At 46.6% G+C, this 72,089-nt stretch overlaps 1 non-coding gene across 1 annotated transcript; it reads right to left on the bottom strand.

Annotated features, from left to right (window-relative positions):
* Positions 1-60,825: 60,825 nt before the first annotated feature.
* On the bottom strand, positions 60,826-61,026 carry LOC126523118 (U2 spliceosomal RNA). The gene has a single exon (XR_007597595.1). It is a non-coding gene; the product is annotated as a U2 spliceosomal RNA (small nuclear RNA).
* Positions 61,027-72,089: the final 11,063 nt, after the last annotated feature.

The raw sequence follows: 72,089 nt of genomic DNA, 5'->3' as shown, positions 1-72,089 counted from the left end.
CCACCATCGAGAACATAGATGACTGGCTGAAGAAAGTCCTCGACACAGCAGAACGCCACACGAAAACAATACAGCTGAATGAAGTAGTGCCAGCCGTCGACACGCACCTCCTCCACCTCTGGGAAGCCAGAAGAGCTCTCCTCAAGAGGTGGAAGAGACAGAAGTTAAACAAGAAATTAAAGAAGCGAATTGCCCTCCTCACCGAGCAAGCACAGGCATACGCGGAGAGACTAGGAAGACAGAACTGGCACGCATTTTGCGACAAACTCCAGGGAACCCTGAGCACAAAGAAGACGTGGCATCTCCTGCGCGCCCTTCTCGACAACGGCCCTACGAAGACGCAGCAGCGACAGAACCTCTGTAGGCTCGTGCACAACCACGCCGGATCGGAAGAGAACCTCCTCCGAGAAATTCAGAAGAAGCTGTGCAGCGACCCACCCGTTAATACGACGGCACATGACAAAGCTTACGGTGGGAAACCAAACCCCGACCTTGACCAACCCTTCACGCATGCTGAACTTTCTGCAGCACTATCGACGCTCACCAGAAACACCAGCCCGGGCAAAGATCGGATCATGAACAAGCATCTTCGGAACCTTCCGCAGCAGGCTACCGCAGCCCTGCTCCAGTACTTCAATGCATGCTGGGAGAAAGGAGAGCTACCGGCTGCCTGGAAGCACTCGGAGATTAGCATGATCCCCAAACCAAATAAACAGCTCAGCATCGAGAATTTGCGCCCAATTTCCCTTACCTCGTGCGTAGGGAAACTTTTCGAGCACATGATTCACAACCGGCTAACCTCGTACCTCGAAGACAACGGATATTTTCCAAACACTATGTTCGGTTTCAGGCAGAACCTGTCAACGCAAGATGTCTTCCTTCTACTCAAGGAAGAACTCATTGACCACCTGAGTACCAGAAGCAAATCATCGATTTTAGCCATCGACGTAAAGGGAGCTTTTGACAACGTCAGTCACGAAGCTATCCTCTGCAACCTCGAAGACCTGGGCTGCGGTTGTAGGACATACGACTATGTCAGGAATTTCCTCACGGGCCGCACGGCCACAGTTGGAATATACAACCTGCGCAGCGACAGCTTCCGACTACCGAGCAAAGGCACCCCGCAGGGTTCGGACATGTCGCCGTTGCTGTTCAACGTCGCAATGATCAAACTACCCAGCCTCCTCGACGTGATACCAGACGTAAGACACGCTTTCTATGCAGACGATATCACGTTATGGACAAGGGCTTCAAACACTGGAACGCAAGAAACACGCCTACAGGAAGCAGTAGATACCATCGAGAGCTACTTGCACAAATGCGGCCTCCGCTGTGCTCCCGAGAAGTCCGAACACCTCGTCCTCAAGTCAAGAACGAGAGGCAGACCACCCGGGTACGATGAACCCGATCCTAACGTCACCCTCAATGGAACGCCCATTCCAAAAGTGGAAACCCTACGAGTTCTAGGGCTACACATACACAAAGACGGGTCCGGGGCGGCCACCCTCCCGCGACTACAGCGAACGCTATCACAGCTCACGCATCTCGTCAGGAGAGTTGCAAGCCATAGAAGCGGACTTAAAGAACAAGACACTCTACGCGTGATGCAAGCACTCCTCACCAGTCGAATAACATACGGCACGCCCTACCTCGCGCTGAAGAATGTAGAGGTAGAAAAAATTAACATTCAAATACGGAAAGCCATCAAAATCGCCCTGGGCCTACCATTTACGGCTTCGACTACAAGACTGCTCAAGATGGGCGTACACAACACCTGGCAAGAACTAGCTGAAGCTCACAAAGCCAGTCAATTAGAACGACTGAAGCTCACGCCCACCGGAAGATCAGTGCTGCAACGGCTGAGCTACGGTGAAACCTTTATAGCCACCACAGACCGAATAGAAAGAATTCCTTCAAACCTCCGCGAATCCCTGTCCATAGCCCCAATTCCACGCAACATGCACCCCACGTACCACAAGGAAAGAAGACAAGCCCGAGTGGATGCTCTACGGCGAAGACACAGGCAAGATCCGGACGCCAGATACACCGACGCAGCCAAATACCCGCATAGAAACGCTTACGCCCTGAGCGTCGTAGATTCTCAGGGCAGAGAGCTAGCGTCTGCCACAGTCCGTGCTCAAAACCCCGAGACTGCAGAAGAGACGGCGATCGCCCTAGCAACTACCACGTGCATGGACGCAGCTGTCATCTTCTCCGATTCTCAAGCAGCCGTCAGGAACTACGCTAAGGGTCGCGTATCGACAGAAGCACTGAAGATCTTGAAGCGCCGCAGTACGCCGATCCCCTACACCTGCGTGACATGGGTTCCTGGGCACGAGGGGCTGGAGGGGAACGAAGCGGCACATGCCGCGGCCCGAGGCCACACCTGCCGGGCCAGCCCTTCCTACTCTCGAGACGCCCGGTCTGAGTCAGCGGAGGCAGAGACCGTACCCATCACGTACTCAGGGATCCTTCAACATCACAGGCTGGAACGCAGGGTGTACCCACCACCTCACCCAAAGCTCAACAAAGAAGAAAGCACTATACTCAGAAGACTGCAAAGTAATACTTACATCCACGGAATCATCATGCATAGACTGTACCCAACGCTACAAGGATACCACTGTCCAATGTGCGGCGTACCGGACACCTTAGCGCACCTGATCATCGAATGTCCATGGCATCTCGACAAAGACGCATTGCCTTCACCGAGAGACTGTTACAACGCCAGACAAAGCGAAGACCTCATAGAAACGTGGGAGGCCAAGCTCGTCTCCGAGGACCTGGAACAACAACGACGCCTCGTCGCCAGGGCCAAGGAGGCAGCGAAGGCCAGAGGGTTCCTGGAATGAGGAGACCTCCCACCGAGAGTAGAACCGGGGCTTAGTCCGGAACACTGTTTCCAAAATAAAAGTTTATTCCTCCTCCTCCGATTTCAATTTAGGTTGTTTCTACTTTATTCCAAATATGCAATGCTTATAATGAACGCGTTCGTGTGGTCGAATCATGATGAAGTACCGATGAAGACAGCTTCTATTAAGTTTTAGCAAAATAGAGACAATGACAGGTGGCATGATCTGCCTATTGTTAGCTCTACATCCTTAATGTCCATTGCCAATAAGCAACATTGTTACGCGCTAAATGTGATAGGCTCTGTGTATAATTTCTTAAACCCGTGGACGCTGTCCATCAAGACGTCATAAAAGCGTGGTTAGAAATGAGACTTTAAAATTTTGATGGGATAATCGACGTTACTACGCTGAAGGAGGCAATAAATTCTAGAGAAGATTCCACGGCTGGCGCCTAGGCATCAATCGAAATGCTTGAGCCCAACAGCATTTGTACAGCAATGTAGCTCGTTGAATACTGCTAGGATAATGGGACTCATTCTGCCTTTAGTAGCTTTTGGGATGCTTTCGCGCATTTTTTGCGGCACCCGTAGCCGCAGCAGTACAGAGAAGTAGCTCTGCTGGTAGCGCATTGGTTTTCGCTTTCGGGTGCCAAACAAAACATTGGTAAACACATCTAGGCACTGCATAGGCGTTTCGCAGCCGTTTGCCGCAGATGGTCCAACCTGTCTGCCTTGACGCAGCAGTGCATGACGCCCCTTGCATGCAGGAATGAACCTGAGATAGCAAGATTCATCATAGAAACCGTGCCGGACCTTATCTGCCGCCCACCAATACAACATTCGGCTTTCCTTGTCAATGTCCGCTAAAAATGGGAATTATTTGCTCTTGTCTTGACAGGGGGCTATATCTGCACTGCACTACTGGCTTTTTTTAGTCTTTGAAAATAGAGTACATTATTCTATAAAAAAAATTCTTTTGTAAACTTAATCTCTAAAAATAGAAACAGATATCCTAGAAAGACTTGTAAATGTTGTTGATATTTTAAGATAAACATCGGTAAAATAATCAGGCGCACACAGCCAGTAAATTGGTATAGAATTTAAAGCCTGCTAGTGAGATAGAGAGAGTGTGAAGTTGCGGCACTTGGGAAAAACAGAGGGAACACCAAAAGTTACATATGCCGTTAGTTTAACGTTGCCCGTTTTATGTTAAATGTAGCAGAGTCAATCCGAGTTCTGAGCAAGTCATGGTGTGTAGGATGCTTTTTTGGTAGCCTCAAAGTAAGGCAAAAGCTGCCAGACCAGAAGTGAGGGCACTCTTCGCTTTTACAAAAAAAAAAGAAAATGAAAATAAACGCGCTTGTCTGACAATGGGAAAACACTGGCAAGCAGGCCGTTGGTCTTGAGCCTTACCTGGAGATTCATATTAATCCCCAACACGTTTTTTATAGGTACTATTGAGTTCATATGATATATATTGTCTTGTTCTGTTTCTGGCGCGTTTTCTGTGATGTATGTATCTAGTACCCTGCATAAAGCAGTATATACGCATGAGCTCTATCAAATCTACTGGCTCGTTTTTCAGGGCAGAGGCTTCTTGTATCGACAGAAGCAATCTACCAAAAGATCACAAGCATTGTTACAACTCGGATAAAGAACGGGTGGTATGACCTTCTTCACTCAGTAATGTTGTCATAAAATAAGATCAGCAAGATAAAAGTCTCTGAAATAACACGAGATTTCTTGCAGATACATTCGTTTCGCCAACGCCATGAAGCGAGTAGAAGCGTTGGTATACCTGATTTTTGTGTGCTGGACTCCTCACTCACTTCCTGAAGTATATTTTCTGGTGTCATTTTGTACAAAATAACGGGATGTGGGACAGTTACTTGTACAGAAAATTGTGACGCAGTCTAAATGTAATGAGAGAGAGAGAGTGGAGGAGAGATAGAGAAGGGAAGGAGGAAAGGCAGGGAGGTTAGCCAGACTGAGTCCAGTTTGCTAGCCTACACGTGGAGAGGGGAGGAGCGTGAAAGAGAGAGAAAGAAAACATGAGTCTATAAACTTTATAGAAAAGAGCACATGAGCGTAGATAGCTCTGCAGTGGGAGTTCCGCTTAGTCCAGTAGTCCAGCGGCCTCGCCTGCCCTTCTCGCTCTGTTGACCAGGTTGGGCTGGTCTGCCGAGTCTGAGCTTTCATTGCCGTGTAGTGGTGCGTTATGGGTGTGAGCTGTGACGTGCTTGCAGAAGGTCATACAATGTGGTAAAGCGTTGCCCATTGACAGCAGTGTGGAAATTCATAGGAATACAGCGCAGGGTGCATGGCGTGGTAGAGACTGGAGTGAGGATATGTGTTTGTTTTGAGTTTTCGCCATAATAAGGCTTCCTCTCGCGTCAGAGAATTATGACGTGGCGTTCGTGTTCTTCGTGAAAGGCAATAGTGTTGTAGGTTTTGCGTGTAGGTTAATTGTATGGGCTCGGGGTGGAACTGCTCGGCGTGACCCTCTCGAAGGTGCCTGTTGATTGCCGCGTAAGGACTCATGCCCCGGAGTCCACACGACTAGTATGTATGGAGGGAGCTGGTTCTCCCCAACCAGAATGCGATGTGTGGCCCTGGAAATCTCAACCCTGGAAAATTTCTGCATGGCATCTGAGAGTCCCTCAGAACTATAACGCACTCTACATGCGGCCTTGTCGTGATGGCTTACGCTAAAGCTAGCTCCTCTGGCTCAGTAGCGCTTGCTCTGGAAACCGACGATTAAGATTGATAGCATCTGCCAAAGCCTTTGATTGTGTTTCCCACTACATACACAACAGATCGATGCGATGTGTGTGGCACCAGAGCAACGTTAAAACACATTCTACGGGAATTCCAGGGACTAATACACGATAATTAGAGCGAACCCTTGGCCGACAGCCTCCGCGTGCGATGGCAGGCCGTGCTGCTTAGCTCGAACTTGGAAGACCAACTCTGGGCAATCCAGCGGGCCGAGGAAGCCTCCGGGAGACAAGCAGTCTTGGCCGTAACCTCGGCTGGTGTCCCTGCCCACTAAGTCGGCTGACGCCAATGTTTCACATCGAAATACAGTTTTCTCACTCACTCCCTTTATGTTTCAACCATACCACTAGGGCTCCTTGCCACTTAGCAGCTCTGAACAGGAGTATCTTTTTTATTTTTGAAGCTATTTATGGCTAGGTTCTGGCAGATCTCGGCTCCATGGACGTAGACCAACACGTTTTCATACGTGGGCCCATCCCTAAAATAGTGCAATTCCTGGTCGCCCCACGGCGGAGGTGAAGCAGCTTTAAACGTACCTGATACATGCGCCAATGCCGAAGACAGTGCAATGCTGGGCGGACCCACCGAGGAGGTGGAGTAGGTTTTAAGCACTCCAAATACGTGGGCCGATCCCGAAGACAGTGCAATGCCGGGCCAAACTGCGGAGGAGGTGAAGTAGGCGTTCAGAATTGCCCATGCATGGGCAAATCCCGAAGATAGTGCCCTATCGGGCTGACCCGTGGCGGAGGTGAAGCAGGATTTAAGCCCTCCCTATTCGTGGGCGAATCCCCAAGATTGCGCAATGCCGGCCGACCCGCCGAGGAGGTGAAGGAGGGGATAAACACTCCCCATATGTGAGCCGATTCCGAAAATAGTGAAATCCGGGGTCGACACGCGGCGGAGGTGCAGTTCGCCATTAACCGGCCCAATATTCACAGCTTCGCTGGTCATCCTTCGTTACAGAGTGGAAGGGAAGTAAATTTTTGCAGCGAAAGCTGTATGTGACTAACATTCCGCAGTTTTTTCGGCGTCAGGCAACAGAAACAATCATCATGTGTGGCCGATCCTCCTGATAGTGCAGAAAGGGTCCAAACTCATAGGCCATACACCTGTCGTGAGCCGCTCTCGAAACGAAGACTTGCTTTATCCACCTGTTGAATCAAGGCCCCATGCAAACAAAAACAAGAACAGGTTTCTAAAAGACGTGTTCAGGCGTTTGGAAAATTACCACCTGCCTACGATAACCAAGGCTTGCCAAGCACTACTGCAGGAACTGCAAACAATTGCAGGGGTGGCATTAAACATTCGTTGACTGTTTCTGCGTACAGAAGATCTCAATCACGATGAAATCCTGAATGGGATACCTGTGCTGTGTTATTCGGAAACGTGGTGAGCATAGTCTTCCCAGATCTACGGCTACACCAGAGTCGTGCGGGAGCGGAGTAATCTGAGCCTTTGAAGGTGTTGCTATATACTTAAAGAACGTCATTCAAAGGTAACCATTCAATTTTGGAATGAACAGGCTCATCACTGACTGCGCAGATGGTTGCGCTATACAAACAAAAGAAGGAATCGCGATCTCGACGGTGTGGATTGCGCCCGCTGCTTCCATGTCTGAAATCAAGGAGTTTATGACCAGGCATTTCTAGTGGGTCAGAAAAAATGATACCACACGTGTGATCATCGGCAGATACTACAACGTGGACGTTTCAAAGCCAGAGAAGAAATGGTCCATGCAATACACGTTGGAAGAGCTTGGCCTGCAATGTTACTCTAACCCCAAAGCTACTACGAATCACCGGACGTGGATTGATTTGATTCTATACAGGAACCTCTCTAGGGTGGCAATCGAACCGTCACTGTCATACACACAACTGACTGAATATGACAGGGAGCATAATTAAAGCGTGACTACCCTTACAAAATAAAGCGTCACAATCTAACATCAACGACTATATTTACTAAGTCATCCATTCAAACGCAAACTCCCATCATCAGGCACATAAAAATATGACACCCATGTCACTCTGTGAAGATGAAATGGCAGCGAAAGCAGACGACAGACAAAGCTCTCAAACGAAAGGCAAAGTGCTTTCGCTTCCATTTCTTCTTCACAAAGTGGAATGGTTGTCAATTTTCTATGAGCCTAGCGTCCTGTGACGCCACGCTCATGAGCTATTTCCTCGGAAGTAGATTAGTGGAATATGAGCGTGTGTAAGCTACATTTGTATTTTCTTAGAGTTCTTAATTTTCCTCTACAGGTCGTGAAGAAATGTTACGCATGAATGAGCTGTAAAAACTCCACAAACCTATGTTCATTGCAGTGAAATCAGCCTTCTTATAGTTAAATATGCACTTAGGTGAGAAAGCGCATTTGTATAACTGTAGTGCTAATGTAAGGCTACCAAGTAGATGATGCCTAAAACAAGACATTAAAGAAACTGATACAATTGTTTTGGAGATGAATGTCACAACGAGGTCTATAATATTATTGCCACGGCTGGGTTGATCAATCATTTGCACTAGGAAAATGTATATCGTAAGCTTGACGAAATTGTTGGAATGTTGGCTACGTGACGATAGGTTAGCCCAGTCAATTTCAGGGTAAAATTCGGCAAAAACTTTTGTAAATGTCGAAGTAACTTCGTTAATATTTTCATACAGATAAGACGTTATCATATCTCTGCCGTCTGGCGGTAGATAACTTTTTCGAAATATGTTCTTAGATAGTCAAGATAGTACGCAGATACAGGTTATATCAAGTGGGCTTGGAATTTATATTGGAAAGACAGTAGTGTCATTTACGGCTGTCAATACCCCGTTGCCCCCTATTCCCGTTCCTGTATTCACGATATTCACGATAGATGCAGCATTCACCTGAGGATTGTATGACTTTATTTTAATTGATCTCGAAGTGAATCAACGTTTCTGCGAGTAGGAGAATACAGTATTTGCTCTTTTGTAGATGCGAGGAATCCTCTACGCGTTTTGGTAGTATACTCAGCATATTTAAAAGAAAGAGGTCCGGACTGTGCATATTCGTAAAGGATATCGAAACCTGCACTACAGCATTACGAACGCCTGAATTGTGAGGTGGATGACAATATATGGTTTGACTGCCTAGCTTTGAAATTGTTATCTAGATGCCCGAATAACGCTGTCAGTGACAGCACAATAAGAGAACACAGTATTCTCGATCCTCAGTTTATCGACGGCTAGTTTAAACGCCACTTTTTTGGACTTAGCAAATGCAATCAGCTTCTTTTCTGGCTGTATGTATTTCCAATGCAAATTCTACACAAACAGAATAATTTGGATTTTGGAACTTATAACGTTTTTCGTTTAGCATTTGCTTGTCCTGGAAGAAGATGAACATTGTAATAACTGATGTCCATTTCCCCACTTGATATTTGCCAGGACGATGTGCACGGTGAACTTGCAAGGTTTCAATTTTAACTCAAGCTTTCTTGAACATAAATCGATGGCTTTGCCTTCCGACGCTGACCAAGCCTCATTGGAATAGTGGATGATGATAACAGAGAGGAGATTAGATCGCCTTAGTGTATTTTCTGTATCATCGCATCTAGATTTAATGTTCTTAATGTTCTTAGGTTCCTCAGATGTTGAAATAATCGCTTCAATTAGGCGTACTGGTAATGCATCTTAGTTTTATTTCTTTTTCAACAATGACATGTGAACCTCGAGCACACGTGTTCATGAAGATAACTGTTGCATTTCCACACAGACTGATGCTTGCCCGAGCTTTAATGCGTGTAAATTGCTGCACATACCCGCCTGTCCGCTTTCTGTTCTTGTTACGATTTATAAAATAGCATTGAGCATTTCTTCGGTAGAAGGTGCTCAATTTCTCTCAATATCGCCAGATAGAAGAAACGCCATTATCTTAACACACATTGCTGTAAAGCAACTACAGTGCTTACACATGTTAGAGAGCTCAGTGAAGCACTACACCTAGAATAAGCAATGGCTGCCACTCCGAATGGAAAAACACGCAAGGTATCTGAACCGGAAGATTAACAAGGGTGACTGCGCCATTCCTGCATCAGCGGTGTTGTGCCCCAGTGAAGCGGTTTCCTAGGAATTCTTGTGTAGAGTGAGCCCGAGGCTGATAGCGGGAGCGATAGATGTAGATCGACGTTGTCAGGAAAGGTGGTCAGTGAAGTCGAACAGCGCTTGTGGCGTCAAATAGTCGAGCCGAGCAGTTTCACGGGAGGCCAGCATTTTGGTGCATCTGCACTGCACGCACGAGTGGGCATTGAAGCCGCCGGGCACGCCACTACAGGCACATTCATCAGCCCGAGCACCTTGAACATTAAGAAGGGTGAGTGCGCTATTGCTGCAGCAGTGGTGTGGTGTCCCCTTCTACCGCTAGAAGCGTGAGTGTTACAGACGCATTTAATGATATCACGCACTATCCGACACTTGACGCGAAATCAGTCTGTATTGTCCAGGCAAATGTTCGCCTTCCACTCGAGCGATTTCAAGCCTAGCGGTTCTACCTCCAAAGAAGTGCGATTAGACTTCCCATCAGCCCTTCGATCAGTGGCTCCACTTTATTTTATTGCGATAGGAATTTTTACACTCCAGGGGAATTTTTGTCAACGTCATGTCACCGTGATGTTCCTTATAAAGTCCAAGTGCGATAAGATCACACGCCGTAAAGTGCAAGTACGAGGAGAAGATGTCAGAGTAAGCCGAGAAGGATGGCCAATCTTTGCAGCGCCCCCAGTGTAGAAATTCACGTCATTGATCACGCTAGAAGAGAGGGACAAATGAATGCGCGTCTCGTCCCCTAGCCCGACCGTGGCTCCGCATGGCGTGGCTGAGCTGAACGGCGGGCCGCGTGCCTGGTCTTGAAGTTCATCTGCGGTGAGTGCAAAGCTTAGCATAGCTGAGATGACAGGTGGCTTCGTGTGAGCGGTCTTTATGCGAGCCTAGTCGGGAAATTTCAAGTTTCGGAGAAGATTGAAGCGAGAGACTGCACGAATAATTTACTCGCCACTAGCGGCGCTCTTCATTATGCTAGGGTCGTGACAGCGGGTGTTCGTAGTCATCCAATTATATCTGTTCACGTTTGCCTGTTCGGGCACGACACCACGCTTGATAATATAAGTGGTACCAAAAGTTTACTGCAATTTAGAGGGCCAATAAATTTACAAACCTTAGTTCGTTTAGTCGAATATTATGGTATTGCTATCAATGCTTCGCTTAGCAGGTACAACTGCGACATTTTCTAACGCTGTATATACAAAAGTTATGTGCATTTTCAACAGACCACAAAAGTTTACAAGAAGGTGCAAATGCCCAGTGTCGCAAGTTCGCTACACAGTGTAAATGTATTCTACTGGTCAGTCCGCCAGCCAGGCTATGTAAATGTGAAGGACTGCACTGGCGTACGCAAATCTCTAGTAGTCGCGCTTAGTTCTGGCTTTTTCTTCTATTGTCTCCTTTATTCTGTCGTTTTAACTAATCTAGCGCGTTCCTTTGGCATGTACGTACACTTCCTTGCAGGTAAGCGATGACTAATGCCTGTACAATTAACTATTCTTCCGCGATAAATTTACACTTGAAATAAACGTATTGTGTTCCTATCGAATGCCCTTTTGCTGTGAGTCAAAAGCAGCTACCAACTTACCCACTTTTCCATCCTCGTGAATGTAACATGCATGCGAAACATCTAGCGACCTTCGAAAATAAGGCGAGCAGGTTATGATCCGTTGTAGTGAAGGTGGCGGTATTTGTAGATTGATTCCTATATTCCATTTCTTTTCCTTTTTTGTTGGAACAAGCGACTGTGCCTAACCTGCAAAGACAAACAGAAGACCCATGTGCGCTATTCAGAATCAGTTTGACAGTTTTTTATGAATGTTCCCTATAAATAACGTTGTTCTAGCAGTTTCATGGAAAATCAAAGTTCTAGGTAAACCAGAAAATGATGGCAAAAGTGCTGCTACAGTGCAGCATGCCTATACTTGGCGAACGGAACATGACCCTCATCAAAATCGCTTTAGTTTCTCCACTCGCGGTACAAAACCTCAAGCGTCACCGCTTCGTTGTGGGGCTCACAAGACATCTTTATGAGCCATAGGCAACAGCAGGAGGTCATTCTGCACTGAACAATACACTATAAGAAAGCCGCAGAATCTATCTCACGATGACTGTTGGCGGCAATGCCGTTAATATTGAATCAGGATAGCGGGACAACGTATTGCCACCCCCGAAATAAATTATGTATGAGGCATGCACTACAGCGGGATGGCTCATTTGCGTTTCCGTAGGTTTAAGGGGTGTCATCTAGTGCTTGCTTATTGCAGAGCGCACTGGTGCAGGGGCGTAGAACACAGAAGAATGTGTCACGCAGCTATCGCGCTTCTCATGATGATAATTTATGGCATTGCGTTTGAAGCGGGGTGGTCACAAATTGTCACCCAGCCTGCGTGAATTACTAAGGTATTCTGTAAATCCTTTTCATTCTAGCATGTCGTACTAATTTTTTAATAATTTTTTCTGCCTAAGAATTCCTCTATGTACCTTGTACCGCTAGCTATACCTGTAGCGGATCCGGTAGTATCAACCTCTTCTCAGCTGTTTTTCCACGAATGCTCCAAACTTCTCTTGCTTTTCTCGACTGCTGACTCGTTGATATTTCCGTCCACTTTAAAATCAAACGCTTCTGGAACATGTTGGTTACCTGCGGCGCTCTAGGTGAATCCCATTCTTACCCATTCCATTACGATGTGCTGAGTGGTCTTTGGATTTTTGCTGCAGTATACACATGTCTCATCTGGTTGCTGCTCATGTATGACGTCGCTTTAATTTGTGTTGTTCTTAAGGAATAAAATTAGTTGCGAGTGACGCTTTTCCTTTCTCCTGTCTATCTTCGTGTGTTCCGTCGTATTCGTTGTAAAAATGCACCTTTGTGTCCCTGCGTCTTAACTCCGTTGTCTTATTAGTTGTTATGCCAGTGAATCACCAGGCAGGCATTGGATAGGACAGATTGTCAATCCGAGGGCCACGTTGAAAATGAGCATGCAACGCATCGACAGCCAGAACAAGTCGCTTTCTGATTGCACGTGCTTTTTTACGTTGCAAAATGAGCCCTGAAATTGTGTTGAGCTGCACATGTGGCCGTAAGGTTGGTATCGGAGTGATGCGGAGTATTGCTCTGATTGTGCGCATAGCTTCGCAGTTAATTTTCTGCAACTGTGCCAAATTTGCCAAAGTCAGCCGTCGAAATCGTGCCTGGTATATAATTCGTGGCTGCACGTACCAGCCGTCGAGCTACGTGAGTACCAGCTCCATCTGCTTTTGCACCAATGGGACGAATAAGGTGATGTATTTTTGTTGAACTCTGTGATTCTAGGGAGCCAGTTTGCACCGCTGCAGGAACGATGAATATCAAGACCCAATATGCGGACCTCAGAAGCGTCAGAAATTGTGAGTGCGCCGAGCCTAAATGTAACAGGGCGCTGCGTCGTCCTTGTGTGTCTTGCCTTGTAGGCCACCACAACATAGCTTGATTTTCGGGTGGAAATTCCCAACACCTCTTCAATAAAGATCGTAATTCCACATTTGTTTGTGCTAAACTTAAGGCCCAGATTTGCGTTACCAAAGATATTGGCACGTGTCTGCAAATCTCTTGCATTGTCCGCTTTTAGCACTTTATCGCCCGCATACATTATTAGTTCGGAGATCTTTCTGTTGCGCCATTTGTCCATTACCAATGTTGGATAAATCAAGGCCTACTTCACTGTTTTGCAGTCCCCTTTCTACGCCCTTAACATAAAGCCTGAACAACGATAGAGAAAAAGGACATGCCTGCCTTTGCACCACTTAAATACATTTTCGGCCTTTCCATACGACTTCCACTTCCTTGCCCCAATATATCTGCCTGAGCAGCTCCATGCGATTGTCATCCATGGCTTCGTGCTTGAGAATATCGCATAACAATTCTCATGCTATTAGTCTATGTTAAGTGTTAGTATCTCCATACTTTTAAGGTTAAGTTTTTTATGATCGCTATCCATGCTATCTTTTCAATGTTCACCTATAATCATTAAGTCATGTCGTTTGTAGACTGTTTTTGAGACTAAGGCGTAATTGATACATGGCAGCCTTTTTCTTCATTATCGTATTACCTGCTCATCACACTTGTTCTCCTTCTTAACTAATAAAAGTTCTATTCATCGCACAGATGCAGCACCAGAAACGTTGTAATCAGTATATAAATTCATATCTCCCACTAATATCGTTTGGCCCGATTGAACTTATTTATAGCGCTTCAAATGCAATCAATAAATTCTTGTTTTTCTCTGCTATCAATACATGTCTTTAGATAACCTGCTCTAAGCCATAGCCACCTCTTTTTATAATCCCATGTGCCACTATTCCGTAAATGCTCCTTATATTTCCCTTTTACCATCTGTCCACTTCGTACATGCCAAATTATCATGCCGATGCCTCCATCTTTCCTTGACCCAGTCATTCTGCTACACTGCTCCGATACATTATTCTCAATGAAAGGCCGTTGCTCCAAATCTTGTACAGGCGTTTCAGTGAACGCGTACACGCTAATAGCTCCTCCCTAGTGTGTCGCCACATTCAATACATATTGTTTCTTCCGGATGCCCAGGGGCGCCCCTAAAAAGCTTCTGCCCGTGCCGCGAATCGTCGTCCTTCCGGTGTTGCTACCCTGTCGCTAAAGTGTATACCGTCAGGCACCAAAGTACCTTCGTCGCCTGCTCAGTGCGCTTCTCGGTTGATGTCAATAACCGTAAAATTCATTGCCCTAGATAGCCTCCAAATTTTCGTGTTTACTGCAAGCACTTCCTTTTCAATTACATGCTCCTGCTTTTCAACCTCTGGCACCGTGCACACTGCGATTAGAAGTTCCTTTGAAACATTCCGAAGCTCAGCGACCCCTTTGGATATTTGCTATGCGATCCCTGCCCCTCGTCCTTGCAGCACGTCAATCTCACCACCACTAGCTGACTCTCCTCTATTGTGTCCCATATGTGTTGCTTGACTTCGCTATCTCTTCTTTAATGGAGTTTCCAGAAAGCGTCATAATCTGGACTGGCTCGCCCGCATCTACCCTCTCTGTTATCACCGGTTGAATTTTTCCATGTTTGCATCTCCAACAACGGCAACACGACGATTTTCCTCCTCCTCGCCGCCGAAAGCTGCACTTGGTGCCGCCGATACCCTCTGCCTTCCTAATCTTCTCTCATCGCTTTGTTGTCTTCCGCAACCGGCACGCCAGTGGTAGAACGTTCTTGACTATCGCTGACGTGTCCACCACTGTTTTCCGGCCTGGCGGTTTCGGCTTCTTCATGTGCTCTCGCTTCCGAGCCAGCCTCGTTAGCCGTGATCGCATCGAAGCGTTCACCATTGCTTTGCGGAATGGTTGCTCTTAGCTTCATTGCTACGTTGGCTAGCTGATCTTCCTCTACCTTCATCGGCTTATCCTAGCTCTTGAGTTCCTTTTGCAGCTTTCCAATCCGCTTAGCTGGCTTCTCCTTCTCCTCTTCTGCACAGTCTAGTTGCTACCCTAGTACACACATTTTACAGATAAAAACTGCCTCGCTTGATTCACGTACTGACTCAAACCGCGTTTCTCCTATGCCGTAGGAAGGGTCGCACTCAAAACAACGCACGCGTGTGTTCTCCGTAGTACCAACCGCCGTCTTGTACTAACAGCGCGTACTACAAAACTAACTCTAGTTGTTGCGTGCGCCCTAGCGTACACGCGCCGCGAGAGCGAGGGAGAACCTGGAGAGGGTGTAACGCGGCGCCTCTCCCGTGCCTACGCCGCCTCTCGACGCGCCGCAACTTGCGAACGCGACGACGTGAGTACGCGGGAGGCAACGGACGCCTCTGATCCCCAGAAAGTCGCACATATCTGGTTATCCAAGTTGGCGCCAAGGACGTGTACTGAAGCGAGCACACACCTACTGGCACGTATTCAGTGACCCAAGTTTGCACCAAAGAGTTTCGCTATCGAAGAGCAGTGACCAAGTAGCACATACACAGCGCTTGAAGTCGGCATCAGAGTGTCTTCAAACAGCGCTACCCATCCAGTCTTGCGCATGTAGATACTGTCACATACTCAGTGACCGATATTGGCCTCATAGTTGGTTTTGAACCCGGTTACCTCCGTACAGCAGCCGGAAGCGCAACCCATTCAACCACCGACCCCTCCAGTGATCTTCGTAGGCGGGAAAACGGTTACACGCCTACAAACATGGATGCATACATAGATAAATAGCCCTGAAAAGTGCACGAAGTACACTAACACTATTGATACATGTGTAACTAAATTTACAAGAAAATAAAATATGCCCAGGAAACGCATCTACAGTTATAGCGCAGTTTTCCATGATACTGACAACCAATGTAACAACTTATCACAGATTAACTACCTCTCTTACGGGGCCTTGCGCGATGCATACGTTCTCGTCATGTCATTCACAATCACGGACTGATTCCTGTCGCCGGCATTTGCATCGTCGGGCTACTCTTGCTCCAAAATAAGATGAACGTGACGCGACTAATCTGACGCCCTGGCTGCCACAGCCTCAGCACTTCATGTAATAGGGGTGATCGGCCTACTGCTCTGGACGTCAGTGCCGTAGCCTGGCGATTCCATTAGAGAGAATGTCCTCTCCTCTGCTTACCTGCTTCAACTTCAAACAGAGCAATACGAAAGCGACTGAACTTGCGCAAGATAAACTAGTGTATAGGGAGTCTCATCAACAAAGGAGGGCATTATTTCGTTTCCTGTGGGGGTTACATTTACACTCATTGATTTTTGACAATAACCCTGAGCACTGGCTTAAACTGGGACTACAGTATAGGGATATTGTTGTATCGAATCGGGGCTACAATATAGGGATTTTATTGTACGGAAGCCATTCCAAAGAGCTACCTCACTAAGCGGTGGCCTGTCATAAGTGTATCACAACAGGTCAGTAAAATATTCAATGAACAGCGGACCGCGTTATGACAAAGCTGTATGGGCTTGATTGATAGCGATCTTAATCATTGGCACTTTTCCAAGACTGCCAGGGTCAGATCTTATACGTATGCATCCATACCCATGAATGTGTACGGGAGAACAGACGTCGCCATATCGCAATCGTACAAGATCACATGTAAACAAAATTCAGAAATGTTTGCCATTTTAACAGGTGACTATCAAACTGAAGAAATACCACGAACAGCTACTTCGTAGTTTGTACATTACATATATGCTCACAGCAATCCGGCGAACGCCCATAACAGCATTAAACTCTTTTCGCTTCAGGTAACATTACCAAAAAAAAAGAGAAAGAAAATAGCTAGCATTGTGCTTAGAGCCGTAGGGCATGCATTCGGTGCTAGCGGCTCGTCTTTAAATTTACCCTAATATGGCGCAGGCTACAAAAATGCGCAAAAAGAGACGCTGGAACACACTCGGTTCAAATCAGGCGATAGTAGACATCACTTCAGTCACGGCTTTAAATGACGAGGGACATAGCGATAGCTTCACGGTGTAAAATTTTAAGGGTAACGCCGCGAGTATAGGGGAGCGTAATGTGTTATTAATGTGTTATTGTAGCACGCTGACACAAAATTCCTTTGAGAAACGGTTCTTTGGCTAATACACTATTACCCTCTGCACCTAGGCGCATGAGAAAAACTGTTTCAGTCACCTTTTAGAAATGCACACCCTTTCCTGACATATTTCCAACTTCGCTGTAGCCAATTACGAGCATTAAGTTCGCCGAGAATAACCTAAATAGCGGCTGCGCGCATATCTGCACTTTGTCTATCGCTGTATAAACGGTTTATAAGCGTCCTAAATGGGAAAAGCGAGCCCCTATAGGAGTGAGCAAATTTTTTTACAGTCAAGGGGGCATATTGGTTGTCTTCAAAGCACATTAATCCAACATGACTTCAGCTTCAGTCCTTGTACATTCTTTCTATGAACAGTAGATGCCATCAAATGGAAATAGTGCATTATGTGTGGTGACAGTTAGTGGAGTTATTGAGATTATTTTTTTAGATTATCAAAATGATCATGGCGCTCTTAGACACTTAGGTTTTACAATTGTGTACTAAATTTTACCAGTATTTTTTTCCTGTAAGAGATTGTAACCTCTTTCTGTCTGAAGTAATAATCATAGTTGGTTCGTATTTCTTTTGATACTATGAAGTGACACTGTTTTACAGGGCTGCACTCCACGTACCAGATGCGACTTTCCCTGCCATATATGTTATGGGTCCAAAGTTGGCTGCGTAGGAGTGTGCGCGTATAACGTAACGGCAGTAAACATATTATTGCATAAGAAACCACCAAAACCACGAAAGTCGACGAAAGTCCCCAAAGCACGGAAGAAGAAGGGCTGATGCAAGAGCTACGAATTTAACCACCGAAGCAGTAAACATGGTTTCATCTAAATGCGCTTTTTTTTGTTTACTTCCATAGAAAATAATACAAACACGTATAAACTACCAGCGCATTTCTTTCTGCGTAAGATATGCTTCACAAACTTTAGGTTGGTGATAATGGAGCTATGGGTGATATAACCGAGTGTTTTTTAGAGTAGCTGGTCCGAATGAAACTAGTTAAGCAAAATAAAGCCTAAAATAACCATTTTACACTGCAAGCTCATGATTAACATAACATTAGCTGCTTTTGTGAGCTGCACTAAACTGTTACGGTTAGAAGAATAATCACGCTGACAATATTATCACCATTCAAAATCTCAGATTAAGAGCCCATAAATACGAAGGAAAAAGAGCTGTTACGCGCGTAACTAGGAAAGTTACGTTATCCTTTCTAATATATATATATACTTGAAGGCTTGCATATTATTTATATGATATTTATCCTTGAGAACCATGACGCATAGCAGGGTCCACCTGACACTTAGTCCGCTTCGTCTCAGCCTCCCTTGCTAATCAACGTTGGAGTTCCTCCTTTGTTTCTGTAGTACCCTTTAAGCGCTTCCATTCAACTGCCACCGTAATACCAACCCTGATGGCTTTCTCCGATTCGGCCAGTCGTCGCCACCGCATTGGCTTGGCTCTCCTTCGACGGCGTTCTTCAACAAGATTTCCCATACCGCTCGGTGACAGCACTGCATATATTTCAAACTGTACTCAAATGCAGGTGCCTTCACAAGACATATATGAACCCTTGAAACACTATAGGCAAGCTGCCCACTTTGTCACCGCAGGCAACGAACATTCTCAAGTTACAGCCATCTCTACACAGGGCGAAAAATCGACGGCGCCGCCTTCCAGCATAAAGCGCGTAAGGGCACCTTCACTTCGCGCCAAAGGCGAAGCATCAATTACCGTATCAAAGCAGTAGACAGCCATAATAAGGTAATAATATTAGTTATATCTGCTGCATAAACTTGTAAACACTGGCTTACTAACTAAATTAAGAAGCATGGTTCTAGTGCGCACAGAAAAACATGCAGATTTCACACTCAATGATAGCGGGCACTCGCTGTCAAAACACTGGCCAGAGTTAGCGCGGCGGCGTCAGCGATTGAAGTGAGCTCCGCGCTGTCTATCGCTTCAGCGCGAACTTTGTGGCGAGAACACAGCCCACGGAAAGCTACCAGTCATTGGTCCATCTGGAATCTGCCCCTACGCAGATCGTTGTAAAGATAAATCCTGCACGACCGTGCACGACATACGAAGTTGCTTCCGAAGTACAAAAAACATTTTCCGCAGCTCTCTTAAATTTTAAACAAGCATCGGTGTACATTGTAAACATGCCAGTCCCTACTATTCGAGATATTCTAGCACAATAAGACTTGTCGAAGAAATGAATGCTAATTTCAGACATGTAATCTTGCGCCACATTGAGCTGTAAATATAAAACCAGATGTTTGAACTGTTACTTTGTAAATACATTCACCCTTATGCACAGACTATATATACAGCTTCCAAAAAATAAGCGACCAACAATAAACAGTGGATTCTATAATGAGGCTCGTATTTGCTTGGACTAGGAAAACAAGTATATAATCATAAGGGCCGAAGTACCAAATTATAGAATTAGGAGTCGTCACACAGATGAGCAATGTAATTTAGTCTAGAATTGCGCTGGACTTTCGAGCAGGATGTACTTGGTCGTTTTGAACATGGCTATATTTGTGAACGCTCAAAACAGGGTCCCCTTAACAGGGTGTCGTACTTATAAGGTACCAATAATAAGAACTATGCAAATAACACATAGCTGGGCAGAACCAAGGCAATGTTGTTTGTCATGACTCGGAGCTGCTCAGAGTTTTTTGGCACTCTAACTACCTATTTAGTCCTAATTACTTATTCAACTTCATAACTATAATAACTACCTTAAAAGCATCAATGAGAAAATCGTAGAGCAACATAAGAACTTCCGATACAGCTTTCTGTTACTCAATAACTGCTACATAAAGGTTTTTCCGAGCCCATGAATCACGCCCAAGAAGCCCATGAATACACGCAAAGTGCCTCGAGAGGCCAGTCCCGCGGCAGTTTTGCGTGTATTTGCGGCCTGCTTTCTGGCTCGAAAAAACAGCTTATATTAGCAAATATTGGTTAAATGAAGCACAGTTTGTTAGGTGGTCAACGTGTTTTTTTTTTCAGCACCTAACTAACAAATCAGCTTGTGCGGAAAAATAAGACCGGAGAAAAAAGCGCTCTGACTTTAGCTGCCAACCAAGACACAGAAACAAGTTTCTCGAGTGCAGCGGGCTCCGTTTATCTATCGCACACCCTTAACATGTGGAAAGTATTACGTTGGACAGTCGGGAAGATGCGTTAATGACAGATTGCGTCAACATAGAAATAAAGTCGGCAAAGTTGCGTCGGATGACTTTCTCTCACTTCATTCTATATGCGTCAGTGCTTTCCCTCTCTTTCAGTGAACAACCATTACTGGCAGAACTAACTGCGAAATCACTAGACTAATAATAGTAGCTGAGCACAATGTTGCCCTCGGGGAATCCTGAATCAGTAAGTCTTCTGTGGCTCTCTCTGATAAAGAGCTGAAATTTTTGCACTTATTTTGCGATGAAATGAAAAATAAAATAATTCTTGATTTGATTAACTTTTTCCCCTGGCTGTGACTCATGATGGCTGAGTGTATAAGTAGGACCCGGGTTTTGTTAAACATTATTGCAAGTTATTACCGTGTGTCTTCTTTTGTCCCGTCTTTTACTCGCGCTATGGGAATACGTATTCAAAACGGCAGGAAATGAGAAAAAGGAACAACCGCTAACTTTCAGGTGACCTTATTGGCCACAAGTAAACATCATACAGCTATGAAAACCAATAAAAGATTAACAGAAAGAGTACTTCCTCACACAAATGAACAAGACAATACAAAAAAAGCAAAATTTCTTGTGCCTGGTAAGTCACACTTAAGATGCAAAAAATACTTTCGCAAGCACACATGTCCAGATATTTCGCACCGACCCATGGTATCATAATTCCTTGTTGGCCAGGAATCTTTCACGGTCATTTACACATTCATTTACTGAATGTCCCATTTTTCCTTCCTCCACATTCTTTCCTCTGTGGTCAATTATTTAGCACCTGCTTCCCCTGCACTAGCATTCTAGCTGGGATTATAGATTCCGGGTCACGTAGCTTACACTCAGATGAAACACACAAAGCAGGAGCTGGGAGGGAATCATCATTGGACACTATGCAAATATTTGCCGGAGCAAGAACATTGCAGTCTCTTGCATTCTATAGAAGAAAAGTCAACATAAGGGATAACCCCTAAGAAGAAATTAGTAAGTTGTCTTACTGTTATCCTATTTTTTTTTTTTGAGGTATCATTATTGCCTAATATGAATTTATCAGTCTCGACATGTTTTGGAATAGTATATGCTGTGAAATTATAATAATTAGAGCCATTGCCTACAGTTTTTTTAACCCTGCCATTGCAGCTCATCCTTACTCACAGTAAGGCGAAGTATTTTAATATAACCTCCTGTTACAACCTAAAGCATGTCAGGTAATTCACGAGTATCAGAATCCCACCAAACACATGATTATGAGTACCGAACGTACATGAGCAACGTACTGCTGTTCGTTAAGGTTTTCGGGTTGCCAACGAGATGTATATGGACAGAGACCTGACGGAAAAAATAGCGATAATCATTTTGGCAAAAATTGTTTCATTGCTACGTGAGCAGGCGTGGCCTATTATGAGCAGATGACAGTCGGCATTTCCTGGAAGCACGTACAGTTAAACTTCAATATATCGCATTCAGTAAAAGCGACAATTTCTTTTGTTATATTGAAATGCGACCCTTTATTTAAGTGAGCACGTTTGCTAATGTCCGTTTTTTACACGAAAGAGGGAGCAATCGGGAAAAGAAAAATTTATTGAGAATGCGTTTTTTTTATTTGAAAGTAGGGCTACGAAAGGTATAGTTTTATGCCGTCTTAACGATTCCTTCACGTCGGCAGGACGAAGCGAAGCCAGCCACGCTTGGCTGTGTCGCCCGCAGTTGGAGGACACTATGTTGAAAAGCGCCGGCAGCTCTGTATCTCTGAAACTTGAGATTAGGGTGCCTCTAGTTCTAAACATGCGGGAAGACAAGGCACATAATGGTTCACTCTGTCACCACGCCCATTCTTTGTACGCTCAGGTCACTTCTAAATATGGAAGCGCATTCTGCGTATGGGGCTCAGCTGCGACGACAGCCATGTTCAGAAGGGCCACGCTTGAAAAGAAGACGCGCACCAACTACTCCCCACTCGGCACCTCTAAGGGCTCCGTTAAAAGCTGTGTTCCTCATTTCTTGCTTCTGCCATAGGCTAGCGCAAACAAGTGACTTCGTTGCCCTTCCATTAGCGTATTTTATAAGGTATAGAATTATGAAGGCATAGGACATTTTAATATTTTTGGAGCTCTCTGTCGGAACATCGTACAAATGCGTAAGCAGTACTTTTCGCCTTCAGTTAATTTTTATGTGCTGAAGGAGAGGCATGCACTTAAAAGATTATCTTGGTTACAAAGTGGGAAGGCACTGTGTCATGTGTCATCTGCTGTCGCCTTTTTTGTTTTTTGCGGTAGTCTAAAATGTGATTTTCCTTTATGGTGTCAATAAGACCAGTTGCAGGGGAGTTGCGACAATTTTTTTTTCAACGCGCCTTTACTTCACATGACACAGTGCCTTCCCACTTTGTAACCAAGATAAAATTTTAAGTGCATGCCTCTCCTTCAGCACATAAAAATTAACTGAAGGCGAAAAGTACTGCTTACGTATTTGTACGATGTTCCGACAGAGAGCTCCAAAATTATTAAAATGTCCTATGCATTCATAATACTATACCTTATGAAATACGTTAATGGAAGGGAAACGAAGTCACTTGTTTGCGCTAGCCTATGGAAGAAGCAAGAAATGAGGAACACAGCTTTTAACGGAGCCCTTAGAGGTGCCGAGTGGGGAGTAGTTGGTACGCGTCTTCTTTTCAAGCGTGGCCCTTCTGCACATGGCTGTCATCGCAGCTAAACCCCATACGCAGAATGCGCTTCCATATTTAGAAGTGACCTGAGCGTACAAAGAATGGGCGTGGTGACAGGGTGAACCATTATGTGCGTTGTCTTCCCGCATGTTTAGAACTAGAGGCGCCCTAATCTCATGTTTCACAGATACAGAGCTGCCGGCTTTAGGATTTCAGAGCTGCCGGCGCTTTTCAACATAGTGTCCTCCAACTGCGGGCGACACTATCGGCCGAAAGGGCAGAGTGGGTGCCAAGCGTGGCTGGCTTCGCTTCGTCCTGCCGACGAGAAGGCATCGTTAACACGGCATAAAACCATACCTTTCGTAGCCCTACTTTCAAATTAAAAAAAAAAAGATGCATTCTCATTCAATTTTTCTTTTCCCGATTGCTTCCCCTTTCGTGTAAAAAACGGACATTAGCGAATGTGCTCACTTAAATAAAGGGTCGAATTTCAATATAACAAGGCATATTGTCGCTTTTACTGAATGCGATATATCGAGGTTTAACTGTACGTGCTTCCAGGAAATGCCGACTATCGTCTGCTCACAATAGGCCACGCCTGCTCACGTAGGAATTAAACAATTTTTGCCAAAATGATTATCGCTGTTTTTGCCATCATGTCTCTGTCCATATACATCTCGTTGGCAACCCAAAAACATTAAAGAACAGCTGTATTTTGCTTATATACGTTCGGTACTCATAATCATGTGTTTGAAGGAATTCTGATACTCGTGAATTACCTGACATGCTTTAAGTTGTAACAGGAGGTCATATTAAAATACTGCGCCTTACTGAGAGTAAAGATGAGCTGCAATGGCAGGGTTAAAAAAACTGTAGGCAATGACTCTAATTATTATAATTTCACAGCATATACTATTCCAAAACATGTCGAGACTGATAAATTCATATTAGGCAATAATGATACCTCAAAGAAAATCACAGTAAGACAACTTACTAATTTCTTCTTAAGGGTTATCCCTTACGTTGTCTTTTTTTCTATAGAATGCAAGAGACTGCAATGTTCTTCCTCCGGGAAATATTTGCAGAGTGTCCAATGATGATTCCCTCCCAGCTCCTGCTTTGTGTGTTTCATATGAGTGTAAGCTACGTAACCCGGAATCTATTATCCCAGATAGAATGCTAGTGCAAGGGAAGCAGGTGCTAAATAATTGACCAGAGAGGAAAGAATGTGGAGGAAGAAAAAATGGGACATTCAATAAAATATTGTGTAAACGACCGTCAAGTATTCCTGGCAAACAAGGATTTGTGATACCATGGGTCTGTGCGAAATATCTGGACATGCGTGCTTGCGAAAATATTTTTTGCATCTTGAGTGTGACTTAGCAGCCACAACAGATTTTGCTTTATTTGTTTTTTCTTGTTCATTTGAGTTGGGAAGTACTCTTTCTGTTAATCTTTTATTGGTTTTCATAGCTATATGATGTTCACTTGTGGGCAATAAGGTCACCTGAAAGTTAGCGGTTGTTCCTTTTTCTCATTTCCTGCCGTTTTGAATACGTATTCCCATAGCGCGAATAAAAGACGGGACAAAACAAGACACACGGTGATAACTTGCAAAAATGTTTAACAAAACCCGGGTCCTACTTATACACTCAGCCATCATGACTCACAGCCAGGGGAAAAAGTTAATCAAATCAAGAATTATATTATTTTTCATTTCATCTCAAAATAAAGCCAAGAATTTCAGCTCTTTATCAGAGAGAGCCACAGAAGACTTACTGATTCAGGATTCCCCGAGGCAAAAATTGTGCTTAGCTACTATTATTAGTCTAGTGATTTCGCAGTTACTTCTGCCAGTAATTGTTATTGACTGAAAGAGAGGGCAGCACTGGCGCATATAGAATGAAGTGAGAGAAACTCATCTGTTGCGACTTTGCCGACCTTATTTCTATGTTGACGCAATCTGTCATTAACGCATCTGCCCGACTGTCCAACGTAATACTTTCCACATGTTAAGGGTCTGCGATAGATAAACGGATCCCTCTGTACTCGAGGAACTTGTTTCTGTGTTTTGGTTGGCAGCTAAAGTCAGAGCGCCTTTTTCTCTGGTCTTATTTTTCCGCACAAGCTGATTAGTTTGTTAGGTGCTGAAAAAAAACACGTTGACCACCTAACAAACTGTGCTACTTTAACCAATATTTGCTACTATAAGCAGTTTTTTCGAGCCAGAAAGCAGCCCGCAAATACACGCAAAACTGCCGCGGGACTGGCTTCTCGAGGCACATTGTGTGTATTCGTGGGTTTGTTGGGCGTGATTCAAGGGCTTGGAAAAACCTTTACGTAGCAGTTATTGAGTAACAGAATGCTGTACCGGAAGTTCTTACGTTGCTCTACGATTTTCTCATTGATGCTTTTAATGTACTTATTATAGTTATGAAGTTGTATAAATAATTAGGACTAAATAGGTAGTTAGAGTGCAAAAAAACTCTGAGCAGCTCCGAGTGATGACAAACAACATTGCCTTGGTTCTGTCCAGCTATGTGTTATTTGCATAGTTTTTAATATTGGTACCTGATAATTACGACACCCTGTTAAGGGGACCCTGTTTTGAGCGTTCACAAATATAGCCATGTTCAAAACGACCAAGTACATCCTGCTCGAAAGTCCAGCGCAATTACTGGACCAAATTACTTTGCTCATCTGTGTGACGAGTCCTAATTCTATAATTTGGTACTTCGGCCCTTATGATTATGTACTTTTTTTCCTATTGCAAGCAAATACCAGCCTCATTATAGAATCCACTCTTTATTGTTGGTCGCTTATTAATATCTTATCTATAGTCTATATATAGTTTATATATAGATATATAGTCTGTGCATAAGGGTGAATATATTTACAAAGTAACAGTTCAAACATCTGATTTGATATCTACGGCTCAATGTGGCGCAAGATTACATTTCTGAAATTAGCATTCGTTTCTTCGACAAGTCTTATTGTGCTAGGATATCTCGAATAGTAGGGAGTGGCATGTTTACAATGTACACCATTGCTTGTTTAAAATTTAGGATAGCTGCGGAAAATGCTTTTTTTTTTGCCAGAAAGTGTATATAAATATTTTATTATATTTGTTAAATTTCGCGTCTATAGTAAATGTGTTTTCTCTTTCAGTACGTGTGTCTCGTGTATGCGTCCTTTCAGCGAGCAGCCAATGCTCTCGTAAGTGCTTTCTTGCCTCGGGGACATTGCCGATTGCATTTCCGCGATGATGACAGCATGGGAGCACAAGTCTTGCGAAGAGGCGATATGTGATCAGTGAAACGAAAAGAAGTGCGGCGACGGTTTCATTCGTCATTGGATCTTGTGTGACGTTACTTCGTAAGATTAGCGATGGTCCTCTGCCGTTTCGGAGATGCGTTATTCCATGACGGGGCAACGTGCGTCCAGCACGTGGCGAACTGCTTCGAGACCGGACGCCGCACCTGCACAGCGGCAGATAAAACCCAGCAGACCGAAGTGTCGGACGCCGGCGATGGCTCCGACCTGCGGTATTCGTGCTGGCAAAACGCCTCCACGAGCGGCAACTCCACGGACGGCCGCGTTGCCTTATGCCTTGATCACCGGCGTCCGACATTTTGACTGGCGGTGTTCCGTCTGGGGCTGTGTAAGCGCGTGAACTACGCCACCAAGCATTGTATGTTGTATGTAAATATGTTGTATTCAAATAATAAATTCTTTATTTTATTGACAAAAACGCCCTCAATTCCACCTCAATTTTATCGCATACACTCTCACTTGGAAATAAAACTCGCATTATGTTCTGCAAAGCCACCCATTCAAATGGGGCTAAAGTGGGCATATTACGGTATTACCATTGTGTGCCGAAGAAAAGCCCATCCAAACGGGAGGTTTATTGTAGGCCAATTCACTGGAAAGAAAAATATGTACAGATGGGAACGCGCTAGAGGACTAGCTAAAATCGCCAATCTTTGTATATTGTGCTTCTTTTTGTTTAGGTTCTACCATAGAAAAAAAAAAAAAAACTTTTCATCGGCTGAAAAAATGGGAGTAGATGTAATCGTGACTCCCTACTGACTCACTTTTATTCCCATAGGAATTATATGGACGCTCCAGACGCATGGGTGACCTTGGCTCAATCTCCCGTGCAAGGAATGAAAGAGGGGACGAAGCACGCCGTCCTCCGTTTCCCCGCAACGACCCTGGGGGGGGGGGGGGGGGGTGTAAAGGGACCGTTGTTGTACTTCGGAAGCAACTTCGCATGTCGCGCACGGTCGCGCTGGATTTATCTTTACAACGATCTGCGTAGGGGCAGATTCCAGATGGACCAATGACTGGTCGCTTTCCGTGGGCTGTGTTCTCGCCACAAAGTTTGCGCTGAAGCGACAGACAGCGCGAAGCTCACTTCAATCGCTGCCGCTGCCGCGCTAACTCCGGCCAGTGTTTTGACAGCGAGTGTCCGCGGTCATTGAGTGTGAAGTCTGCATGTTTGTCTGTGCGCACTAGAACCATGCTATTTAATTTAATTAGTAAGCCAGTGTTTACAAGTTTATGCGGCAGATATAACTAATATTATTACCTTATTATGGCTGTCTACTGCTTTGATACCGTAATTGATGCTTCGCCTTTAGGGCGAAGTGAAGCTGCCCTTACTCGCTTTATGCTGGAAGGCGCCGCCATAGATTTTTCGCCCTGTGTAGCGATGGCTGGAACTTGAGAATGTTCGTTGCCTGCGGTGACGAAGTGGGCAGCTTGCCTATAGTATTTCAAGGGTTCATACATGTCTTGTGAAGGCACCTGCATTTGAGTACAGTTTGAAATATATGCAGTGCTGTCACCGAGCGGTATGGGAAATCTTGTTGAAGAACGCCGTCGAAGGAAAGCCAAGCCAATGCGGCGGCGAGGACTGGCCGAATCGGAGAAAGCCATCAGGGTTGGTATTGCGGTGGCAGTTGAATCGAAGCGCTTAAAGGGTACTACAGAAACAGAGGAGGAACTCCAACGTTGATTAGCAAGGGAGGCTGAGACGAAGCGGACTACGTGTCAGGTGGACCCTGCTATGCGTCAGGGTTCTCAAGGATAAATATTAGATAAATGATATGCAAGCCTTCAAGTCTATATATATATATATTAGAAAAGATAACGTAACTTTCTTAATTACGCACGTAACAGCTCTATTTCCTTCTATTTATGGGCTGTTAATCTGAGAACTGGAATGGTAACAATATTGTCAGCGTGACTATTCTTCTAACCGTAACAGTTTAGTGCAGCCCACAAAAGCAGCTAATGTTATGTTAATCATAAGCTTGCAGTGTAAAATGGTTATTCTAGACTTTATTTTGCTTAACTAGTTCAATTCGGACCAGCTACTCTAAAAAAGACTCGGTTATATCACCCATAGCTCCAATATCACCAACGCAAAGTTTGAGAAGCATATCTTACGCAGCAAGAAAACACACTGGTAGTTTATACGTGTTTGTATTATTTTCTATGGAAGTAAACAAAAATAAAAACACATTTAGATGAAACCATGTTTACTGCTTCGGTGGTTAAATTCGTAGCTCTTGCATCAGTCCTTCTCCGTCCGTGGTTTGTCGACTTTCGTCGACTTTCGTGGTTTTGGTGGTTTATGCCGCCATTTTATGTTTACTGCCGTTACGTTATACGCGCACGCTCCCATGCAGCCAACTTTCAACCCATAACATATATCGCAGGGAAAGTCGCATCTTCTACGTTCATTGCAACCCTGTAAAACAGTGTTACTTCACAGTATTAAAAGAAATACGAGCCAACTCTGATTATTGGTTCAGACAGAAAGAGGTGTCAATCTCTTACAGGAAAGAAAATGCAGGTAAACTATAGAACACAATTGCAAAACTTTGGTGCCTAAGGGTGCCATGATCATTTCGATAAATTAAAAAAAATTATCTCAATAACTCCACTAACTGTCATCACACATAATGCACTATTTCCATTTGATGGTATCTACTGCTAATAGAAAGAATGCGCAAGGACTGAAGCTGAAGCCATGTTGGATTAATGTGCTTTGAAGACAACCAGTATGCCTGCTTGACTGTAAAAAAAAAAAAAAAAGAAATGTGGCTAACTCCAATAGGGGCTCGCTCTTCCCATTTAGGACGCTTATATACCGTTTATACAGCGATAGACCAAGTGCAGATATGCGCGCAGCCGGTACTTAGGTTATTCTCGGCGAACTTAATGCTCCTAATTGGCTACAGCGAAGCTTGAAATATGTCAGGAAAGGATGTGCATTTCTGAAAGGTGACTGAAACAGCTTTTCCCATGCGTCTAGGTGAAGAGGGTATTCTTCAAAACAACCGTTTCTCAAAGGAATTTTGTGTCAGCGTGCTACAATAACACATTAATAACACATTGCGCTCCCCTATAGTCGGGGCGTTACCCTTAAACTTTTACACCGTGAAGCTATCGCTATGTCCCTCATCATTTAAAGCCGTGAGGGAAGTGCTGGCTACTATCGCCTGGTTTGAACCAAGTGTGTTCCAGCGTCTCCTTTTTGCGCATTTTTGTAGCTTGTGCGACATTAAGGTAAACTTAAAGACGAGCCGCTAGCACCGAATGTATGCCCTACGGCTCTAGACACAATGCTCGCTATTTTCTTTCTTTTTTTTTGTAATGCTACCTGAAGCGAAAAGAGTTTAATGCCGCTATGGGCGTTCGCTGGATTGCTGGAGCGCATAACTGTGGGGATTTCCTGTCTTCTTGAGGGACCTCAATAACACGCACTTTTCTGCGTTATACAGAGTACAGCACATAAGGTAATGTTCTATGTCACCGCACACACCATACGTTGAACATAATGGAGAACGCCAGGCCAGTCTTATACATCCACGCAGGGGTACGAGCAGAGTCCGTGCGAATGCGGAGCAGTAAAGTGGCTTGGTTTCTTTTGAGACCCTTGGTCACACATGGCTTGCGAGGTGAGCTCCACAAAGAGCTGAAGTAGCACGACACCGCTTCTCTGAAGAGTCTCTTGTCCTCTTGAGGTACTTTTCTCAAAGGATTCCCAGACAGGGCTCAATGGGCGAGGCTGTCCGCCATCTCGTTGCATATGATATGCAATATACAAACTACCAAGTAGCTGTTTGTGGTAGTACTTCAGTTTGATAATCGCCTGCTAAAATGGCAATATCTACTACAAATATTTCTGATTTTTATTTACATGTGATAGTGTACCATTGCGATACGGCGACGTCTGTTCTCCCGTACACATTCTTGGGTATGGATGCATACGTGTAAGATCTGACCCTAGGAGTCTTCGAAAAGTGCCAAGCGTTAAGATCGCTATCAATCAAGCCCATACAGCTTTGCCATAACGCGGTCCGCTGTTCATTGAATATTTTACTGGCGTGTTGTGATACACTTATGACAGGCCATCGCTTAGTGAGGTTGCTCTTTGGAATGGCTTCTGTACAACAAAATCCGTATAGTGTAGTCCCGATTCGATACAACAATATCCCAATACTCTAGTCCCTGTTCAAGCCAGTGCTCAGGGTTATGGTAAAAAATCAATGAGTGTAAATGTAACCCCCACAGAAAATGAAATAATGCCCTTTTTTGTTGATGGAACTCACATTACACTAGTATCTCTTACGCAAGTTCAGTCGCTGTCGTGTTTTTCTGTTCGAAGTTTAAGCAGGTAAGTAGAGGAGAGGACATTGTAATCGCCAAGATACGGCACTGACGTCCAGAGCAGTAGGCCGATCACCCCTATTACGTGAAGTGCTGAGGCTGTGGCAGCCAGGGCGTCAGAATAGTCGCGTCGCGTTCATATTATTTTGGAGCAAGAGTAGCCCGACGATGGAAATGCCGGCGACAGGAATCAGTCCGTGGGAGAGTGGTTGTGGATGACATGAGGAGAACGTATACATCGCCGAAGGCCCCGTAAGTGAGGTGGTGAATCTGTGATAAGTTGTTACATTGGTTGTCAGTATCATGGAAAACTGCGCTGTAACTGTAGATGCGTTTCCTGGCCGTATTTTATTTTCTTCTAAATTTATTTATACATGTGTCACTAGCTTTAACGTACTTCGTGCTCTTTTCAGGGGCTATTTATCTATGTATGTGTCCATGTTTTGTAGGCGTGTAACCGTTTTCCCGCCTACGAAGATTACTGAAGGAGTCAGTGGTTGAATGGGTTGCGCTTCGGGCTGGTGTGCGGAGGTAACCGGGTGCAACACCAACCATAGGGCCAACATGGGTCACTGAGTGTGTGACAGTGTCTACATAGGCGCGGCGCTCTTTTACAGCGAGATGGGTCACTGTATACGCAGGACTGGTAGGTAGCGCTGTTTGAAGACACTCTGATGCCGACTTCAAGCACTGTGTATGTGCTACTCGGTCAGTGCTCTTCGGTAGTGAAAATCTTTGGTGAACACTTGGGTCACTGAATACGTGCCAGTAGGTGTGTGCTCACTTCAGTAAACGTCCTTGGCGCCAACTTGGATAAGTAGGTATGTGCGACTTTCTGGGGATCACAGGCGTCCAATGCCACTCGCGTGCTGACGTCGTCGCGTTCGCACGTTGCGGCGCGTCGAGAGGCGGCGTAGGCACGGGAGACGCACCGCGTTACGCCCTATCAAAATTCTCTCTCGCTCTCGCGACGCGTTTACGCTAGGGTGCACGCAACAACTAGGGTTACCTATGTAGTAAGCGTTATTAGTACAAGTCGCCAATTGTTACAACGGAGAACATACGCGTGCGTTGGTTTGAGTACCAGCGTTCCTACGGTATAGGAGAAACGCAGTTTGAGTCAGTACTCGAAGCAAGCGAGGCAGTTTTTATCTGTAGAATGTGTGTACTAGGGTGGCAACTAGACTGCGTAGAAGAGGAGAAGGAGAAGCCAGCTAAGCGGATTGGAAAGCTGCAAAAGGAACTCAAGAGCGAGCTGAACCCGGTGAAGGTAGAGGAAGATCAGCTAGCCAACGTAGCAATGAAGCTAAGAGCCACCATTCCGAACGAGGCTGGCTCGGAAGCGAGAGCAGATGAAGAAGCCGAAACCGCCTGGCCGGACAACATTGGTGGACACGTCAGCGATGGTCAAGAATGTTCTACCACTGGCGTGCCGATTGCGGAAGACAACAAAGCGATGAGAGAAGATGAGGAAGGCCGAGCGATTCGGCAGCCCAAAGTGCAGCTTTCGGCGGAGAGGAGGAGGAAAATTGTCGCGTTGTCGTTGTTGGAGATGCAAACATGGAAAAATTACACCCGTGATAACAGAGAGGGTAGATGCGGGCGAGCGAGTCCACATTATGACGCTGTCTGGAAAATCCATTAAAGAAGTGATAGCGAAGTCAAGCAACACATATGGAACACAATAGAGGAGAGTCAGCTAGTGGTGGCGTGATTGACGTGCTGCAAGGACGAGGGGCAGCGATCGCAAAGCAAATATCCAAAGGGATCACTGAGCTTCGGAATGTTTCAAAGGAACTTCTAATAGCAGTGTGCACGGTGCCAGAGGTTGAAAGGCAGGAGCATGTAATTGAAAAGGAAGTGCTTGCAGTAAACACGAAAATTTGGACGCTATGTAAGGCAATGAATTTTACGGTTATTGACCTCAACCGAGAAGTGCACTGAGCAGGCCACGAAGGTACTTTGGTGCCTGACGGTAAACACTTTAGCGACAAGGTAGCAACACCGGATGGACGATGATTCGCGGCACGGGCAGAAGCTTTTTAGGGGCCCCCCAGGGCATTCGGAAGAGACAATATGTATTGATTATGGTGACACACTAGGAAGGAGCTATTAGCGTGTACGCGTCAACGGCCTTTCATTGAGAATATCGTATTGGAGCATTGTAGCAGAATGACTGGTTCAAGGAAAGACGGAGGCATCGGCATGATAATTTGGCAAAGTACGAAGTTGACAGATGGTAAAAGGGAAATATAAGGAGCATTTACGGAATAGTAGCACATGGGATTGTAAAAAGAAGTGGCCATGGCTTGGAGTAGGTTATCTGCAGACATGGATTGATAGCAGATAAAAACAAGAATTCATTCATTGCATTATAAGCGCTATAAATGAGTTCAATCGGGCCCAATGATATTAGTGGGAGATATGAATTTATATACTGATTACAACGTTCCTCTGGTGCGGGATCTGTGCGATGAATAGAACCTTTTATTAGTTAATAAGGAGAATAACTGTGATGAGCAGGTAATACGGCAATGCAGAAATATGCAGTCATGTATCAATTACGCCTTAGTCTCAAAAACAGTCTACGAACGGCATGACCTATTGATGATATGTGAACATGAAAAAGATAGCATGGGTAGCGATCATAAAAACTTAACCCTAAAAGCATGGAGATACTAACACATAACACAAACTAATAGCATGAGAATTGTTATGGGATATTCTCAAGCACGAAGCCATGTATGACAATCTCATGGAGCTGCTCAGGCAGATATATTCGGGCAAGGAAGTGGAAATCGTATGGAAAGGCCAAAAATATATTTAAGTGCTGCAAAGGCAGGCATGTCCTTTCTCTGCATCGTTGTTCACGCGTTATGTTAAGGGCGCAGAAAGGCGACTGGAAAACAGTGAAGTAGACTTTGATTTATCGAACATTGGTAATGGACGACTGGTACAAGAGAAAGGTATCCGAACTAATAATGTATGCGGACGATATAGTGCTAAAAGCGGACAATGCAACAGATTTACAGACACATGCCAACATCTTTGGTAATGCAAATCTGGGCCTTAAGTTTAGCACAAACAAATGGGAAATTATGATCTTTATTGAAGAGGTGTATGGAATTCCCATCCAAAAATCAAGCTATGTTGCGGTGTCCTACAAGGCAGGACACACAAGGACGACGCAGCGCCCTGTTACATTACAGGAACACAAAGGTACCTTTCTACAACGAGTACGGCGCAACACACGAAGATAGACAGGAGAAAGGAAAAGCGTCACTCGCAACTAATTTTATTCCTTAAGAACAATGCAAATTAAAGCGACGTCATACATGAGCAGCATCTAGATGAGATGTGTATGCTGCAACAAAAATCCAAAGACCACTCAGCAGATCATACTGGAATGGGTAGGAATTAAATTCGCCCAGAGCGCCGCAGGTAACCAACGTCTTCCAGAAGCGTTTGGATTTAAAGTGGACGGAAATATCAACGAGTCAGCAGTCGAGAAAAGCAAAAGAAATTTAGTGTGTTGGTGGAAAAACAGCTAAGAAGAGATTGATACGACCGGATCCGTTACAGGTATAGCTAGCGGTACAAGGTACATAGAAAACTTTTTAGGCGAAAAAATTATTAAAAAATTAATCCGAAATGCTAGAATGAAAAGCATTTATAGATTACCTCAGTAACTCACGCAGGCTAAGTGACAATTTGTCACCGCCCCATTTCAAACGCAATGCCATAAATTATGATGAGAAGCGCGATTGCTGCGTGACACGTTCCTCAGTCTTCTACCCCCATGCACCGGCACGCTCTGCAATAAGCAAGCACTAGATGACACCCCTTAAACTTACGCAAGCGCAAATGAGCAATCCCGCTGTAGTGCATGCCTGATACATAATTTATTTCGGTGGTGGCAGTACGTTGTCCCGCTATACTGATTCAATATTAACTGCATTGCCCACAACAGTCATCGTGAAAAATGTTCTGCGGCTTTTTTGTAGTGTATTGTTCAGTGCAGCATGACCTCCTACTGTTGCCTATGGCTCATAAAGATGTCTCGTGAGCCCCACAATGAAGCGGTGACGCTTGAGGTTTTGTACGGCGAGTGGAGAAACTAAAGCGATATTGATAAGGGTCATGTTCCGTTCGCCAAGTATAGGCATGCTGCACTGTAGCAGCAATTTTACCATCATTTTCTGGTTTACCTAGAACATTGATTTTCGATGAAATTTCTAGAACAACGTTATTCATGGGATAACATTTATACAAAAACTGTCAAATTTATTCTCAATAGCGAACTTGGGTTTTTTGTTTGTGTTTGCAGGTGATGCAAAATCGCTTGTTGCAACAAAAAAAGGAAAAGGTATGGAATTTAGGAATCAATCTACAAGTACCGCCGGCTTCACTACAACGGATATCCATGACCTACCTGCTTGCCCTATTTTCGAACGTCGCTAGATATATCGCATTCATGTTACATTCACGAGGATTGAAAAGCGGGTAAGTTGGTAGCTGCTTGAGACTCACAGCAAAAGTGCATTCGATAGGAACACAAAATGTTTCTTTCAACTGGAAATTTATCGTGGAAGAATAGTTAATCGTACACTCGTTAGCCATCGCTTACCTGCAAGGAAGTGAACGTACATGCCAAGGGAACGCGCTAGATAAGTTAAAACGACAGAATAAGGGAAACAATAGAAGAAAAAGCCAGAACTAAGGGCGACTACTAGAGATTTGCATACGCCAATGTAATCCTTGACATTTACATAGCTTGGTTGGCGGACTGACCAGCAGTATGCATTTACACTGTGTAGCGAACTTGCGACACTGGGCATTTGCACCTTCTTGTAAACTCTCGTGGTCTGTTGGAAATGCGCACAATTTTTGTATATACAGCGTTAGAAAATGTCTCAGTTGTACCCGCTAAGGCGAAGCATTGATAGCGATACCATAATATTCGTCTAAACGAACTACGGTTTGTATTTTTATTGGCCCTCTAAATTGCAGTAAAGCTTTTGGTGCCACTTATATTATCAAGCGTGGTGTCGTGCCCGCACAGCCAAACATGAACAGATATAATTGGATGACTACGAACACCCGCTGTCACAACCCTGGCATAAAGAATGGCGCCGCTAGTGCCGAGCAAATGGTTCGTGCAGCCTCTCGCTTCAACGCTCCTCCGAAACTGCAGATTACCCGACTAGGCTCGCGAAAAGACACCTCACCTGAAGCCACCAGTCATCACCGATATGCTAAGCTTTGCACTCGCCGCAGATTAACTTCAAGACCAGGCACGCGGCCCGCCATGCAGTTCAGCCCCGCCATGCGGAGCCATGGTCGGGCTAGGGGAGGAGACGCGCATGCATCTGTCCCTCTCTCCTAGCGCTATGAATGACGTGACATTCTACATTGGGGGTGCTGAAAAGATGGACCATCCTTCTCGGCTTACTCTCACATCTTCTCCTCGTACTTACACTTTACGGCGTGTGATCTCATCGCACTTGGACTTTATGAGGAACATCACGGTGACATGACGTTGAAAAAAATTCCCCTGGAGTGTCAAAAGAAGTGGAGCCACTGCTCGAAGGGCTGATGGGAAGTCTAATCGCTCTTCTTTGGAGGTAGAACCGCTAGGCTTGAAATCGCTCGAGTGGAAGGCGAACATTTGCCCGGACAATACAGACTGATTTCGCGTCAAGTGTTGGATAGTGCGTGATATCATGAAATGCGCCTGTAACACTCACGCTTATGGGGGCTCTTCTAGCGGTAGAAGGGGACACCACACCACTGCTGCAGCAATAGCGCACTCACCCTTCTTAATGTTCAAGGTGCTTGGGCTGATGAATGTGCCTGTGGTGGCGTGCCGGGCGGCTTCAATGCCTACTCGTGCGTGCAGTGCGGATGCGCTAAAATGCTGCTGGCCTCCGGCGAAACTGCTCGGCTCGACTATTTGACGCCACAAGCGCCAAATAGTCGGAGTGGCAGCCATTGCTTATTCTAGGTGTAGTGCTTCACTGAGCTCTCTAACATGTGTAAGCACTGTAGGTGCTTTATAGCAATGTGTGTTAAGGTAATGGCGTTTCTTCTATCTGGCGATATTGAGAGAAATTGAGCACCTTCTACCGAAGAAATGCTCACTGCAATTTTATAAATCGTAGCAAGAACAGAAAGCGGACAGGTGGATATGTGTAGCAATTTACACGCATTAAAGCTCGGGCAAGCATCAGTCTATGTGGAAATGCAACAGTTATCTTCATGAACACGTGTGCTCGAGGTTCACATGTCATTGTTGAAAATCAAATAAAACTAAGATGCATTACCAGTACGCCTAACTGAAGCGATTATTTCAACATCTGAGCAACTTAAGAACATTAAGAACATTAAATCTAGATGCGATGATAGAGAAAATACACAAAGGCGATCTAATCTCCTCTCTGTTATTATCATCCACTATTCCAATGAGGCTTGGTCAGCGTCGGAAGGCAAAGCCATCGATTTATGTTCAAAAAAGCTTGAGTTAAAATTGAAACGTTGCAAGTTCACCGTGCACATCGTCCTGGCAAATATCAAGTGGGGAAATGGACATCAGTTATTACAATGTTCATCTCCTTCCAGGACAAGCAAATGCTAAACGAAAGAAGTTTTAAGTTCAAAAATCCAAAATTTTCTGTTTCTGTAGAATTTGCATTGGAAATGCATACAGCCAGAAAAGAAGCTAATTGCATTTGCTAAGTCCAAAAAAGTGGCGTTTAAACTAGCTGTCGATAAACTGAGGATCGAAAATACTGAGTTCTGTTATTGTGCCGTCACTGACAGCGTTATTCAGACATCTAGATAACAATTTCAAAGCTAGGCAGTCCAACCATATATTGTCATCCACCTCAAAATTCAGGTGTTCGTAATGTTGTAGTGCAGGTTTCGATATCCTTTATGAATATGCACAGTCAGGACCTCTTCCCTTTAATAATGCTCAGTAAACTACCAAAACGCGTCGAGGATTCCTCGCATCTACAAAAGAGCAAATACTGTATTCTGCTACTCAAAGAAATGTTGACTCACTTCGAGATCAATGAAAATTAAATCCTGCAACCCTCAGTTGAATACAGCATCTATCCTGAATACAGGAACGGAAATAGGCGCAACGGGGTTTTCATAGCCGTAATAAACACTACTGTCTTTCCAGTAGGAATTGCAAGCCCACTTGAAATAAGAACCCATTTAGAACCTTAGAACCTATCTAAGAACCCATTTGGAATATGTTATCGACCGCGAGACGGTAGATATGCTCACGTTTTATCTGTATGAAAATCTTAACGAAGTTACTTCGACATTTACAAAAGCTAACGTATTCTTTTTTGGCAAATTTTATCACCTCGAAATTGACTGGGCTAACCTAACGTCACCCAGCCAACATTCCAACAATTTCGTCAAGGTTACGATATACGTTTCCCTAGTGCAAATGATTGATCAACCCACCCATGGCAATTATATTATAGACCTCGTTTTCAGATTCATCTCACAAACAATTGTATCAGTTTCTTTGATGTCTTGTTTTAGGCATCGTCTACTTGGTAGCCTTACATCAGCACTACAGTTATACAAACGCACTTCATCACCTAAGTGCATATTTAACTGTAAGAAGGCTGATTTCACTGCAATGAACCTAGGTTTGGGGAATTTTTAGAGCCCTTTCATACGTAACATTTCTTCCCGACCTGTAGAGGAAAATTAAAAACTCTCTAAGAAAATACTAATGCAACTTACACGCGCTTGTATTCTGCTAATCTACTTCCGAGTAAATAGCTCATGACCGTGGTGTCAGAGGATGGTAGGCTCATTGAAAAGTGACACCCATTCCACTTTGTGAAGAAGAAATGGAAGTGAAAGCACTTTGCTTTTGGTTTGAGCGTTTTGCCTGTCGTCAGCTTTCACTGCCATTCCATCTTCAGAGAGTGGAAAGGGTGTCATTTTTTAGGTGCCTGATGATGGGAGTTAATGTGTTTGAATGGATGACTTAGTAAATTTAGTCGTTGATATTTGATTGCGACTCTTTATTTTGTAAGGGTAGTCACACTTTCATTATGCTCGCTGTCATATACATTCAGTGGTGTGCATGACAGTAACGGTTCGATTGCCACCCTAGAGATGTCCTTGTGTAGAATCAAATCAATGCACGTCCGATGATTCGTGGTAGCTTTGGGGTTAGAGTAACATTGCAGGCCAAGCTCTTCCAACATGCATTGCATGAACGATTTCTTCTCTGGCTTAGAAATGTCCATGTTGTAGTATCCGTTGATGATCACAGGTGTGGTATCATTTTTCTGACCCACTGAAAATGCGCGGTCATAAACTCCTGGATTTCACACCTGGAAGCAGCGGTCGCAATCAACACTGCCGATATCGCGATTCCCTCTTCCGTTTGTGTAGCACAACCATCTTCGCAGTCGGTGATGAGCCTGTTCATCCCAAGATTGAATGGTTGCACCTGTAAACACCTGCAAAGGCTCACATGACTCAGCTCCCGCATGACTCTGGTGTAGCCGTAGAGCTGGGAGAACTAGTCTCACCACGTTTCCGAATAACACAGCACGGATATCTCATTCATGATTTCATCGTGATTGATATCTTCCGTATGCAGATTCAGTCAACGAATGTTTAATTCCGCCACTGCACTTGCTTGCGGTTCCTGCAGTAGTGCTTAGCAAGCCTTGGTTTTCGTAGGCAGGTGGTAATTTTCCAAACGCCTCAGCTCGTCTTGCCGAGATCTGTCCCTGTTTTCGTTTGCATGGGGCCTTGATTCTACAGGTGGATGAAGCAAGACTTCGTTTCGAGAACGGCTCGCCACAGGGGTATGGCCTATGAGCTTGGACCCGTTCTGCACTATTAGGAGGATCGGCGACACATGATGATTGTTTCTGTTGCGCGACGCCGAAAAAACTGCGGAATGTTAGTCACACACAGCTTTCGCTGTAAAAATTCAGTGTCCATCCACTCTGTGACGAAGGATGGCCAGCGAAGCTGTGAATATTGGGCCCGTTAATGGCGAACGGCACCTCCGCCGTGTTTCGGCGCCGGATTTCACAATTTCGGGATCGGCCCACATATGGGGAGTGTTTATCCTCTCCTTGACCTCTTCGGTGGGTCGGCCGGCATTGCACAATTTTGGGGATTCGCCCGCGAATGGGGAGGGTTTAAATCCTGCTTCCCCTCCGCCATGGGTCAGCCCGGTAGTGCACTATCTTCGGGATTTGCCTACGCATGGGAAATACTGAACGCCTACTACCCCTCCTCCGAGCGTTGGCCCGGTTTTGCACGACATTCGGGAAACGGCTCATGCATGGAGAGTGCTTAACGCCTTCTTCACCTCCGCCGCTGGTCGGCCCGGCATTGCACTACCTTCGGGATCGGACCACTTGTGGGGAGTGCTTAAAATCTACTTCACTTCCTTGGTGGGTCCGCCCAGCATTGCACTATTTTAGGGATTGGCCCACGTATGAAAACTTGTAGGTCTATGTCCGTGGAGACGAGATCCGCCAGAAACTAGCCATAAATAGCTTCAAAAATAAAAAGAAACTCCTGTTCAGAGCTGCTCAGTGGCAAGGAGCCCTAGTGTCATGGTTGAAACATAAAGGGAGTGACTGAGAAAACTGTATTTCGAATGAAAAAGGTTGGCGTCAGGTGAGTTGCTGGGCAGAGGCACCCGCCGAGGTTACGGCCAAGAGTGCTTGTCTCTCGTCGGCTTCCTCGACCCGCTGGACTGCCCAGAGTTGGTCTTCCAGGTTCGAGCTAAGGAGTGCGGCCTGCCATTGCACGCGGAGGCTGTCGGTCAAGTGTTCGCTCTAAATATTTGTATTAGTCCCTGGCATTCCCAGAGCATGTGTTCTAACGTTGCTCTGGTGCCACAGACATTGCATAGATCTGTTTGTATGTAGGTAGAAACGGAATCAAAGGCTTTGGTAGATGCTATCAATCTTCATCGTCGGTTTCCAGAGCAAGCGCTACGGAGGCAGAGGAGCTAGCTATAGCGTTAGCCATCCCGACGACACCGCACTGAGAGTGCGTCATAGTTCTGACGGAGACTGAGATGGCATGCAGAAAGTTTCCAGGGTTGAGAATTCCAGGGCCGCACATGGTATTCTTATTGGGGAGCACGAGCTCTCGCCATATATTCAAGTCGTGTGGACTCCGGGACATCAGTCCTTACGCGGCAATCAGCAGCCACCGCGAGAGGGCCACGCCGAGCAGTTCCACCCCGAGCCCATACAATTAACGTACACGCAAATCCTACAACACTATCGCCTTTCACGAAGAACACGAATGCCGCGTCATAATTCTCTGACGCGAGAGGAAGCCGTAATATGGCGAAAACTCCAAACAAACATGTATCCTCACTCGAGTCTCTACCACGCCATGCGCCCTGCGCCGTAGTCCTATGAATTTCAACACTGCGATGAATGCGCAACCCTTTACCACATGGTATGGCCTTGTGCAAGCGCACCACAGCTCACACCCATAACACACCCCACCACACGGCAATAGAAGGCAGCGCTGCCCAGCTCAGACTCGACGGACCAGCTCAACCTGGTCAACACAGCGAGAAGGGCAGGCAAGGTCGCCGGACTCCTGGACTGAGGGGAAACCCACTGCAAAACTACCTACGTTCATGTGCTCTTTTCTGTATTCTATAGACTAATGTTTTCTTTCTCTTTCACTCCCTATTCCCCTCTCCACGTGTAGGCTAGCAAACGGGACTCAGTCTGGCTAACCTTCCTGCCTTTCCTTCTTATCTTCTCTGTCATTACATTTAGACCGCCTTACATTTTGCTGGACAAGTAACTTTCCCACATCGCGGAAGCAATTTACATGTACTGGCAATCATTCATTGTCCTAGGCCGATGTGGCACCTGGCGTATTTCATGGCAGCGTGCTGGGTCCGCTGTGATTTCTTAGCTCCACTAATGAATTGCCGTCCAGCATTACATGAAGAATTCAATTATTTCACAAAGATTGAGTAATTTATCATTGAATCAAGTCAGCCGACGACCAGTTCCCTCTTCAATGAGATCGAGGTGAAATTACAAGCTTGCGCATGCTATCGAAAATATTACTAAATTCTGGGAAATGCAAGCTTATGACCATCAGCCGAAATCAAGCAAACTCAATGTAGACGTACTCACTTAATAACAGTGTTCCGACTTTCAACCCCTTGTACAACTATATCGTTGTCCATATTACCACAATCTTATGCAAGGCGCTTGTAAAACATGTTAGAGCAAAAGCGCCTAACGCACTTGTTTACCTAAAATGAAACCTACGTGAAACACCTTCAGCCACTCGTCAAATTCCCTGCAGAACCTTTGTTCGTCCACAGCTAAAATTCGCATCCGCGATCTGGTCCCCACACCAGGAATATTTGAATTCCCTGGAATCCCTTCAAAAGAGTGCCGCGCGTTTTATCGCCAAACGTTGCAGTAGGCATGCTAGCGTAACTCCTGTCAATAAATCAGTCTCACTAACATCTCCTGAATCAAGAAGAACGATAGCCATGCTTTGCTTACTGCAAAAAATTATTCACAGTCAACACACAATTACATTGCCACTTTCCGGACGATATAACGCATCTATAACGGGTGTACGGTAGCGGGCAACTATACTCCCCTTAAAGGTGCATTACCAACAAGCCCACATTGCAACCTTCGTGATATCACGCATTTCGCTTCTTTTTTGACACACCCTGTTTCACACATGTCTTTAGTCGCACAAACGCACTTAATATATGTGCATTACCTCGGGCAATATCAGCTTGGAACGAACTTCCAAGCCACATTCCAGGAATAATTAAGTTGTAGTCTTTTAGGGAAACATTAGAAAAATTATTCCGTGGTCACGCGAACATTTTGTTTCATTTGTCTCATGTGACCTTGCTGTCGTAATCCTTGTTTTGTGCCTGATACTTATGCATACGTACGTCTGAAGGAAATTGCCAAGAGTTTCGTTGAGCCATGCGCGTCTCCAATAGCCCAGAGGGTTATTACTGTTTTTCGTCGGCTTGATGATAAACAGCATCTTTTTTTTCCAGTGTTTGATTTGTTGTTAGTTATGTTCTCCTGCTTTCGCGACACGTTGTTTTTCTTACCTCCCTCACGCAATACCCCACTTGGGGCCTGTGAGGTATGTGTATAAAACACATAACTACAGCGCCCCACATTGTATACAGGGTGATCATTCCTAAGTGTTATGTATTATTTAAAAATAGCCTTTTGCAGATAAGACGATAAACTCCTCGAGTTGGGGTATCAAGAGAGGCAGGCATGGCTCGAGAAATTGAAACACATATTTAACTAATTAAGAAGAATCCACAAATTCTTTTTTGAATAATTTATTTATCGGCCCCTATTGCACCTATCGGCGCATCCACTTAGAATGACATTCCAGAATGACACGAGCTTGGAGATATGCGCTATCAAATATGCCGTAAAAATGAACGATTTCTGCTACTTCTTTAGCAAAGCGTTCTTTTATGCACTGAAGCCCAAAAGTCGAACGTCGATGTATTTTGTTCCACACTTTAGGAAATTTCTCAAAATAGGTGGCATCCTGAAAATTTATTTGAATTCGGTACGACTTGCAAGCTCTCCGGCTACCATTCGTAAATTGGAATACGTAAAGTAATTGGTTAGAGGACAAATAGGTAATCTTTCTTAATTAGTTCCGCACGAATTTTGATTGCGTAAAAATCAAGTATAATCACCCTGTTATATACGCAGTGTTCATGTAGTCGTCAAACCAACATCTGCTGGGTTTCGCGCTCTAAGATTGGTGGTACCATGAGGAATCCTTTGATTTTGTATTGTTCATAATTTACTCCTAGTGTTTCTCATCAGCATTAGCATCTCGCTTTCTAAGCTTCGGTGAAAAAGGTTTACAAGGCTGGTTTCTTAAACTAAATTCATTCGGGAGTAAATTTTCTGATTGTTGAAAGTGGTCTTTGTTAGCCGAGTATTTCTCGTAATTATTTAGACGAAAGATTCGAAGGCTACGTAGTCTTCAGAATCGACTTGCACAGCACAGAATATTTGCAAGGCACATGTTATAAATGTTCTGTTCTATTTTAAGCACTCGCTTACTCCTGGTAAATATTACTAAGCTGGCAATGACAACTTAATGCGCGAGATTTGCAGATTCGTGCTCTGCCGTACGAGTGAGTTTCGTGAGGTAGCAAAGAGTTGACAGAATTGATAAGAGTTTAAATAGAAGCGATAGAGACATAAGGCGAGGGAAGGCAGACAGTTTACCTATACGCACGTCCGGTGCACTTCCATGAACTGGGAAAATGATGATATATAAGCGAGAAGAGAGAAAGAAGGATACCGAATAAGCACTAGGTATGCAATCACTGGTACCTGTAGATTTCTGGTTATGTATTAACAACCTCGTTGTTTTCTGCACTAGCATGTAACAAAGCAAATATTATCGGCTGAAGTGTTTCTCATGAATTTTAATACGAATACTTCTGGAGTTCTGTAAGCCCTAAGACCAATTATTCACTACTTCAAGTCAACCAAACGTTAAAAATGATGACTCGATCCGATGACCTTGAAAACGCAATGGCAATGCTTTACGCCTACATGAATTTTATTTCACAGTTCGCTACATTATATAGAGAAAGATGACTCATGATTTTAGCTGACATGGATAAGTCCAGCTATTCAATAGTCTAGGCAGAATTACATAAGCTGCCTATGTTTCTACTTATTTAGCGGGAATAACTGCACATGCCAGCGTAGAAAATGACACCATAATATATACTCCAGGAAGTTAGTGAGGTACACCAACGCTTGTACTCCTTTTGTGGCGTTGGCGAAACAAATGTATGTCCAAGAACTCTCATGTTATTTCAGAGACTATTATCTTATGTTGTGACAAAATTACTGAGTGAAGAAGGTCATACCACCCGGTCATTATCCGAGTTGTAACAATGCTTGTGATCTTTTGGTAGACGCGTTCTGTCGATACAAGAAGCCTCTGCCCTGAAAAACGAGCCAGTAGATTTGATAGAGCTCATGCATATATACTCCTTTATGCAGGGTACTAGATACATATATCAAAGAAAACTTGCCAGAAACAGAACAAGACAATATATACCATATAGACTCAATAGTATCACTAAATATGTGCTGGGAATTAATATGAATCTCTAGGTAAGGCACAAGACCAACGGCCTGCTTGCCAGTGTTTTCCCACTGTCAGACAAGCGCGTTTATTATCATTTTCGTTTTTTGTAAAAACGAAGAGTGTCCTGACTTCTGGGCTGGCAGCTTTCGCCTTACTTTTAGGCTGCCATAAAAGCATCCTAAACATTAGGACTTGCTCAGAACTCGGATTGGCTCTGCTACTTTTAACATAAAGCGGGAAACTTTAAACTACCGGCAGGTGTCCCCCTTGATGTTCCCTCTTTTTTTTCCAAGTGCCACAACTTCACCCTCTCCCTATCTCACTAGCAGGCTTTAAATTCAATTGCAATTTACTGGATTTGCGCGCCTGATTACATTACAGATTTTTATCTTAAAATATCAACAATATTTACAAGTCTTTCTAGAATATATGTTGCTATATTTAGAGATCACAGTTTACAAAACAATTTATTTCATAAAATAATGCACGTTATTTTCAAAGACTAAAAAAAAACCAGTAGTGCAATGCAGATATAGCCCCCTGTCGAGACAATAGCAAATAATCCAGATGTTTAGTGGACAATGACAAGGAAAGCCGAGTGTTGTATTGGTGGGCGGCAGAGAAGGTTCGGCACCGTTTCTATGATAAATCTTGTGATCTCAGATTTATTCCTGCTTGCAAGCGGCGTCATGCGCTGCTGTGTCAAGTCGGACAGGTGGGGCCATCTGCGGCAAACGCCTGCGAAAAGCCTATGCAGTGCCTAGACGTGTTTACCAATGTTGTGTTTGGCACCCGAAAGCGAAAACCAATGCGCTACCACCAGAGCTACTTCTCAGTACTGCTGCGGCTACGGGTGCAGCAAAAAAAATGCACGAAAGCATCCGAAAAGCTACTAAAGGCAGAAGGAGTCCCATTATCCTAGCAATATTGAACGAGCTGCAGCGCTGTACAAACGCTGTTGGGCTTAAGCATTTCGATCGATGCCTGAGCGCCAGCCGTGGAGTCGTCTCTAGAAGTTATTGCCTCCTTCAGCGTAGTAACGTCGATTATCCCATCGAAATTTTAAAGTCGCATTTCTTACCACGCTTTTATGCCGTCTCGATGGACAGCGTCCACGCGTTTAAGAAATTATACACAGAGCCTGTCGCATTTAGCGCGTAACAATGTTGCCTATTGGCAATGGACATTAAGGATGTAGTGCTAACAATAGGCAGAACATGCTACCTGTCATTGTCTGTGTTTTGCTAACACTTAATACAAACTGTCGTCATCGTTATTTCATCATGATTCCACCACACGAACGCGTTCATTATAAGCATTGCATATTTGGAATAAAGTAGAAACAACCTAAATTGAAATCAGAAAATATTTTTTTACCGCACTCGCCTCGTATTCCTATGGTGACTTCAAACAAATGTTTTCAAGAAGAAATGTTTATCGTCTAATCGTTCAGCCTTGATGGCGATCCGTCTCGTGCACTTTGGAAACATAGGTAAGGGTGATAAATGTTTTTATTTTCAGTAGTTATAAACATGGCCACTAGTGTACAGGTCTCCAATGCGCAGAACCATGTTCTGAGTGAAGAAATTACAAGGCTATTTCTGCGCAACAATACATTATTGCATGGACCGAACCACGACTGCCAGCTTCTGCACTTGCCTCTGCTTGGTTATCCGCGCAGAACACATTATTATATGCGCCGTGAACAATTTTCAAGGCCACAGTGTACGCTTACACTATGCTAAACAATGCTGGTGACGTCTCACATTTGCCAAAAGCCGCGAAGCGCAGACAGCTACTGCCGTTCCTGGGCCTCTGGCAAGTCCACATGGTGGGGAGAGCATCCGCTATGTTAACAACTCGCCTGGCGGTCGGCATGCAGTGAGAAAGCAGTATTATGATTTAAAGTGAGTAGAAGCATTAACTTGTCAGCAGGCGAGATGAAAGCCAGACGATTAGTGTATTGGTGGACAAAAAGCAGAGAAGGAGTCGAAGTTTAAGGAAGAGAAAAAAAGAAACTTTAGGGAAATGTAGTGAATATGGTTGGCTAAAAACCGTGAATAGCGTGCCTAATTAGCTCACGCAGGCTGGGTGACTATTTGCCACCATCGCCTTCTAAAGCGGATGACAAAAGTAATCAGGAAAGTCACTGGAACCCGAAAACTGCCGCAACCGTTTTCTTTTCGCCGCTTCGCTGCCAATTGGCCAGCCGCCGACATCTGATCAATTCTTGCCATGAATTGTCTGTGCTCCATCAGAGCGAACGCGTAGATGAAGCAATGGGTCGCAATCGCTGCGCCAGCCTCAGAATGTCTTTTCTCCCGTTCAGGATACTAAAGGTTTTTCTTTTGTAAATTTAGAAAGGTAGAAGAAATACCCGCGGGAATAGGTTCCAGGTGCGGCTTCTCACTAGGAGTCCGGGCAAGCACTTTTGTAATTCCAATCGCCCAAGCTTTGTTTGGCTGAAGTATCCTGGTTGCAATACTTAACAAGAGAAACAGTAAAACATCCCGCAGACACACCTCTGGGAACCGTCTAAGTATGCGTATGTATTGTATCACTAGCTTATCTTCTGGCAGACCAGTGTCATGATCAATTCTATGAAAGTTGATACGACCGGTATGAACGATGGCGCTGCAACAAAACGAACTGCTGCAGAGGGTGGCGCAATGTGTATTGATAAGGCAAGCAAACTACTGCAGGCGGCGGTGCCAGATGCACTGATGGCGTTCCGTTCATTATAATCTTATATCGCTCTTTAGCGTCTTATCCCTCCGCGGTGCGCCGGCGATATTTTGAACGTGATCTCGGATGCGTCAAGTGTACATGGCGACTGCCGTAGTTTCGAATGCTGTATTCTGGCCACCTCATATCCGTCATTCTTTACACGTACCAACTGGTGCCCCAAGCGGGCCCGGCTCGAAGCTAAGGCGTTTTCAATGGAACGAGCGGGTTTTTCGCTAATAACAAAAGCTGCAGGTCGCTTACTTAAAAAGGCAGGTAATAGGCGTGTTCTGGAAGACAATCCAAACGAGCTAAATTAAGTGATCATGCTATGGCAGGTAAAAATTTTGTTCCCACCTCGGTTAAAGATTTAGCAATGGAAGCCTATGGAAACGACGAAAATTTGTACTAGATTTTCGAGGCGAAAACGATGCCTGTAATAAAACCACGGCGTCTATCGTAATACCCAGTGCATTGTATGTAGCCCGGAGGCTCAGCTTTCGATTGATGCCTATCTCGACTCTCCACACATGACGTAACACTGTTCTGAAAAGCGATTTTTGTAACACGGTCTTGAAAATTCCCGTGGTATCTATAAAAACATGAGCGTACCGCTTGGCGAAGCCTCGGAAGCTGTGGCAGAGTGGTAGAATCGCGCGCACCCATAGTCCCGCTGGCCGTGGTTCGATTCGCGCTTCGCATTTCTTTAAGCCTCATAAGACCTAGTTTTGTAGTCTCTCACTAGATGGCAGAAACACAATACCCAAGATTTGTTTTAGGTTCTGGTTTTTCAGCAGCGCAGTTTTTTTTAAAGCCGCACAGGACTTAGTTTTATAGCCTCCTACCAGATGGTAGAAACACAAAACTCAAGATTTGCTTTCGGTACTGGTTTTCCAGGGGTGCTCTTGAAATATTTGTTTTCTACTTTTTCCTTCCTAAAACGTAGTGTCGTGTTCATTTGTTAAGTCATCGCTCTTATGAAGATTTTATTCATTTGACATCATAACTAGAAGCTTGCGCATGGCTATGTGTTATGCAAAAGAAAAAGAACTTTCTTGCTTTGTAGCGTGGAACCTGGGATAAGAAAATGGCTATTCTTATTGCGTTCTTCTGGAGGGTCCGTTTTCTTTGACTTTCGGCTGTCCTTGATGGCACACACTCCGAGCGAATCAGGTCCACCTGGGCCACAATGCCACCCGGTGGCCAGTGCCATTCCTATGCAACATTTGTGTGGAACAAAGGGTCTGCTAGGCTGAATCGCTGCCCGAACGTTAATTATTTCTAAATATTCATCCAAATAAATGCACCAAATAGGAGAAGATGTGCAGCGTCTGGATTAATAGCTACTGTTAATGTGTTCCTTACAGCCAAGTGGTATGAATCTGTCGGTTTGGCCGTAAAAAAAAAAACGTTTGAATAAATATCCCGTGCTGTGTCTGCCCCTGTCGCCCTACAGAGAAGCTAGCTTGGCTAGCCGTCATCATTTAGGATCAACATATGGCGTCCGTCGTTCGCTGCATTTGCTTTTAATGCGCAGCATTCTTTGGTGAGTACCCCAGCAATTTGGTAGCAAAATCGCGGAAAATCCTGTCTCTAACGCCAACAAACTTGACGCATTTCCCATATAAATACATAGGTCTTCATAAAAAGGGTTGGGGTGGCCAACTTGAAATTGGAATAGCATCAGCATAAATTTGGGCGTGATACAGGGATGGGCCAAGCTGAATTTGGTAGTTATATAGGAGTGGCCCAACCTGAATTTGGGGTGAAATGGCAGTGAGCCAAGCTGAATTTGAGGCTGATATGGGGGTGGGTCAACCTGGATTTGGGGATGACATGGGGTTGGCCAACCTAAATTTAGGGGTGACATGGGGACGGGCTAACTTAACCATCGGGGTGGTGTGCGGTTGGGCCAAGCTTAATCGGGGGTGATATATGGGTGGACTAACCTTAATCGGGGGGTGATTTGTGGTGGGCCATCCTAAGTTTGAATTGATCAAGGGGTGTGCCAGCGTTAGTTTGGGGCTGATATGGGGGTGGGCCGACCTTGATCTGCAGGTAGTATTGGAGTGGGCCAATCTAAATCTGGTGGTTTGTGCAGGCGGGCCAATCTGTATTTGGGGGTGATATGGGTTGGTCCTACCTAAATGTGGGGGCAATCTCAGGGTCGGCCAATCTAAATTTGGGGGCCATAGGGGGGTGGACCAACCTAAATTGTGGGGTGCATCGACTCGAAATTTGGGGGCGATTTATTGGCATTCGTGGGTGGACCAACTTCAAAATTAGGGGTGGCCCAGCTGAAATTTGGGATTAGGCCAATTTGAAATTTAAGGCGCGGCGAAATGAAAATTGGGCGTGGCCGACTTTAAATTTTGGGGAGGGCTAAATTAAATTTGAGGGTGTGCCAACTTGAAATTTGGGCGTGGGCCTAATTAATGTTTGGGGGTGGGCTAAATGAAATTTGGGGGCCTGTTTACGAATAGTTAGACAACACCAGTGGTGTTTCTGCATCCTTTTGATCATCACAAAGTACGTTTAGTAATAATTGTTAGCCAATACCCCTCAAGGTGAGCTACCACTCGAGCCTTCAAAGCCCACTGGGCTATAATGTCAAAAGAGTGCTCTCATCGTGACGACTGCGACGTTCAATGTGTAGGTCTACAAGAACTTATCGTAGATCGAGCTGACCATTCTCGCACCAATGTCATCGCTAACACTACTCGCTCGTGCTAGGCGCAAAACAAGCTTACAACGATCATAATTCAACTTTCAATCGCACGCTAGTCGACACGCTCTCAGTGCACGATTTTGCCAATCTGGATAAGAACCTTCCTGGATGTTTCACTGTTATGTTGCGTAGTTTTTCACGACGCCTTCTCCCGCAAAGTGAATACATTTTTGAGATTGACGAGGCAAGCTAGTATATAACTTCTAGGAAGCAAATGTATAAACGGTTATAGCGATTCTTCAAAAAAATATAAGTAAATAGGATTTCAGATGGTATTGTTTCGACCGGGCATGACAACTATTTCTTCCCGCTTGCCACAGTGCTTTGATCGAAAACCTAATTATTTTGCTCGCACGTGTTGCCCCAATACTACATGGGCTAAATGTACAAAAGTGCGGTGCGTGCTCACAGCTTCAAAGCCAGTATATTTTGTGTACTGTTGTTGATATTGTAGTAATGTGGAGTTTTCCTCTTCATAAAAGCACAGAAAGCAAAAAAATATTACAGTTGGTACCTAAGAGCAAAGTACATTGGAAGATCTGAAACCAGCGATTTTTTTTTTGTTTTATTTGCGGGTTGGTCTTCTCGGCTGGTAGATCAGTGTCCGATCTCCTCAATGCTATTCACAGCGTGTTTACAGGAGGTATTCAGAGACCTGGATTGGGAAAAATTGGCGATAAGACTTGATGAAGAATACGTTAGTAACTTGCGATTCACTGATGATATTGCCTTGCCTATTGTCTATTGTGACTCAGGGGACCAATTGCAATGTACGCTCACTGACCTGGAGAGGCAAAGCAGAAGGGTAGGTGTAAAAGTTAATCTGCAGAAAACTAAAGAAATGTTTAACAGTCTCGGAAGAGAACAGCAGTTTACGATAGGTAGCGAGGCACTGGAAGTGGTAAGGGAATACATCTACTTAGGGCAGGTACTATCCGCGGAACCGGATCATAAGACTGAAATAATCGGAAAAAGTATGGGCTGGGGTGCGTTTGGCAGGCATTCTCAGATCATGAACAGCAGGTTGCCATTACCCTTCACGAGAAAAGTGCATAACAGCTGTGTCTTATCAGTACTCACGTACGGGGCAGAAACTTGCAGGCTTACGAAAAGGGTTCTACTTAAATTGAGGACGACGCAACGAGCTATGGAAAGAAGAATGATGGTGTAACGTTAAGGGATAAGAAAAGAGCTGATTGGATGAGGGAACAAACGCGAGTTAATGAAATCTTAGTTGAACTCAAGAAAAAAGAAATGGGCATAGGCGGGAGATGTAATGGGGAAGGAAGATAACCGATGGTCATTAAGGGCTAGGGACTCGATCCCAAGAGAAGGGAAACGTAGCAGGGGGTGGTAGAAAGTTAGGTGGGCGGATGAGATTAAGAAGTTTGCAGGGACAACATTGCCACAATTAGTACATGACCGGGTTAGTTGGAGAAGTATGGGAGAGGCTTTTGCCCTGCATTGGGCGTAACCAGGCCGCCGCCGCCGCCGCCGCCGCCGCCGCCGCCGCCGCCGCCGCCGCCGCCGCCGCCGCCGCCGCCGCCGCCGCCGCCGCCGCCGCCGCCGCCGCCGCCGCCGCCGCCGCCGCCGCCGCCGCCGCCGCCGCCGCCGCCGCCGCCGCTGCTGCTGCTGCTGCTGCTGCTGCTGCTGCTGCTGCTGCTGCTGCTGCTGCTGCTGCTGCTGCTGCTGCTGCTGCTGCTGCTGCTGCTGCTGCTGCTGCTGCTGCTGCTGCTGCTGCTGCTGCTGCTGCTGCTGCTGCTGCTGCTGCTGCTGCTGCTGCTGCTGCTGCTGCTGCTGCTGCTGCTGCTGCTGCTGCTGCTGCTGCTGCTGCTGCTGCTGCTGCTGCTGCTGCTGCTGCTGCTGCTGCTGCTGCTGCTGCTGCTGCTGCTGCTGCTGCTGCTGCTGCTGCTGCTGCTGCTGCTGCTGCTGCTGCTGCTGCTGCTGCTGCTGCTGCTGCTGCTGCTGCTGCTGCTGCTGCTGCTGCTGCTGCTGCTGCTGCTGCTGCTGCTGCTGCTGCTGCTGCTGCTGCTGCTGCTGCTGCTGCTGCTGCTGCTGCTGCTGCTGCTGCTGCTGCTGCTGCTGCTGCTGCTGCTGCTGCTGCTGCTGCTGCTGCTGCTGCTGCTGCTGCTGCTGCTGCTGCTGCTGCTGCTGCTGCTGCTGCTGCTGCTGCTGCTGCTGCTGCTGCTGCTGCTGCTGCTGCTGCTGCTGCTGCTGCTGCTGCTGCTGCTGCTGCTGCTGCTGCTGCTGCTGCTGCTGCTGCTGCTGCTGCTGCTGCTGCTGCTGCTGCTGCTGCTGCTGCTGCTGCTGCTGCTGCTGCTGCTGCTGCTGCTGCTGCTGCTGCTGCTGCTGCTGCTGCTGCTGCTGCTGCTGCTGCTGCTGCTGCTGCTGCTGCTGCTGCTGCTGCTGCTGCTGCTGCTGCTGCTGCTGCTGCTGCTGCTGCTGCTGCTGCTGCTGCTGCTGCTGCTGCTGCTGCTGCTGCTGCTGCTGCTGCTGCTGCTGCTGCTGCTGCTGCTGCTGCTGCTGCTGCTGCTGCTGCTGCTGCTGCTGCTGCTGCTGCTGCTGCTGCTGCTGCTGCTGCTGCTGCTGCTGCTGCTGCTGCTGCTGCTGCTGCTGCTGCTGCTGCTGCTGCTGCTGCTGCTGCTGCTGCTGCTGCTGCTGCTGCTGCTGCTGCTGCTGCTGCTGCTGCTGCTGCTGCTGCTGCTGCTGCTGCTGCTGCTGCTGCTGCTGCTGCTGCTGCTGCTGCTGCTGCTGCTGCTGCTGCTGCTGCTGCTGCTGCTGCTGCTGCTGCTGCTGCTGCTGACGACGACGACGACGACGATGATGATCTCCTTTGCTAAGGCTGAAGACCTTTGCCAAGTGTAATCGTATTGCCGAGATATTTTCTACTTCAACGATCGCCCTTTAGGCCAGACGCTCGCGGTCAAGCATCGGATTTTTGATGGCGATGCTATGCCTATTCATCGATGGCCGTATCCTGTTTCTGCGTCGGAGCGCTTTGTAATCCAAAGTGAAGTGAACCAAATGCTAGGTAAAAACATCATTGAACCTTCTTCGAGTCCCTGGGCGTCATCTGTGGTGTTCATTGAGAAAAGAGACGGCACGTGGGGCTTTTGTGTGGACTACCGTCATCTGAACAACATTACTACGAAGGACGTCTACCTGCTCCCACGTATAGACGACGCCCTTGACTGCCTGCATGGCTCCAGCTATTTCTCGTCTATTGATCTTTGTTCTTGATACTGGCAGATTGCTTTCGACCATATGGACAGAGAAAAAATTGCGTTCATCACACCTGATGGCTCATACCAATTTAAAGTAATGCCGTTTGGATTATGCAATGCTCCTGCCACATTTGAGCGTATGATGGACTGCTTGCTCCAACGTTTCAAATTATCCACATGCCTCTGCTACCTCGAGGACATCAACGTCTTCTCGCCAACGTTCGACACTCACCTTGGGCGTCTAACAACTATACGTGATGTACATCGAAAGGCAAGGCTGCAACTTAACTCGTCCAAATGCAGTTTTGGCCACCACTAAAATACTGCTCTGGGTCACTTCGTTGGCTCTTCCGCAGTACAGCTTCATCCCGACAAAACTGGCGCTGTACGAGACTTTCCGGTTCCGAAGACAGCCGCAGACGTTCGAAATTTTGTAGGGCTATGCTCGTATGTTCGTGGTCTTGTTGAAAATTTCGCGGCAATTGCTAGACCCCTCAATAATTTTTGAATAAAGGAGTACAATACACGTGTGGTACTTCAGAAGCTGTTGCCTTCTCTCGTCACTCTTCTCACGCAACCAGCCATTCTCGCCCACTTCGACCCTGATGGCCCTACAACATTGCGTACAGATGCCAGCGGTCATGGCGCAGGTGCCGTCTTAGCCCAGCGTCAGCGTGCATTGCTCATGCGAGCCGCCTACTAGCACCATCGGAGCGCAAGTATTCCATTACTCAACGAGAATACCTTGCTGTTGTCAGGGTGGTTGCGAAGTTCCGTCCTTACCTTTACGGTCGCCCTTTTTCCGTAGTCACTGACCATCATGCTCTCTGCTGGCTCCCATCACTAAAAGATCCTACCGGCCGGCTTGGCTGATGGGCTTTGAGGCTAAAAGAATTTACATCTTCCGCGGCGTACAAGTCTGGCCGCCTGCACCAAGACGCTGAGAGCTTGTAGCGTTGTCCTGTTGACGCCTCTCACTCCTCCAATATTGCCAGTGCTGCTTGGGTATTCTCTCTGTCACAGCTGCTTCATTTCGCCGACGAGCAACGTCGTGACGCCTATATCAGAGCACTCGTCCACCATTTTGAACACTCTCCAGCCGATGCTACTCTACGCCTCTTCGTCCTCCGCGACGGTACTCTGTACCGTCGCAACCTTCATTCGGACGGCTTTGAGTTTCTACTTGTAATACCTAAACACCTCCGCTCAACCATTCTAGAAGAGCTTCACGACGCACCGACAACAGGACACCTCGGCGTATCTCGTACCTATGACCGTGTACGTCGCCATTTTTTCTGGCCTGGCCTTGCCCGTTCTGTACGACGTTACCTCGCCACTTGTGAACTTTGCCAACGACGCAAGAAGCGTCGCCAGATCCCCTCTGGTTACCTGCAGCCGCTCGACATCCCTGCCGAGCCCTTCCATCGTGTCGGCTTAGACCTTGCCGGTGTATTTCCGGAATCTGCATAAGGAAAGAAGTGGGTTGAAGTCGCGCCGGACTACGCGACCCGCTACGCCGTAACCCGCACTCTTCCGACCAGTTACAGATTATATCGTTTTGATTCATGGTGCTCAGCGTCAACTGCTAACAGACAGTTGCCGACATCATGCATGCCTACTCAATGCATCGTAAATTTACCACCTACTGCCACTCTGAAACGAACTGTTTCGCTGTGCGTTTGAACTGCACCCTTACACACATGCTATGCAGATACGTTTCAGACGACCACCATGACTGGGACTTGACTTCACCTTACATTACCTTTGCGTAAAATTGTTCCCGTCTCGAAACTGCTAGCTTTTCCGCCTTTTACCTCTTGTATGACCGAGAACCGACGCTACCACTGGACACTGTGCTTCCGCCCACCAGAGATTCAGCTAGCAATTATGCCCGTGATGTAATCATCCATGCTGACCATGCTCGCCAACTTGCGCGCGCTTGTCTACAATTGTCTCAAGACAAACAGAAACAACGCTACAACCTCCGTCACCGTGATGTCCATATTGTGCCCGGCACCCTGGGGTTGCTTTGGTCACCATCGCGTAAACTTGTCCTTTGTGAAAAACTGCTTTCCTGTTACACAGGCCCATATCGGGTGCTCCGCCAAGTGACCGATGTCACGTATGAAATTGTTCTAGCCACACCCACTACGTCCTCCGCTGTGACAGCCAGTGACATTGTCCACGTCGCCCAACTCAAGCCCTACAACTCTCCACGTGCCTTGGATATTTAACAGCACCGTGACAGCGCTTTTGCCGCCGGGGAGGGGTGGGGAGGGGGTAGTATTACGATATCACAGAGATGCTCAAGAGACGAGCCGCCGTGAAAAGGACGATGAAGTGGGCCTGTGCCCTTGGCGCGAGCGAGTGTCGGCCCGTGTGTCTGGCTCCAGTGTAAGTAGTCAGTAAATAGCCTCTTTCTTCTGTCTTTCCACACGTAAAAATATCATATGTTGGTAATTGTATACAGTAAGCGACATTCATTTTTTTAATTTTCTGCCTCATTGTAAAGGCAAGAAGGATTATTTAAGCAATTTTGTAAGCGATAAATTTTGGGGAAGATATCAAATAAAAAAGTTTTTAGGCGTTCTCGGAAGCATCTAATTCAGCAGCTCCTAATTGACTACCACCGAGAAGAGTTGAGGGCGTGTATTACTGAATCGGCAGAAATCATCCGTTGCCATAAAAGCCTCCCGGCAAAGGAGCACTCCACATTAGTCACACAGACCTCACTGAAACCCAGGCAACTCCAGACCCACACGAATACTCTTCCCAGTTAACGGACACAGCTTCCGCTGAAAACACGAAAGCAGCAATGCATGGGGCGCGCGAATACCTCGACTGACTGGAATGTGTTTAATTCAGATCGTGGAGCACTACAAAGGCGACAACGAGAAGATCAGGCTTTTATTGAGCTTTCTAAACTAACATATTTAGCTAGACACGCCTATAAGGCCCCCGCTGCTATAGCGAACTTTGCCCTTGTGCCATTATTATTCAGAAAATGCTTTGGGTAAACAAGCATGGCAATGCAAGTACCCTCTGAAATCATTTTTAGTATACGCAGCCGAACCAGGCGCGCAAGGTCTCGAGAAAGTTCAGCTTTTAACGCCGAACGTGTTAAGTGGGAACGTGGCGCCATCTTGCAATGGCACTGCCAAGAACTAGTTTACAGTTTCGAGCCTCAAGTTTCATGCAATAGTTACTAGGGATATCTGTAACGTTAGTCCCTACGGGAAGTACAAGCAGGGTCATTCAACCAGCATTGGAATAAGGGTTAGTACACGAATTTGCCTAAACTTCGTATGTTTGGTTGCAATGGGATTGAAATTTTCCATACTCATAATTTCCGCAAAGTACGGTCTTATAAATAGTTAAACATTCATGAAATTATACGACGGCCACTTTTTAATAGAAGACGTCTACACTCTAAGATGAAGTACACCCTTTAGGGGGTATATATGCTACAAAACAATAATCGTTATTTGCCTTGCTTGCGTTTCCTTTGTTGAAAATGCGATGCTCGCTAGTTTCATGCCGAGAATGCTCTGTTATATTGACAACGCACATGCTCTTCGAGCTCGCAGCGTTTAAGCAAGGAAATGCGGACAGGACAGATGATTATTATTTTTCTGTGGCAAGATACGACACCAAGGGTGTAATTTTGTTACCCGAGCCTGAAATTTAAGCTATAGGGCGCGAGGTTAAGTCCACTACAACAAGGTGTGAGTTCTCAAAACTGTTTGGACCAACGGTAGGATCAGATTCTCTCTTTTATTCTTGTTCCTTTCTTTGGGCTAACTACGCAGCACCAAGGAAAAGGCACGAGAAACACGCGCTGCAGTGCGCGATATACAAAAGGCAGCCGAAGAAAATGATGATGGCTGCTGGAGAGCGCGCCCTTTGAGGACAAAACATACTGGCTACCGCCTGATTCTTGGCCGATCCCCCATAGTGGGTATGCGCTAGTGTTTGGAAGACAATGCAAGAGCTGTGCAGCGACGCCCATAAAAAAAAAACAGACTTTAATGCCAGGCAATCGGGCAGATGCGCCGTTTCCGTAGTGGTAAAGTGTTCGAGAGGAGGTAATGATGGCTATGTTGCTAGGTAGGCTGGTTTCACCCTGTCTACCGCCACGACTTCTTCACATCCGTTGAGGTCGACAGTAATAGTTTTTTTGCTGTAGGCTTGAGTACCTTGAAAGCGCTGCGATAGGGATGCGTGAGAGGTGGTCGGATGTCATTACGCCGTACGAAAACGTGGCTCGCAGCAGGCATGTCTTTGCTGACAGAAACATTACTTGAGGAGGCTACCTTACTAGGGCAAAGACGCATGCGTGCAAACAAGAAGCGGAAATGTTCAACATACCTGTTTGGATCGGGGTGGAACCTAAGCTGGTGCGAAAAATTATCTGGCAACCGTAACGTTGCCATACATCCGTTCTGCAGCTGTGCATCCGAGGTCTTTCATGAAAGAGGAGTGCCCTGTTAGCAGCACGGGAGGAAAGTATTCAGCCAAAGAAGAACGAGGCTGGTGGGCCATCACGGCGGCAGTAGGTCGAAGGCGAAGACCAACTGCTGCATTTGCCGATTGGTGATGCACGGTAGTATGGATATGGCGGACGCAACGCAGGCACGTGAGTTCACGGAAGTGATCACATTCAAATTGTCGGCCGCAGTCAGTCGTATCAACGATGCGGCACCCAAAGCGCTTGATCCAGCAACTGACAGACCCGCAATTAACTGTAAGTGGCATTATATCAGTGACAGTGAATGTTTCAGGACAGCGGCTATAACGCTCTGCACAAGGGAATATGTAGTGAGCACGTAGGGATGTTGGCAGCGGACGAGCGATGTCGTTGTGAATGTGATTGAAACCGGCGTCAGGTGGATGAAAGGAGTAAATTGGCGACTTTGCGTGTAGAATCTCCTAGGAGCATTGACAGTGAAGACATTTGGAAGCCCAGTGGCGCACGTTAGAGTTCACACTCGGCCACACAAAAAGGGACGTAATTAGACACGGGCCGGCACGAACTTCAATATGACCTACGAGATGCGCCGTGCACCTTGGCAAATACTTGATGGCGCAGTCGAAATGGAAAGAATGCGCGTGTTCGAACCCTTGACATGTCGCAAGTGATAGTACCTGAAGAAAATGAAAGGGGCACGTCGAACTCCACTAATCATGTAGCTGCCGACCGGAGGTCCCGAAGCTCGACGTCTGAATCCTGCATCATTGTAATTTTTTTCGAAATCAACTGTGGCCATGAATGTTGCTCTTAAGTGAAAGAAGCCCTATGTGGCTGCCTTGACTGGGCCATCAATGCATCGCATGTCCGCGGTGAACAAGAAGGTGAAATTGAGGTGCGGTATCTACCGCGCGGTATAGATTAAAAAAATTAATCATGGGGTTTCACGTGCCAAAACCACTTTCTGATTATGAGCCACGCCGTAGTGGAGGAGTCCGGAAATTTCGACCACCTAGGGTTCTTTAACGTGCCCCTAAATCTGAGCACATGGGTGTTTTCGCATTTCGCCCTCATCGAAATGCGGCCGCCGTGGCCGTGATTCGATCTGACAACCTCGTGCTCAGCGGCCCAGCACCATAGCCACTGAGCAACCAGGGTGAGTCGCGCGGTATAGATGTTGTCATTACCGCGAAAAGCGTACGTCAAAGGCTTGTCATCCATGACGACGTGAAAGCTTGTTCCTTCCAGCAGGTGTCACAAATGCCGAAAGCGCAAGTATACTGCCAGAAGCTCGCGACCGAACGTGCTGTACCGCGTTCCTGCACGCTTAAGCTTCGGGGAGACCCACCTGAGTGGGGTACAGGAGCTGAAACTGTTCCTAAACGGCGCCGACATCCCCAATAGAAGCATCGAGGATTAAACCCATTGGTGCCACATGTAAGGGGTGTACACCAAGGTGCCATCTGTCAATGCGTTCGTGGCAGCTTCAAAGGAATCTTCGGTGCCCGATGTCCAGGACAGTGAAGCTGGTGGTCTTGAGACGATCGGTCAGGGGTATCATAATTCGGGCGATATTGAGAAGAAAACGGCGGTGAATGTCCAGCAGGCCAAGGAACTCACGGTGCTTTCGCAGTGACGTTAGGCGAGGGAACTCGCGCGAGGCATGAACTTTCTTTCCGAACGGTCTCATTCTTTTGGGAGTCACGCCCTACCTGAGAAACTCAATGACGTCCATAGCGAAGAAACATCTTGCGGGCTTGCTGAGAAAGCCATGTTTCTGGAGCCAAGAAAATAACAGGCACAAGTTGTTGTTATTCTGCTGGGAGCAAATACTAGCCATCAAGACGTCATCGAGGCACGCATAGAAGAGGGGGGTCTCGGGGTGATCGAGTTAATAAAGCTATGGAACAATTGAGAAGCGTTTCTCATCCCGAATAGCATACGGATGTACTCAAAAGGACCGAATGGTGCCGCAGTTGCAGGGTTGCGGATATGCGCTGGCACGGCAGGGATTTGATGGTAGCATTCCAATATATCCATCTTGCTGAATATTACATTCCAACTAGGTTGACTGCGAAGTTATGAATGTGAGGTCGTGGAAAGCGATGAGGGACGGTGTGCGCGTGGAGCGCATGCTAGTCGCCGCCGAGGCGCCGATCCCTTGGGTCACGCTTTCGTACGATGTGGCGAGCTGAAAAACCAACTTCTTGACGAACGACAAATTCTTAACTAGCATCGTCAAATTCTCTACTTCCGACGGCAAGGCGGTCTCCAGAGAGGCGTCATAGGAGGGGGGGGCAGGTGTCCTATGCTGCGTACACAACGTCTTGGAACTCTTCAACCACCTCGGTCGGCCCATGCGAGGTAATGCGCCGAAGGTCGAAGATAGCCTCCACCTCATTAAACCAGGCTGCAGGATTTTGTGGCCAAACTGACGGCATGTGAATCTGTACTGGTCATCGGTCTCGTCGTGGCCTTGTCCATGACGTCGTACTCGCCGTACAATCAGGTCCGGCTCACCACCTCATAGGCACTGAGGTAAGGTTCATTACAACAATGAGTGGGTCAGCGAGCGAAAGCACTCAAAACCGTTGCGACCGATGGCAGGAGCAGAAGCTCTTTTTTATTCTTCTTGCCTTTTTTTACAGCAAAGCTGCTTATGGCTACGGATTCGTAGATTTTTCTTTTGCGTGTGCATGAAACGTGGGCTGCTCCCAGTAGTGCAATAACGGGCCGACCCGCCGCGGAGGTAAAGCAGGCTTCAAACACTCCGTCAACTTGCAAAAATAGGTTTGGTTCCTTGGATCCAAATAGAACCGCAATCAGATAGTAAGCTGACAACAGATACTATGCTTTAACTCTCGTCGGCACCACCCTCTCTGTCGGCGTTACAAGCGCTTGCTCATTTAATTTCCTTTCCTCCCGCTCTCCCTTGGCGGTGGTCCGTCGAAACGTTACACTGCCTAGTTTCCATCGGCTCCTCCAGAATGTTTCTACATGTCACGGTAAACGACTTCGTACTTTTATTTGGGTGTCACCTCTCTGTCATGGAACAGCTTCGCTGGTCATCCAGCTTCAGAGAGTGAAGTCACTCATGATTTTTTTCTAGCGTCGCAGCTCGCGGCTAGAGGTACGAGGCACACGCGCTGGAGCATGCCATATATAAAAGGCGGCCGAGGAAGATGACGGTAGCGGCTAGAAAGTCATTACGACACAAACGCATGCGGCGACTAGCTCGCGGTCATGCCAGCTCTTTGAGCCACTTACCGCTTTTGTATCCGCTGTTGCCGTAGACGAAACCGTCCCATGAAAAACATGAAGAGTGCCACGCAACACTACGGATCACTACTGATAATTTTAACAACTGTATAGATATTAAGTATCTGATGTACTGCATGTAAATATCTGTATATGATATCCAGCCTATGTATGTTTCCCTGAAAGATAGCGGCTAGAAAATAATTACGGCACAAACGCATGCGGCGACTAGCTCGCGGTCATGCCATGCTTCTTATGGTCATGCTTCGTATACCATGCTGTTCTTTAATACTAATTTTATTCCTTGAAAACTACACTTAATATACACACACGAATGATTCTTGCGCCACTAACAACAAGAATGCTTCGCTTTGCGCAATTATCATCTGCAGTTCAGTCTTGCTGCTTTTTATGCAGCGGCCGCGTCAATGAAGTGACTGATGAAATCGCCGCAGACAGCTTCTCTACGTCCTCTGCTGCGACCGCCATTTATAATAATTATATTGTCCTCGTCGAGAGGCTCAAATCATACATCTTTTAGCATGACATATACTTTTTTACTGCCGAGAGGAGATCATCAGTAGACTTTGTTGCCGAACTGTGAGGGCAATGCTGATGGGCAGGTCGCACGATCACTTAACAGACCTGCTCCACGACATTGTCGCTTTGGTACGCACAGAGAGCAAGCGGCAACGTAACTACTCGCAACAATCTGGGAGGCCGATGCAGGATGCGCCATGCCATGCAAACAGACGCTAGGGGGTAAACGCCGTCTCTATGCGGAGCTCAATTTCCGGGATACAAGAAAGTGCTTCATTCCAAAGACGCGGGGGTGTGAGACGAGCCTAAATGTGATAGCTTCGCCGAGAGACTATTCTCAACGGCGGTTCGCGTTCGTATGCGGGAAATGCAGAATGGAGGGGCACGTCATGCTCTTCTGTAGAGAGGTAGTGAATACCCTGCTAGGAGGTAGGGAGTACGAGGAGTAGGCATTATTGAGAGCAGAAAGCAGGAGAGGTCGGCCTTGAGAGCAGAGAGATCCGCTGGAAGACCTGGGTGCTTCTTGGCCGAACCCCGTTTTGGGTATGTGCTATAGCTCGAAAAATTGTAATTGGCACACGGCGATGATTTCAATGAGTCATTCATATTTGAAACAGCGCCAATAAACACGGCCAAGGGAGGACACAGGACGACCGCTGGCTGCATTTTGTTTAATGTTTGATGACGCCGCTTGTTTATTGTTATTGACGCATGCACAACAGGAGCTGACGGACGATGACTCACCATCCCTTTCTTCGTTCACTCTCTTTATGCCCCTGGCGAATTGTATATATTTCCGCACGCTTCAATAAGGGTGTTGTTGGCAGTCAGCGGTCGTCCTGTGTCCTCCCTTGTCCGTGAGTTGGCGCTGTTTTAAATATAAATTATCCGTACCAAATAGCTCGCACCCGAACCCTTCTGAATTTCAATAGAATAGTTGGCGTGCACACAATATGTACAGCGAGCTTTTTGCCCAACCTCGGGTTGTGAACATGTACCACTGTACGGCCCGCTTATTAGCCAAAACCTTGTTGGGCCATGTATCATTGTGTGGAAAACATCATCATCGTCAACGCCTCGCGGTAATCTCAAATAGCTAGGTGGTGTTGGCACAATTTCTTCCACGCACTTCTGAGACCATGCTCCGTTGTGGGTAAGAGACAAAGTGCGAAAATAATCATGATAGACAACAAGCCGGCACGCTTCTTGGACGATTCCCATTTTTAAGTGCGAAAATAATAATCATGAACCCGCGGCCTTCATGTCAAAAAGATCGATGGCGTACTCAAGATATGTACGACCCGCTTCTTAGTCGACTGCCTGTTGTATGTGCATTGTAGGAAAAAATCATCATTACAACACGTGGTTGCCCTTCCGAATGAGCTAGCTCGTATTCGAACGAGGTGAGCAGGCTTGCGATTGTGATATAATTGTTAAAACATCGGACTGCTGCACTGAGAAGTAGAGGTTTGAATCCAGTGTTTGGACAGGCTTCTGTATTTTTTTTTTTTTTTTTGAAGCTAAGGAGGAATGTACTCGGCGGGAACGCTGATGACCGAGCGGCTAAGAGACATAGAAACACATAGACGGAGCAACCATCCCAAAACTACGGATGGTTCGCAAGAAAGTTTTCCTTTAAAGAAGAAATGGCAACGAAACGAAAAGAAAGCTTTTTTTTTCAAAATTGTTCTTTCTTCGGATTGTTCTTCCTTCGGCTACTGGGATACACCTATCGCACATATGTTGTACTTACTTTAGGGCGAAGAGGAAAAGATACAGCAGCATGGGTAGCAGGGCACTATAGAAACAACACATTCCAGATGGTTGACTTCCACAGGTTCTCTAAAAAAAGATTTATAAGCAACAACATATGACTGGATGAATCAACTGAAACTTGCCATAGATCCGAGATAGAGATCTGAATGGCATCAATTGGCAAGAATAAGCACACGTAGCGGTTTTCTGGACACTACGCAACCAGCGCTCCTCGTGAAAGCCCACCAATTTGCATCGGACAAACGAGCTTTTTTACAATAAATTGTAAAAAAGAGCAGGCCTTTCCAAATCAAAAACATCCGGCTCAGGTAACAAATGTCGCAGTACTACCATCGTGAACTGTAATGTTCCTTTGACACGTCGTAATTTTTAGGCGTATAGTGCGGAAACGCAGCTCCCCATAAGCTAACAATAGCACGGATTTTTACGTTTTATTCTCGTGAGGAGGAATGCATTTGCATGTTAAAATAACAATAAAATATTGATTTATTACCTGCCATAATTACTTGATTGTAAAGCGTTTTTTTAATGGTTTTCGTTGCTTCAACTCCACCATCGCGATATATTCGAATAACGCCGAAATTTAGGACTTGAAAGAAATATTCTAGATTCCATGGTTTCTTAAGTTTACATTTGGGACCTTTACGTTTAAGCATAGATTCAATCCATAGACAAGTCGACTGAAGTTACAACGTTATGCCGACTACGAGCGTTCGCTATGACGGGCCAGTTCGAGATATGCGTAATTTTGATGGCGAGGAGCCGGAAAACTATGCCGCGCCTCGGCGGTTCCTCATCAATCAGTTGAGAAATCTCGAAATGCGCGTCCTCGACTTCGAGGGGCCTCGCAGTGGCCTGCGACTGTCCCCAACGGAAATGGTTGCACGGTCTTTAACAAGTACTTAATCAAAAAGAACTCGACAGCACAGGGGACTTGAATCTCCGGCGATCACTTTCAGAAATAGTTTCGCATTCGCGAGACTTGGCTCGTTTCGCCACCGAATCCCTTAAAGTATTCCGATCTTGGTACTCATAACGAGCTTGGCGCACCGCCAGAAGCACTTGTCAGGTGTGCTTTAGGTGACGAGTCACGCGAACTTTCGCGAATGTTCAACTATCTCCTAATGTGATCTACCGAGAATATCACCCAAGAGATGCTGAGTCTCATTTTCTGACGCTGATGATTACTGAAGAGAACTCGTTTCTGAATTTATTCGTTTAATAAAGTTATGTTCTTATTGCGCTAGATTCGCAGTCTTATTTTTTTTCGCGGACTCAAATGTCCACTCTGACGTTACATTGGAATAGATACGGTAGTTTGTAAAGTAAAGAATGTATTGGTATTTGTTTTGCTGAACTACCTATAATTGGGAAAGTGGTTCCGGCAAGTGGAACGTGTTACTAGAGCCCATGCGCTTGGTAACGTTTGCTTAAATCAAAATTTCCATGTTCCAAAATCAATGCAGGATTTAAGCTACATTGCACATTACAGTGTTAAACATCATAATATATAGTCATAGAGTGTGTCTTCATTTTGAAATGGTAAACAGCGCATGTGAAAAAAAAAGTGATAAAAAAGTGAGGATTGCGTAGAAATGCACGTCCTATATGCCAAGTGAGCTTTTTTATATATTTATCATTCTATAGCTAGAAAACTCATTTTAAAGCTTAGTTTATGATTACAGGAAGTCCGAGTTTTAGGCCACGGTGCATTTCTTTGGTTTCTGGACAAAATATAGAATTTAACAAAAGCGATGTATACACCATGTGTACGTAATAATTTTCAGTAACGAAATCTGAAACATCTCTGAATGACTTCCACTTACAACATGAAAGCGCAAGTTTTAGTTCAGAACCCAACTTGCAATCACAGATTTCTCTTTTCTTCAAATGGTCTAAGAACGCCGCCATGTGTTGAGCGGTACTGAACTATTAGCACTCTCAGCAGTCGCCAGTTTCTTGGGGTATTTTTCGTTTTTGCTGTCTGGGCGGATGTTGAATCCAATGCTCTCAAGTAAACTGACGTGGGGAAAGAACTCTGCGCGCTGCTTGAAAGCGCCTAGGCGCCGACACCCGCGTCGCACGTGCGCAAACATAGTGCAAACACCAAATACCTTAAGCCGGCAGATCTCACGCCCTGCGGGGGTCCATGTTATGCTAAGCACTGTGCGCAGGTCCTACCAAGTTACAAAAACGACCATGAGGAGGGAGGAGGAAATAAAGAGAGAAAGCAGGGATGGTAACCAGAAGTGCGTGTGGTTGGCTGCACTGTATACTCTGGGGTACGCGAAAGAGGGAATAGAAAGATAAGATAGAGGGAGGGCGGGGAAGGAGGAGAGGGTGAGGAAAGCCACGGTGAGCTCGCGTACGCACGTGGAGGGCCTGAGGGAGTCAAAAATTTTCACATAGTCCAGTCACCCTGAAGAAAGACAATAGTGCAGAAAGATGAACATTATATATCGCATTGCGACAACTGGACGATCAGCCGTTGTCTTTGCAGGTGCTACTTGAAGACCGTCCCCATCGCTCATCGGCGCACAAAGCAATGAAACGACCATGAGAGCAGCAAGACGTAGGTGGCTGTTTCATGACCCACATCAAACGAATGGCATGACATTCCCGTTATTACTTGTCAATTTATGTTCGTGATACACTCTTGTCGTACAATGCGAATTTTGGTACATACCAAGTTAGGAAAGCGACCATACAAAACGACGTAAGCGGCTAGAAAGCTAGCTAATGTCAAAGTGGCAAAGTTCCACAAGAAATGCTTTGCATTAAAAAAAAAAAGAGAAAAATAGTGCCCTTCGAATATGTGACGAAGGATGGCCAGCGAAGCTATGAATGTAGGCCCCTATAGGCGAACTGCACTTCCGCTGCGGGTCGGCCCGGTATGTACTATCTTCGGGATCGGCACACATTTGGGGAGGGCTTAACGCATGCTTCACATCCTGGTGGGTCGGCCCGATATTGCTTTATCTTCGCGATCGGCCCAGGTATAAAAAATTGTTGTTCGATGTCCACGGAAACGAGATCCACCAGAACCTAGCCATAAGCAGCTTTGCCGTAAAAAAAAACTTTCCCGCAATCGAGAACAGGTGTCAACATGAAATGGCAAAGCAGATTGCTTGGCGACAAGAAGGTTTTAAAAATATTTTCTTGCATGGAGATGCCGTCACACACGAAGAAATTCAACAAGAGGCGACACTCAGCAAAAACTCGCGACAGGAAACACGTCACGCCTAGTCTTAATCCCATCCGGTAACTGAAGCGAGCATCGGAAATAAAAATAATGTGAAATGAACTCCGACCACCTGCCTGGAAAGGCCGGGGTACCATCGTCACAAGCGGTAAACGCACCGGCCATCCTCGCCAGCGACAACAACGCCAACACCACCCGCACCGAGGTAGGAGGGACGCACGGACAGTTGTGTCCCCCCAACACCGCTGCATAACAATCATGGCTGTGTCCCGCAAGTCCGACAATAGACGCATAGTCTGGCAGTGGAATTGCAGGGGCTTTAAAAACAAGAAAGCAATGATGATGCAATACATGAAAACGCTTGCCAATAACAAACTTCCTGTCGTGATTGCCTTGCAAGAACCTTTCCGCCGGGCCCAGCTTCCGGGCTATGTGACGTGGGGCCCACCTACGAATCCACGGGGAGGGACGTCAGGGTGTGCCCCCTGGTTAAGCGCGGAACGGCCTTCATCGAACACAAACTCTTGCTCCACGAAGAGTCGGACATAGACCATGTACTGATCGAAGTCGTGCCGCGTATTGGAAGTAGGAAAACCGGCCTTTTCGGGCTCAACGTATATAGCTCCCTCTCGCAAAGATACCGCACTCACACTTTCGACGCCGTCTTTCGCGAAGCGATGGCCAAGGCCTTCTCCAGTCCCTTGCTGATACGCGGAGACTTCAATGCGCCGCAAACGCAATGGGGATACGGAGCCGACTCGCCGAAAAGGAAGAGGCTAGCCGGACTGATGGACGAGCTCGGCCTGACTGTACTCAAAGAACCTGCTTCGCACACCAGGATCGGACAGGGAGTGTGCCGTGACACACCCCCCGACCTCTCCGTCTGGTCAGGCGCGGGCGTGGTCACTTGGTCGAACTGCTTCGAGGACCGGGGGAGTGACCACAGGATCCTGTGCGTGACCGTGGGAGAGGATGAAAACGAGGAGGACGTCTGCCGAAAGGTGAGAATCGTAGACTGGGACAGATTCCGGAAAAATAGAGAGCAAGACAAGAAGGAGGGCCCGATCGAAGACATCAGCGATTGGTGCAGAGTACTACTCGCGGACGTAGAGAAAGCCACCGATGAGATCGAATGGACGGACTGGCGACAAGAACCACCCAAAGAAGAGGGAGATAGATCCCGCGGAGCCGTGGAAGACGGCACTCCCCAACCGTCCAGAGTGGACAGCCGGCTGGCACATTTTGTTACGGCCAAGAAATCCATGCAACGGAGAGCGAGTAGGCAAAAACTCAACAGGAAGATACGCAAGAAGGTCGCCGAAATCAACCGGGAGATCGAGACGCATTGCGCCCGCCTGTGCGAGCAAGAATGGCAGGAGCTGTGGGCCACGATGAACGGCAACATGAGCGCTGGACGCACCTGAAAGATTCTATGGCACCTGGTCGACCCTGCAAGCACCAGAACGGCGACCCGTACAGAGATGGCCAAGCTGCGACACAAGTACAAGGATGACCCTGAGGCCTTCGCGGAAGAGATCGTGCAGGCGCACCTCGCACGCCCGGAAGGGCAGACTCACCCAGAGTACCGCGGGGCTCCTAACGAGGAGCTGGACGCGGACTTTTCCGTGCAGGAAATTAGAACGGTCCTCCAGCTACTGAAGACCAACTCGGCGCCCGGTCCTGACAGGATCACCAACAAAATCCTGAGGAAACTGAACGACGACGCCATCGATAAGATCTGCGAGTACATCAACGCGTGCTGGAAGGAAGGCCGAGTTCCGCAAGAGTGGAAGACCGCGGACGTTATACTGATACCAAAGCCGGACAAACCACTGGAGGTCCGAAACATGAGGCCGATCTCCCTCACGTCCTGAGTCGGGAAAGTGATGGAGCATGCCTGCCTTAACAGGGTGACGACGCTGCTCGAGAAGCAGGACGCCTTCGACACCGACATCATCGGTTTCCGGAAGGGACTTTCGACGCAGGACGCCATGCTGCAGATCAAGGAACAGGTCATGAACACTCCGAGCACGCACGTGCGCGCCCTACTCGGGCTAGACCTCAAGAGCGCCTTCGACACTGTGAAGCACATGGCCATACTGGACAAAATCAGCCGACTCAATCTCGGGGCGAGGTTCCACCGATATGTCAGCAGCTTCCTGAATGGGCGCGAGGCGACAGTCAAGATCGACGAGTCACGAACGGTCCGAATGGGTGGTGCGGGAACGCCGCAGGGCTCCGTACTCTCCCCCATGCTTTTCAACCTCGTCATGATCGGCCTGCCGGAGCGTCTTGACGCGATAGAGGGCATCAATCATACGATATACGCAGATGACGTGACGGTGTGGACCACGGAGAACACGAGCGTCGGCGAAATGCAAGACCGACTGCAGCGGGCCGTCCGGGAGGGGGAGCGGCACCTCAAAGACACGGGACTCATCTGCTCACCCGACAAGTCGGAGATCCTGCTCCACAGGCCGCGCAAGAAAGGAGCCCTTCCGCAGGCCGTGCTAGACGCCCGTCGTTTGGGCGTCCGCGTCACGACGAGGGAGGGGACCCGAATACCGACGGTGTCCAAGTTGTGAGTGCTCGGCCTGTGGCTGGAAGAGAACGGTGCCAACCGCGAGCTTGTTGCCTGACTGCAGAAGAAAGTGGCCGCCGCCTCACACCTCGTGCGGCGGATCGCGAACAAGAGGAAAGGAATGAAGGAACACAACGTTACGAGGCTGATACAGGCGTACGCGCTGAGCCACATAGCGTACGTCGCTGCGTACGCCGACTGGAACAGGAGCAAAACCGACAAGCTGAACGTGGCGATCCGCAGGGCGTTCAAGACCGCCCTAGGAGCACCCCAGTAGACGCCAACCCACAGGCTCCTCGAGTTGGGCGTACACAACACGCTCGAGGAGATCGGCGAGGCGCAGAGAATCGCGCAGCTGGAGAGGCTGTCGAGCACCGTAACGGGAAGACCAATCCTGGACTTACTCGGTATTCGATATCACGAGGCGTGTGGACTGATGGAATCACTGCTACCGGAAGTCAGGGACGCCATACAGACGGAAAACATGCCGAACAATATGCACCCTGTGCATGACGTGCAAAGACGTATACGCAGGGCGCTAGCAATCCTCGAGAAGCATGGAAGACAAGAAGGCGTCCTCTTCGTCGATGCAGCCAGGTACCCGCGGCCAGTCGGTGACTCTGATGGCGACGAGGAACGTCGACCACCACTGCCGCTACAAGGGAATGTGCGAGACGAACCGCAGATACCAGCACCACCATCACTAGTGCTACTACGACAAAAACTGCAGCAGCAACAACGCCAACATCGACACGACCGGCCGACGGCGGCGGCGCCCGCCTTCTCCATGGCAGTCGTAGATACAAAGGGAACGATCCGAGTCACGCTTCAGCGAGGCTGCCGTCGGCCGAAGCAGCAGAAGAGATGGCCATAGCCCTCGCGGTACTCCACGGAGATGCGGAAGATAACCTGATCAACCATCGACTCCAAATCAGCGATTCGGAACTACACCAAAGGTTGGTTGTCCGTGGATGTGGCGTGCATGCTCAACGCCTGGGCCGGGGACTTCGGATCCGGCACGATTACGAACAAGTCCCTCAAGTGGTTCCCCGCGCACGTCGGGGAGCTTGGCAGTAGCAACACGAACAGCCACGACAATAATCACACCAACAATGCTAACGACCGAAGACGCACCGACACTCCACCCAACCACAACGAGCGCGCCTACCTCGTCGCGAGGCGGCTTACCCGCCGCGACGCAGTCACCCAGAGGGCAGCCGCTGCCGTTGTTGTGCGGGACCCCAGCGGAGGCGTGACGGCGACGGTGGCGGCCACCCCGTCTGGCGCGGCCGCTGTGGTTACAAACACAACACAAATCGCTGCCGACGGAGCTGGGGATCACACGGACGCCGACTGCGATGTCAAGGAGTTTCCGGCAATGTACAGAGAGGTGCTTGGTCACTATAGGAAAGAACGAAGAAAAAATTGGAGGACGCTTGAGCTTCGCCTTCAAGAATGGAACGCGACAGGATTCCCGTCGACCCGCCAAGGGGTGTAAGACAATGCGCTACGGCGCAGCGATCATTTAACAGGCGCCCCGCATCGGACTTTGCACCCGCCAATCACGCGGTGAGCGTCGAGCAACGCAGCCTGAGCAAGCGGAACGAACCAAAGAACTCGTTGCCTGGGAGGGGGAAATGATGTACGCCGGCCAAACGTCGTGATCGGCACGGGCAGAGAGATATCAGATATTGATCTAAAGAAAGGAAGGACGCTTGATTCTCCAACCCGTGCGGGAGCACGGCGAAGCGTCGTCAGGGTAGAGGGAGTCCGCGCCGCGACGCGCCTCGCACCGGTCCCCCCACAGCCCCAATGCGCGCGTGGCGAGGCAACCTGTCGGGGCAGCCCCGTACATTGAGAGGAGGGGGTCTTCTGTGTTTGCCGCAAGATGGCTCTGCGTGTGCGGAAAGCACAGAAGAAATGTAGCGGAAACGCACTTCGCTACTCGTGTATCTGCGACTTCTGTAAGTTACATGTTCATAATTACCGATATACACCGCAGTATAACTTTCTACGGCTCGTTTCTAAGGCAACACCGCATTCACTAGAGGCGGTTTTGTACCGCTTTGAAGCATCGAACTCGTAGCTGAGTTATACACTCCACTGCATTTTGCAAAAGACTTCTGGTGCATCTGACCAATTCCCGTGCCAAAGCCCTAAACATTTTGACCAACTTATGGCACTACCGGAAGCATTGCAAAAAGCTTGGGCTTCTCTCACAGCTTCTGCAATGCTCTGTTTATCGCGACAGAGCACTGCTATGTCGTCGGCATAAGCTAAAACTTTTATTTCTCTACCAAGGAATGTGTACCCGCGAATATTATGGCTATGTAGTAACTTTAAACAGAAAGGTTCTAAATAAAGTGCAAAGAGCAAGGCCGAGGTCGGACAGCCTTGCTTTATGCTAGACATTACTGCAATCCGCCCACTTAGTTTGTTGTTAATAATTAAGTTTGTGGTACAACCATCATACATCATTTTTACCCCGTCCAAAATGACTGATCCGACATTAACATAATCAAGAAGCATAAACAGGATTTCGTGGGACACCCTGTCAAAAGCTTTGGCCAAATCTAGTTGTAGCATAGCTACATGATCTCCCATC

This window comes from Dermacentor andersoni, chromosome 6, assembly GCF_023375885.2.
Source record: "Dermacentor andersoni chromosome 6, qqDerAnde1_hic_scaffold, whole genome shotgun sequence".
In the NCBI taxonomy this organism is placed as follows: Eukaryota; Metazoa; Arthropoda; class Arachnida; order Ixodida; family Ixodidae; genus Dermacentor; species Dermacentor andersoni.
The sequence above is the reverse complement of the archived record's forward strand: the minus strand, read 5'-3'. Positions and strand labels throughout refer to the sequence as shown.